This window comes from Plecotus auritus (genome assembly GCF_963455305.1).
Source record: "Plecotus auritus genome assembly, chromosome: 9".
NCBI lineage: Eukaryota > Metazoa > Chordata > Mammalia > Chiroptera > Vespertilionidae > Plecotus > Plecotus auritus.
The window spans coordinates 154,105,312-154,171,494 of NC_137783.1; the positions used below are offsets into that span (position 1 = coordinate 154,105,312).

Consider the following 66,183-nt stretch of genomic DNA (forward strand, 5'->3'; position numbering starts at 1 on the left):
GAACACCCACGCGGCCTGGCCCCCCAGAACTGGGCTGGAACACCCACGCGGCCTGGCCCCCCAGAACTGGGCTGGAACACCCACGCGGCCTGGCCCCCCAGAACTGGGCTGGGGAACCCATGCGGCCTGGCCCCCCAGAACTGGGCTGGGTAACCCATGCGGCCTGGCCCCCCAGAACTGGGCTGGGGAACCCACGTGGCCTGGCCCCCCAGAACTGGGCTGGGTAACCCATGCGGCCTGGCCCCCCAGAACTGGGCTGGGTAACCCATGCGGCCTGGCCCCCCAGAACTGGGCTGGAACACCCACGCGGCCTGGCCCCCCAGAGCTGGGCCGGGGAACCCGTGAGGCCTGGCCCCCCAGAACTGGGCTGGGGAACCCGTGAGGCCTGGCCCCCCAGAACTGGGCTGGGAAACCCATGCGGCCTGGCCCCCCAGAGCTGGGCTGGAACACCCACGCGGCCTGGCCCCCCAGAACTGGGCTGGGGAACCCATGCGGCCTGGCCCCCCAGAACTGGGCTGGAACACCCACGCGGCCTGGCCCCCCAGAACTGGGCTGGGAAACCCATGCGGCCTGGCCCCCCAGAACTGGGCTGGAACACCCATGCGGCCTGGCCCCCCAGAACTGGGCTGGGGAACCCACGTGGCCTAGTGCCGGGGTTTCCGTGTGGCGCCCACCGGCTGGGTGTTTCTCCCGGGGGCGATCAGCTCATGGATGTTAGCTGAAATGTAACTGGAACTTTTAAGAGAGTTTGACAATGTCGGCGCACAGTATTAGACATTTACGAGAACCTCATATTCAGGGGTCCTCAAACTTTTTAAACAGGGGGCCAGTTCCCTGTCCCTCAGACGGTTGGAGGGCCGGACTATAGTTTAAAAAAAAATACTATGGCCGAAACCGGTTTGGCTCAGTGGATAGAGCGTCGGCCTGCGGACTGAAGGGTCCCGGGTTCGATTCCGGTCAAGGGCATGTACCTTGGTTGCGGGCACATCCCCAGTGGGGAGTGTGCAGGAGGCAGCTGATCGATGTTTCTCTCTCATCGATGTTTCTAGCTCTCTATCCCTCTCCCTTCCTCTCTGTAAAATATCAATAAAATATATTTAAAAAAAAAAAAAAAAAAAACTATGAACAAATTCCTATGCGCACTGCGGGCCCGGGACGCGTCGGCTGCTAAGCAGGACAGGCAGCGGCCCCTGGCGGGCCGGATACATGTCCTCGGCGGGCCGTATTTGAGGACCCCTGCACGGGGTGTCTGTGTTAGCTCACTAGATCGAAAGCACCCTCGGGCGCCCTGGGGAAGGCTTGGTTTCTTAGTGGCGTTGGGAGCATTTGTAAGAAAATCCAATGTGTCCCATCTGCAGACGCAGCTGCGCATGTCCCAGGCCGTGCTGGTCCCTCTGAGCACAGCCAGGGTGGGGAGAAGCGGGTTACAGCTGTGAGTCCGAGACCCACAGTGTTCGTTCCCGTATTATTATTTACGAATTATTGTGTTATTTTCTGCGGGGACAGCTCTAAACCTCCTTCTGCCCCGTTACGTGCGTCACTTTCCGTTCCCCGGGAGCCCCGTTTTACCAAGGGACAGGTAAGACAACGGGGTAAGATCTGCTGGACCCACAGAGCCAGATACTACCGTTTCCGCCTGTAATTCACACGGCAGTGACGGACCAGGCTTTACATGGTTCTGAACCAAAGCCTTCCGTGCAGTCCCCGGGCCGCCGCGTCTCGGCTCCGACCTCCGCGTGCTCAACGCACAGGAATTTGTTCACAGTGTTTTTTTTAAACTATAGTCCGGCCCTCCCACGGTCTGAGGGACAGTGAACTGGCCCCCTGTTTAAGAAGTTTGAGGACCCCTGAATATGAGGTTCTCGTAAATGTTCTAATACTGTGCACCGACATTGTCCTCGGGGCTGCGGGGCGCACGCACAGACCTCGCGGGGCCCAGACCTGATTTACTGGCATCGTAACGGACACAGTACAGGGCCCTGGAGCATCGCTGCTGAAAATTGCCGGGCGGATAACTCAATAAGATTTGTCTGGTGAACTTCTAAGCTAAGGAAAATAAATTTATTTTATTTTTTTTTGCTAAGAAACCACAATGGCTTTTTAAAGAAACCACGGATCGCCCTGGCCACGCGCACCGGCAGCCCTGGGGGTCCTCAGCAACCACAGTCCAGAGGACCCGGGGCCCCGGCCTGGCTCTGTTACCGCGTCGTACGCAGAGGTCAGATCTGACCGAGCCCTCAGAGATTGTCTAACCAAAGCACCCCATTCTGCCGCAGGAACCCCGAGATCCAGAGAGGAGAAGGAGCCCACGGTGAACCAGAGGCCCGGACAGGGCAATACGTCCGGCCGCCCGACCCCGCCCTGTCCTCCCAGTCGTGGGCTTCTAGCTCCTTCCCTCTGCCTCCTCCCCCGGTGGCTGATCAGAAAACAGAGGCACACGAAAAGGAAACGGAGGCACGGCGCAGGAGGGGAGGTGGGCCCCGGCCTCCAGGGAGCACCAGCCGAGGACTGGCAAGGGGCTCTCTAGGCCCCAGGCTCCGCCCTGGTCACTCACTCAACAGCACAAACCCAGGCCTGCCGGAGGCCGGCCCGGAGCCCGGGCCATCTGGGCAGAGACACAGCCGTGCGAGGCCCGAGGGAGCCGAGAGCGGGGCCTGCGAAGGGGAGCAGGACCGAGGAGTCCTGCTGGGCACCCACGGCCACGGCCAGGTCTGCCAGGGCCCCGAGGGCCAGGCCCCGGCCTGCCTGCCGCCCCGGGCGTAGCCTGGTGAGCCCACCGGGCCGCACACGGCTCCCGCTCCCTTTCCTCGCTTTTCTCCGTTCGTTTCCGTCCTTTCCTTTCCCCCTGCAAGTCCTGACCTCCTCTCCCCGCCCCGGCTGCCCAGGCAGGCCTGGCTCCATCGCGGGGGCCCCAGCCTGCTGGGCCAGGCGGAGGGAGAGCCACCCAGGCAGCCGGTCACGTCTCCCCCACGTCGGCTCGCTCTGGCCGCACCAGGGGCTCCTCTGAGCCACCCTCCTCCTGGGGGCGAGGCCCACAGGTCTCTCTGCCCGGGAGGCCCTTCCTGCCCCCAGGTGTCCCCGCAGCGGGCAGACACCCCTGGGCCCACGGAGGAGTCAGTGAGCAGCGAGCCAACGGTTTCCTGCTTAAAGGGGCTCAGTCCCCCCACAACACAAAGTCGGGAAAAGCTAACAGTTTGGGGCCAGACGCCTCTGTCATTGCCCTCAGCCAGGGGTCCTCAAACTTCTTAAACAGGGGGCCAGTTCCCTGTCCCTCAGACCGTGGGAGGGCCGGACTATAGTTTAAAAAACAAACTATGAACAAATTCCTATGCACACTGCGGGCCCGGGACACATCGGCTGCTAAGCAGGACAGGCAGCGGCCCCCGGCGGGCCGGATCCATGTCCTCGGCGGGCCGCCTGTGGCCCGCGGGCCGTCGTTTGAGGACGCCTGCCCTCAGCTCCCCTGAAGCAGACGCCGGGGCGGGCGGCTTCGGGCTCCCGATTTCCCGTCCTTTCCACGGTTCGGTTCGTGGCGAGAACTTGGTTTCACCACCGCCGGCTCCTCTGCCGGCCTCACCTCTTACTCACGGCGCGCGATGTCCGTTTTCCATTCGCAACCGTGACATCGCTTCCTTTCAGCGCTAAGCGTAGGCCCCGGTGAGGCCAGCGAACACAAACGCGGGTCTAAAAACACGCATGAGCCCCGTCCCCGCGTGGAGGGTGAGACTGGGACGGAGTGGAGGGAACGTGGCTCCAGCGAGGCCCCTCGCTCACTGCCTGAGCCCTGCCCAGGCCGGGGTTCCTGCTGCCCGCCAGGCACCGGTCAAGGTCGGGTCCTCCGGCCCGAGCACCGAACCACGGACCTTCAGACCCAACCGAGAGCGGGGAGGACGCAGGCGGGGAGGAAGGGGGCCACTCTGACCGTCTGCCTCGGCTCAGGGCGGGAGGCGGCTGAGCCCCAGGTGCTCCCGGTCCTGCGGGAGGGCCAGGCTGACCCGCACCGCTGAAGGCACTCACGTGCCCGCTCCCCGAGCTGAACGGCTTTCCCGGACCCCCGGTGAGGTCAGGAGCTCGGGGAGGCGGAGGGGAGAGCTCCCCCACCCCGACAGCGCCCAGGCCTCCAGCTGCCTCGGATGCCCTCCCGCGGGGCCTTCCTGGGCCTCCCTCGCACCGAACTGGAAGCCCCTGGCGCCCCGCTGCAGGTGGACCCAGACGCCCTCGGCCCAGAATTCTGCGTTCACCCTCGAAAACCCCCAATAGCCTCCAGTGACCACAGCCCAGCGCCCAAACCCGATGCCCGGCCCGATCATGAGGGCCCTGGCACCGGGCGAGCTCGGGAGGAAAGGGAGGTGCCACCAAGAACTTTCCTGTTCACTTGTGTCCTAAACTGCCCCCCACAGCTGTGCCCGAGCCCCCAGCGACCGGCTGCCCTCCCCTCCCGGGCGCCTTCCCCTCCCCGCTGCCAGAACCTGCCCGGGGGGGCCCACCCTCGCCTGTGGTCGGTCCTCTCTGAAGGCAAATGGCTCCTTCCTGAGCGTCGGCAGGACTAGGGGTGGGGGTTGCTGAGCCTGCGGGGGGAGGCGTCTCCCCCCCAGAGCCTGGGAGCCCGCTGGCAAGAGCACCCCAGTTCCTGACCTCGGCCTCAGCGGCCTCTAGGCTCCGTCCAGGCACAGCCCAGCCCCTCCGGGGGGTCCCGTCCCCTCTCCAGGCCCCGAGACGGTGGGCACAACGGGGGCCTCCCTGGTGCCGGAGCACAGCCTTGGGGCGACCCGGCCCCAGAAAGGCGAGTGGAGGGCACCGTTGGGAAGGGGCCAAGAGGCCAGAGCCGCGTCGTCCAGGCGGGCGGCGGGCGGCGGGAGGGGGCTACCTGAGAGGCCTGCCGTCAGCAATCCAGCCACCGCGAGGAGGAGCCACGGGCCCGGGGCCATCTCTCCGGCAGCCCAGGGCCAGGAGGCGGCCGGCCGCGGGGTGCCCTCAGCCGCTCGGCCTGTGCTGCGCCGCCGCCGGTCCCTTCCTCTCCACGAGCAGGCGCCTCGCACGCAGGCGGCCCAGCCTGTGAGCCCCAGCCCTGCCTCTGCTTGTGGTTTGTTCTCCAGGAAGCCGGCCGGGGCTGCAGGGGCTGGGAGGGAGGCCCGCTGCCTCCGCGCTGAGCCCTCTGCGCCTGGGTGCACCCAGGAGTCACAGGGACACACACGCACGCGTGCGCACACGCACACACATGCACACATGTGCACGCACACACATGCACGCACACGCACACACACAAAGGAAATGGAAAGTGGGCACGGCACGCCTCGTTTCTGCAGACCTGACACATAGTAGGTGTGCCATTGGTCCGTGTTGGAAAGGTGAACGAGGGGCCCACTGCCTGTCCCATTCCGTGGAGCCTGGCTCTCCCGCGAGTGGCCTTGTCCCTGGGGGCAGTGATGGCTGGGGAGACAGGGAGAGGGAGGGACGTGTGGCCGGCACTTGGGGAGGGAGAGCCTCTGGTGTCCTGGCAGAGCCGTAAACCGGGAAGGCCTGAGAGACGGTTTGGCCCCACCCGTTGCGCTGCAGCACCCCCTGGGCTGGCACAGGCGAGGCCGGTGCCCCCCACACTCTGGGCCCCCAGCTTGGCGTCATTCCCCTGAGGAGCTGGGCCCGGAGGCTGAGCCGGATTCCAACAGGTAGGGATGGCGGAGGCCTCGGCCGGCGGGAGCGGGGTAGAGGGGGGGAGCGGGGGGGGGGGGGGGCTGCAGGAACACGAGGCTGTCCAGTTGGGCCGCAACAGACACGGGGAGGAGGCACGGGCACGTGTGCTGGTTCCCATCGCGCCCCCCATGGGGCTGAGTAACGTGCCTGAGGGAGCGGAGGAACAGGCCCCCCAGGGGGCTCTCCAAGCAGAGCCCATGAAGGGGTGAGGAGCTGGGTTCCGGGTTCCGGCCCGGCCGGCCCTGTCCGCCCCCATCTCAGGCCCCCGGGCCCTCCCCTGTCTCCGCGTCTTCATGTCCCCGCCAGTGTCTGCCATCGACTGTTCTGTGGGGTTCTCACTTCAATGGCTTGTGGTGGCGGATTCTGGAGGCTTCTCCGCGGGGACCCACGAAGAGAGCACGTGATGTTGCAGATCTTGGAGCCACAGGAGGCCAGGCTCCTCCCACCTGGACCCTCCGGCCTGCGGGTAGAAAGGCTCCGGCACCGGCTGAGGCCGCCCCCTGGTGGGCGGTCGTGGAAGCACAGGTGGAGGATGGGTGCCTCCAGCCTCCAGATTGCATTTCATTCAGGGACACTTGGAGGGCGGTGGTGGGAGGAGCTCTGGCAGGGGCTCTGTGGAAGGTGGGGGGGCCGCGGCCTGCCCTCGGGGAGCATGCAGGCACAGCGCAGGGAGCCAATGCAGGCCAGGGCGCGGGGAACACGGAGAGACACGCGTTCGAAGGGGCCAGGACGGAGGGCTCGACGTCTGTTTCTGGTAACGTGGCAGGCAGCCTAGGCCGAAGCGTTCCGAAACCGAACACAAACAGAAAAGCTGGGCAGACATGTAAAAGCACATGTGGAAACACATCGCTGAGTGGGGGGACGTTGCGGGTCATTGTCAGAGACCACCGACCGCAGGAGAGCACAGATCCGAGGGGTCATCGAGGGCAGAAGCTGAGCGTGCCCCGAGGCTCTTGCTGACCCAGGTGGGCGGGAGCTTCCGTTTGACGGGACGAAGTCCAGAGTCCCGAGCAAAGTGACAAACAGGATGAAACCCAGACCTCGTGGGAGCGGACGAGGACCACCCGCTTAGGGGAGGGCATCTACTTTAATGCAGCCTATTGACGCAAATGTGTATCTCCCCCAGAAACACCCTCACAGAGGCACCCAGAAATACCACTGAACCAGACGTCGGGGCACCTGGTGACCCAGCCAAGTGGACACGTACCATTAACCATCACAACAAGCCATTTTAAATAATGGGCTCTGACCTTCGAAACCTTTCGATGGAATTACGGAAGCTGGAATATAAAGTAAGGATGCTTCAGAGGCTTGAAGAAGTAAAAGTTAGTCGTCCAAGGTATAGACAAGGACTGGGACTATTTTAAATGACCAGGAAGATTTGAAAGAAAGAAAGAGAAAGTAGTCCTTCTATCCATGAAAAATATAATCTTCAACACTAGCAACATAAAGATGGGTTAAACAGCCGATGAACACAGCCGAAGAGAGAGCTAGTGAGCAGGGTGACAGACCTGGAGAACTTACCCAGAATGCAGCAGCAGAGACACACGGGATGGGAGCTATGACGCAGAGGTTAAGAGTCACAGAGGCGCCCTAACTGGTTTGGCTCAGCGGATAAAGCGTCGGCCTGCGGACTGAAAGGTCCCAGGTTCGATTCCGGTCGAGGGCATGTACCTTGGTTGCGGGCACATCCCCAGTGGGAGGTGTGCAGGAGGCAGCTGATGGATGTTTCTAACTCTCTATCCTTCTCCCTTCCTCTCTGTAAAATCAATACAATAATATATATATATATATATATTTTTTTTTTTTTTTAAAGAACCAGGAAACCATAACAAACCAACTGGTGAGGAGTGGTGCGTACAGAGGGTCTCTCATTTGGCAGGAGCACAAACAGTGGCTAACGTTGGGCTTTGTTAAAAGCAGGGAATCTATTAAACCAGCAGATCCGTAAAACGGGATGCGGCAGGGGGAGAGCCCGCTCTAACGCCAGGAGAAGGCGGGAGAGGAACAGAAATGGCAGGAGAGGCGGGACCAGCAGCAGGACGGGCGGGTTTGGGCAGGTGGAGGTGGGCGCCGGGCGCAGGCAGGGCCCTCCCGGCGGAGGGCACAGGGTTCGCGGAGCAGGCGCTGTGCTGAGAGCCCCATGGGGACCCGATGGGAGCGCCTCAAGCAGCCGCGTTCATCAGCCTGCCTGCCCGGGAGGCCAAGGAAAGGCCCGAGGGTGCTCCGTGGAGAAACGCGAACGGAGGAACAAAGGTCAGACCGCAGCGCGTTCCGCTCACTACCCAAACGCACCAGCGCCGCGTGGGGGCTCTCGTCTTGTCCCGTGGAATATTCAGGAGCAGGCACGCAAGGACTGCGACTCCCCACGTTAATAAGTAACTGGCCGTTGGCTTTCCTGTTCTCGCCTGGGTGCGCGGCGGCGACGGGCGGATGGCTCCCGGCTGTCTCGTGCCAGCGCGGCCCTCAGGCTCAGGCACCCAGGCTCACCACCGTGGCTTTGGTGCCAGGCAGGTTACCTCTTCCTTCTGTGTCGTTAGGAGAAGGCCTTGACCTCCGCGATCCCGGAGAAGGTCATGGACCGCAGGTGAGCACGGGCGGTCCCGAGGGAAGGGCCGTGGCGCTCAGCGCTGACCCCGGCATCTTGGGTACCCTGCTCTTCCCCGACGCGCCGCCCGAGACGCAGACCCTCCTCCGGGGGCAGCTTTGGGGAGCTCTGACAGCCGGGACACGCTGTCACTTGTCTCTTCCTCCCATGGGTAGGCGTCCAAGGCCTTTCCCCGTCCTGGCCACTCCCCGTGGAGCCTTTAAGCGTCGTCCCCGCTGAACCCAACACTCCCCGGGGGCCCGGAGTCCAGCCGCGATACCGTCACCGAACTTGACCTTCGTGCGGTCATCGGAGCCTCGGAGCCACATTAGAGGAACCTGGAAAATCAGGGAGAGGAACCCAGTCACCGTCATCTCATCGCCTTGGCAACTACGGTTACGCTGTGGCCCGGGGCGGCCCCCAACGAGGTGACTCATCCTGAACGCACCGCTGATGAAACCCCCCGGCTCTTTCGGTCCCGCTGCTGCTAAGCCACGTCCTGCTGGTCCCTTCCAGGTGGGTCTGGAGGCCCCGCGCAGAGGGCCCGGCCTTCGGGTCTGTCCCCTCGGCCCGCGCGGAGCTGCCTGCCGTGGGGTCCTCTGGCCTGGAGCCCCCGGGCAGAGTTTTTACGAACGCTTCCAGCTCCGTGCGCCCTGCAAACAGGGCCAGCCAAGGCCACACCAGCGGGCTCTTTCTCAAGTTCTCCGGCGGGAATCCGAGTCTCGGACGACAGCGTTCAAGAGTGACACCACATCCCTCGTGGCCTTTCTCTTCTGTGTTCGCTGTAACAGAGTTCCACGCGGGTCGGCGGCTGCCCGCCCGCCGGAGCCTCGGGAGACCCTGTCCCTGGCCTCCCCCACCTGTCTGCTCTCTTCTCAGGCATCTGGCTCACCCAACTCAGTGGTTGAGCATCGACCTAGGAACCAGGAGGTCACAGTTCGACTCCTGGTCGGGGCACATGCCCAAGTTGTGGGCTTAATTCCCAGTGTGGGGCGTGCAAGAGGCCGCCGATCCATGATTCTCTCTCATCATTGATGTTTCTCTCTCTCTCTCCTCTCCCTTCCTCTCTGATCAATAAAAATAAATTTAAAATAAACAGATAAATAAAGGCACTGGCTCTCCCGGTGGTCATGGGAGGGAATCCAACAGCAGTTCGCAGGCTGGTCCTGCAGCAGCACGGCCGAGCGAGGGCGTTCTGGGGCCGCTGCGCGCCTCCCCAGGAATGGGAGGGCTTCATGGCCACCCGCTACTAGTCAGTGTAATGTCCGGTGCACCTGCTAGGCACCAGGGCAGCCGTGGGCAAACTACGGCCCGCGGGCCGGATCCGGCTGTTCTATCCGGTTCTCTTGCTCTCCCCTCCACTCCTTTACTTTGAATTATATTAGTTCACACAAACACTCCATCCATGCTTTCGTTCCGGCCCTCCGGTCCAGTTTAAGAACCCATTGTGGCCCTCGAATCAAAAAGTTTGCCCACCCCTGCACCAGGGCATGCTGGGAGCAAGCCCTCGCCCCGCACAGAAAGCCGTGGGTGGACCTGCGCAGCCGCCCGGAGCGGCCAGGGCTCTGTCCTCCTCACGCCAGGGCCATGACGCTTTCATCCAGGTGGCTCCACGCTGTGGTTTCCACCTGTTCCCAGGCCAGGATCCTCAACAGGTGCGGGGGAGGGTGGGGGGCAGGTATAAGAGAAACCCCAATGGTGTGTGGCGGGCCTTGGTGGGCCTAGGACACAAGCTCGGCCGCACCGCGGGGGCCACCCCCTGGTGGAATTGCCATGAGGCTGTGCATGTCCGACGCCGACGGTGACAGCATGGCCGGGCAATGTGGCGGGATGTGTAAGAAACAGCACCTGGCGGCCCAGAGTTGCAAGCTCCCCGCACCCCCAAGTTCAAGAGCAGCCAGAAATCTAGATTTTTACGTGACCGTTTCTGAACGTACAAGGAGATCACTAAGTTTAAACCATTTTTTTAAAAATATATTTTATTGATATTTTACAGAGAGGAAGGGAGAGGGAAAGAGAGTTAGAAACATCGATGAGAGAGAAACATCGATCAGCCGCCTCCTGCACACCCCCCACTGGGGATGTGCCCGCAACCAAGGTACATGCCCTTGACCGGAATCGAACCCGGGACCCTTCAGTCCGCAGGCCGACGCTCTATCCACTGAGCCAAACCGGTTAGGGCTAAACCATTTTTTAAATTAAAAAAGAGCCTGGATGGCGTGGCTCAGTGGTTGAGCGTTGACCTATGAACCGGGAGGTCACGGTTCAATTCCCTGTCAGGGCACAGGCCCGGGTTGTGGGCTTGATCCCCAGTGGGGGGCGTGCAGGAGGCAGCCGATCCGTGATTCTCTCTCATCATGGATGTTTCTAGCTCTCTCCCCCTCTCCCTTCCTCTCTGAGATCAGTAAATATATATACAGGCAGTCCTCGGGTTACGTCGGCCTCGACGTACGTCATTTCATGATTACGTCTCCATCTCCCATTTATTTATTAAAAAAAAAAAAGTCCCGTCGTTTCGACGTCTGTACATATGTGCTTTATGTCTTTTATTATTTATTTACCACCAGTAAAGGTCAGGAATGGTTCTCTTCCTTTCAAGTTTCGTTTACTGTGTCACTTCATTGCTGCTGTGTCTGCTCCATGTGTGTGACGTAGGTGCTTAGGTAGGTGGGGTCCGACTGACGGGAAAATCGCGTTACGCCGCGCCGTAGGAACGGACCTCCGACGGAACCCGAGGACCTACCGTACAGATATGTCTTTTAATCCAAACACAGTACGAAAACAAGAGCACACACCGCACGCCATGTGGCCAAATGTAGTCTGGGCAGACCCCGAGTCTGTGGGCTGTGGTCAGGGCCCCCCCTCCCGCTCTCCGGCCCGCACACTGGCCACCAGTGTTAACGTCATGCCTGGGTGACAGCCACGCCTCCCTTCAGAATGCTGTCCTCTCCGCGGGAGGCGCGCCGCCCCTCGGGTCTCCCCCGCTAAGCGGGTCCCCAGGCCTCTCCCGAGCCACCGCGCCTGGTGCGGGCCCCACACAGCTCGGGGCCAGAGGCTGGACGGAAAGGCGGACACCCTGCTCCCCTGCCTTAGGTGCTTTCCTCTGCTGCCACGCTGTCATCCGGGGCTCTCCGTCCCGCAGCAGCTGAGCGCTCTCATTGGCCAGGCTCGGGTCCCCGGGGTGGCAGGTGGCCTACACCCCCCTCCCCGGCGCCCTTGCCAAGAGAGGACAGAGCTGTGTCCGACGTGATGCGCGCTTTGTCACCACACCCTGGCGACCCTGCGCTTCCTCCACAGAGAGGCCGAGTCGGCTGAGCTGGACCAGCGGGGCGAGGCGGGGGCCCCGCCTGCCCGCCTCCTCCGGAGCCCTGGTGCCTGCCTGCGGTGGCTGACCCAGAGGCGCGGGACGGCTCTGCCTTCTCGCGTCACCTGCATGATGCCTGACCCTGCAGGGGCCTGTCCCATCTGTCACCGCGTGGCTTCTTACCCCTTCTAAACATTTAGCAGCCCTGGCCGGTGTGGCTCAGTGGATAGAGCGTCGGCCCGCAGACTGAAGGGTCCCGGGTTCGATTCCGCTCAAGGGCACCTGCCTAGGTGTGGGCTCCATCCCCAGTGAGGGGCGTGCAGGAGGCAGCCGATCCATGATTCTCTCTCATCGTGGATGTTTCTCTCTCTCCCTCCCTCTCCCTTCCTCTCTGAAATGAATAAAAATATGTTAAAAAAAAAAAAAAAGAAAGAAAGAAAGAAAGAAAAGAAATGAGCTACCGGGCCAGGGAAAGACAGGGAGGACACTGGGTGCACAGGCCTAAGTGGAAAGGCCGCCTCTGGTGGGACTACGCTGCGTGACGCCCCAGAAAAGGCAAAACCAGAGAGAGAGTGGACAGGTCAGGGGCTGCGGCGGGGACGGGATGGGGGGGCGGGAATGGGGGCCGGGGGAGACCAGCAGAGCAGAGGGTCACTAGGGCGGTGGAGGTACCCGTATGACGTTATAACGGACACGTGTCACCGTACCTCTGGCCAAGCCCGAACCACGCACCGCATCAGGCGTGAGGTCTCGGGTGATGACGGGAGAAGAAACTGTACCAGCGGGTGAGTGACGCTGAGAAGGGGGAGGCCGTGCGCGTGTGGGCGCAGGGGTGCATGGGAAATCTTGGTATCCTCCTCTCCGTTTTGGTGTAAATCTAAAACTGCTGTAAAAAAATAAATAAATAAAGTCATGCCGAAACCGGTGTGGCTCAGTGGATAGAGTGTCGGCCTGCGGACTGGGGGGTCCCAGGTTCGATTCCGGTCAAGGGCATGTACCTGGGTTGCGGGCACATCCCCAGTGGGAGGTGTGCAGGAGGCAGCTGATCAATGTTTCTACCTCTCTATCCCTCTCCCTTCCTCTCTGTAAAAAAAATCAATAAAATATATTTTTTAAAAAAACAATAAAGTCTTAAAGAGAAACGTTGGACAAGACCCCATAGAACGTCTGTCTGTTCTACTGGGAGGAAGTAAGGCGCCGTTGGAGGACCACTGTGTGCCCTGAGGACAGGAAATCAGGACAACGCGGCAGAGAAGGTGCGAGAATCCCGGGTGCTACGCTACTTAGAATGGGTGACGGGGAGGTCTCTGAAGACCAGGCACTTCAGCTGAACCCTGAATAAAGAGCAGCAGCGGCCATGCAAAGGCCCTGAGACAGGAAGGAGCTCAGCCCCTGGGGGAGGGGCGGAGAGAAGGGCCGTGTGGCTGGACGTGGGGGACGGGGCTGCGGGGAGGCCGGAGGAGGGCAGGGGTCAGTCTCCGGTGGGGGGACGGGGCTGCGGGGAGGCCGGAGGAGGGCAGGGGTCAGTCTCCGGTGGGGGGACGGGGCTGCGGGAGGCCGGAGGAGGGCAGGGGTCAGTCTCCGGTGGGGGTCGGGGCTGCGGGAGGCCGGAGAAGGGCAGGGGTCAGTCTCCGGTGGGGGGACAGGGCTGCGGGGAGGCTGGAGGAGGGCAGGGGTCAGTCTCCGGTGGGGGTCGGGGCTGCGGGGAGGCCGGAGGAGGGCAGGGGTCAGTCTCCGGGGCTTTGACAGGGGGGGGGTTGCGGGGGCGGGGGCTGGCTCTTACCCCAGGGGCACTGCAGGCTCTGAGCAGGGGAGTGCTGAGGCCTGGTTCTGATTTCCTCTGAGGTCCGGTCCCTCTCAATCTCAACCCGTTTGTGGGTACCGATGGCGCCACACGCGTCCTGGGGACGTCGACTTCCTTCCTGGCCGGGGCACTTGCACAATCTGAGCTGCATTTTGAGAGCCTCCCTGTCCCTGCGGGGCGGGCAAGGGTCCCCCTAGTTCAGTTCCCCGAAACCCTCCGCCTGCCTCCCTCCCGCCCTCTCCCCCCTCACCGGCCGTAGTCTCCCGGTTCGCAAAGTGGGCGGGTGGGACCCAAGGCACAGGCCTCTCGGGTCCCTCATGTAGCGGGGACGCGGCTGGGAGAGGATGCGCCCAGTGGGGCGGGAAATGAAAGTGAAAATGGTCCCGTTCCTCCAAGCTGGGGGGGCGGGGCGGGGCAGGCGGGGACAAGGGAAATTTTTAGAAAGCTGGCGGCTGGGACCCGGACCCAGGCTCTCACTTCTCCTAAACCCCGCAGCACCGCGTGACGCAGCCGGCCAGCGGGCGGGCGGGAAGGGGAAGGAGCGAGGGGACCGGTTCTCAGGCGCAGAGGCCGGCGGGGAGGTCGAGGCAGCCAGCGGACAGCAGAGGGGGCCCCTGGGGGAAGGCCCTCCCCAGAGGGGGGCCAGGTGTCAGTCCCAGGGGAGGGGGCACCGTTAAGAAGGGCGGCCAAACGGGGAGACCCACTAAGGAGAAGGAAGGGGAGGTGGGGAGGGCCGGAGGAAGGGGAGCGAGAAGGAAGAGTTGGGGTGGGAAGGGGGGAGGAGAGCGGAGGGGAAACCTGGGCGCAGCGGAGGAGGCCGGGGAGAGAGGACAGGGAGAGGGGCGGGGAGGCGGAGGGGGTCAAGGTGGGGGGAGTGGGCAGCAAGGGGTGAGAACGGAGGGGGCCAGTGGGGGAAGGAAAGGAGCGGGGGCGCGGGGGCGGGGCGGGGGCAGCGGGATGCCCGTGCCGGGCGCCCCGGGGGAGCCTCGCGGGCGCGGGGAGCGCCGGGCGCTGCTGGGGGGCGGGCCGCGGAGACCTGGGGGGCGGCGGCGGGCGGCGGCGGGCGCGGTGCTGCTGGTGCAGGCGCTGGAGCGCGCCGCCTTCTTCGGGGTGGCGGGCAACCTCGTGCTCTACCTGAGCGCCAGCTTCCAGTGGCCCGGCGAGCAGGCGTCCCGCGGGGCGCTCGTCTTCCTGGGTGCCTCCTACCTGCTGGCGCCCGTGGGCGGCTGGCTGGCCGACGTGTACCTGGGCCGCTTCCGCGCCATCGCCCTCAGCCTGCTGCTCTACCTGGCGGCCTGCGGCCTGCTGCTCGCCACCGCCGTGCCCGACGGCCGCCGCTCCTTCTGCGGGGAGGTGCCCCAGGCGCCCATCACCCCCGCCTGCCCCGCGCCCGGCTGCCCGCGCCCCGCGCCCGCCCCCTACTGCGCGCCCACCCTCTACATGGGCCTGCTGCTGCTCGCCCTGGCCGCCAGCTCCGTCAGGAGCAACCTCACCTCCTTCGGGGCCGACCAGGTGAGTGGCCGCAGGGCCGCCCCCTCGGGGGGCCGGGGCAGTGGGAGGGCAGAGACCCAGGGGTCGGGAGGCCTGGCTCCCAGGGTGACCTCCAGCAAACAAACCACTTCCCCAATCTGGGCCCAGTTTCCTTGTTTGAAAGAACTGGGGGGGGGGGGTGTTGCTCACTCTAACAACCGCACCCCGACCATAGTCATTAAACGGCAGCTGTCCGTCTTTCTCTCGGTGCCTCTCTCAGTGTTTCAGCTCATCTAGCTCTTGACTAGCCAGGAGGCAGGTGGCATTGTTGGGCCCATTTCACAGATGCGGACAGTGAGGTCTCAGGACATTAACCGCCCCGAACAAGGTCACATAGAGAGCAGGCGGAGGAGCGGGGCAGGGTGGTGGACCCCAGGCCTCACGTGAGCCCCACCTTCCTGGATCACAGGGTCTGGGGGTCAGGGCCCTCCCGCCAGCTCTGCCGGAGGTGGAGCCAGGCCGGCTTGTCCGATCCCAGCGCTGCCACTCACTCGCCAGGCCCACTCGGGCAGGTGTCCCCGCCTCTGAGCCTTTCCCTGGCCCCGTGGGACAGAGCGGGGCGCGTGGGAGACATCCAGCAGCGACTTGCTCACTGGGTGCGAGGTGCCTTCCACGTGGCCGTGTTTTAAGCGCTCTGCTCAGTGGGGTATCAGGCAATCATTTTAAATCACGTGGAACGTGAGTGAAACAGCCACGCGCGGCGCGGCGTTCGTGAGCAAAAGCAGACGCAGGAGGCGAGCAGAGTCTGACTGCCGCCGGGCGGAGAGACTCGGCCTCAGCCAAGGGGACAACCCGGCCGGATGGTTACGGGCCGTGTAATCCCGTCACTGCACTGGTGGCACTTTTCCGCCTTGTCCCTGTTCCTCACAGGCCTTCAGCGGCGTGTCCACCATCATGAGAGGGGCCTTGTTTAGGGGACCCTGGCATCCAGCTGGCACCCACCACCCAGCACCAACGGTTCCCAGGGTCCTGGCCAAGGGGGTGCTCCTCTGACGATGGGGACTCGGTGCCCCCAGAGCAGCCCTGGTCATTTCTGAGCCGCTGTCGGCCTTCCTTCCGGCCGGGAGCCCCCCCTATCTGCCGACAGGAACTCATCTTCCCTTAATTCTCTCATTGGCGTCCCACGACACCCCCAGGTGTGGCTAACCTGTGCGCGCGCCCTCATCAGCCTCCAGAGGGCCTCAGCCATTCTGTCTCCCTCTCTTCCCCCTCCCCCTCCCCCTTCTCCCTCCTCCTTTCCCCCTTTACCCCTCTCCCTCCCCCCTCCCTCTTCCTCCCTCCTGGGGGTGGAACTGTCCCCAGAGGCCAGGCTACTGGGCAGAGCCTTCAGTGGCATCAGGAGGGACAGCAGCCCCTGTGCCCTCTCCCATGTTCTGGGCAGGGACTTTGGGGGGCACCAGGCCACCCTGGAAGGCTGCTTTAGGGGTCTGGGCCTGAACCCCAGGACAGTTCGGGAAGACTGACGTGACGTGAGGCAGGATGGACACCCTCGCACTTGCGTTCTTTGCAGTGGCCCCGGTCCGTGGCTGGGAGGGACTGGAGTGGGCGCAGCGGGGAAGGCTGTTGCAAATCCAGGGGGGCAGTCAGACGGGGTGGGCGGTGGGAGGGCGCAGCGCCATCCGGCAGGCAGCGCTGCCTGGGGCCCGCGTGTTCAGCACACCAAGGGCCATCCACCGTTCCCGACGGTTCATCCACAGCCCGGATCGGCCGCCTGCTCTTCCCCTTCGAGCTGCCATCGCCGTGTTCACCGGCCTCGTGAAGCCGTGGAGACGGCTGCTCGTACGGGACTTACTCGGTTTTCTGCTTGAAAGTCCTCAGCACGGATTCCCCGCGAGGGGCACGCCGCCCCTCCATCGCTCAGAATCTCCAAGGGAGTACATGTCGTTTTATTTTTTAATATATTTTTATTGATTTCAGAGAGGAACGGAGAGGGAGGGAGAGAGAGAGAAATACATCCATGATGAGAGAGAATCGTCGACAGGCTGCCTCCAGCACCCCCGGAGATCGAGCCTGCAACCCGGGCACGTGCCCTTGACCGGAATCAACCCCAGGACCCTTCAGTCCGCAGGCCAGCACGCGATCCCCTGGCCAGACCAGCTCGGGCGGGAGTACCGTTTTCAGTGCATCTCTGTGGGTGGCCTATCAGTTCACATTTGGAAAAGAAAGAAAATGCGCACCTTCCCCCAGGGCGACTGCAGAAAGCAGAGCTTGACAGGAGAGTGATGGCGTCGGAGGTGGGGGGCCTGAGCGGGTGAGGGGTTAACAGCGAACAGAACCGTTTATCGAGAGGGGTGACCTCCAGTCCTCATTGCTTTTTAGAAATGCAGGTGCCCAGGCCATGCCCAGACCTGCTGAGCGAGCATCTGGGACCAGGGTCTGGGCGGGCGGGGGCGCCAGTGGGGCGGACCCCCCTTCCCCCCGCAGACCGGAAGGGCCTGGGGCATGACTGTTGCGATGGATTCGAATCCTGGGTGGAGAGTTGCAGCCCTCCACCCTGGCTGGGGGCCTGAATTTCGACTCCCTCCCACCCTGGGGGCTGTGTCTGCTCTCCCTGAGGAGGCCAGCCGGGGGCGTCTGGCTGGGCACAGATCAGAGGGGGGCGAGGCAGGATGGAGGGATGGGCCACCGTGGAAAACTCTGCAACTCCCAGCGGCTAGGGAAACGCTCGGTGAGACCCCTGCCCGCTCCCGCGGTAACATGCGTGCATCACGTTTAAGCACGTGGGCGTCAGACCTGAGGTCTTCGTTGGCTTTTCTTCTGAGAATAAAGTTGGTGCGAGTGTAGGGTGCTCAGTCAGAGACAAAGGGATGAATGGCCCAGAGAGGAACGGGTGGCAGAGGGGCATCTGTGCACTGCTTGGCGACAGTAAGAAAGCCACGTGTGCCGTGGGCATGAGAAACAGCTGTGCCCACATGACCGCCAGCCGGGGACTCCCAACAAAAGGGTTTGTTCGCGCAGCCACCACATGTGGACTGAGCATCTACCCGCTGCCCCGGGGATGAGGAAAGTGCCGGCTGCCCACCCACAGACTCAGGAAGTGCGTCCGAGGGAGAGGGGGTGCGGGCCCAGAGAGCACGCCACGGCAGGGAGCCCCTGGCCCCCGTGGGCCCTCACTCTCTCACCCCCCCTGCCTGGCAGGTGATGGAACGTGGCCGCCATGCCAACCGCCGCTTCTTCAACTGGTTTTACTGGAGCATCAACGTGGGTGCGGTGCTGTCGCTGCTGGTGGTGGCCTTCGTCCAGCAGAACATCAGCTTCCTGGTGGGCTACAGCATTCCCGTGGGCTGCGTGGCCCTGGCCTTCTTCGTCTTCCTCTTTGCCACCCCCGTCTTCATCACCAAGCCCCCCACGGGCAGCCAAGTGTCCTCCATGCTCAAACTTGCTCTCCACAACTGCTGTCCCCGGCTGTGGCGCCGACACTCTGCCAGGTAAGGGGGGCTCTGGCGGAGGGGGCCATCGATCGAGCCTGGAGAAGCGCCGGCTCCTGGCGCGTCCTGGCCCGGTTGCACCACGTTCCGGCAGCCCTTTAGGGTGACTGATCTCCAGGGGCCGGGGCTGCCTCTGGGACTGAGGGCGGCGATGGAGGCCAGGGCGGCGGTGCTGGGGGGATGGGCGGTGGGCTGACCGGAGAAAGTGCGAGGGCATCACGGTCTTGCCAGGGGTCCTCAGACTTTTTAAACAGGGGGCCAGTTCACAGTCCCTCAGACCGTGGGAGGGCCGGACTATAGTTTAAAAAAAAAACTATGAACAAACTCCTATGCGCACTGCGGGCCCGGGACGCGTTGGCTGCTAAGCAGGACAGGCAGCGGCACCCGGCGGGCCGGATCCATGTCCTCGGCGGGCCGCATGTGGCCCGCGGGCCGTAGTTTGAGGACGCCTGGCTCTTGACGGTGATGGTGGTGATGAAGCTGGGGTGATGGTGTTAGCAGCCACGGTGAAGAGACGCCCTGCGTGGCGGCGGCAATGGCAACAGAGGCGGTGATGGTGGCGGGATGAGGTCCCGGGAAGGCTGTTGGGTCTGATGCCTGTAATTCCATCCCTGCTGTTCCGTCTAAGAAATCGGCCACACAGGCTCCGCCCATGTCTTGCCCTTGCGCTGGCCCCGCGGCCCCCTCCTGCCTCTCCTGCCTACGTTAGCCGCTACGGACGCGAGCAAAGCTGTCCCAGGCCTTGGGGGCCCCAGCTCCGGTCAGCAGGTCTAGAAGGAAACGGTGCACAGCCTGCCCCTCCCCCCCACCACCTCGTGCACCGCCGTTGGGTCTGATTGAAGGACCCATCACTGCCTGCCAGACCGCCTGGAACTTAGCGGCTAAGCCAGCCGTGGGCAAACTACGGCCCGCGGGCCGGATCCGGCCCGTTCGGCTGTTCTATCCGGCCCGCGGAGCCAAAAGAGCGGAGAGTTCTCTTGCTCTCCCCTCCGCTCCTTTACTTTGAACTTATATTAGTTCACACAAACACTCCACCCATGCTTTTGTTCCGGCCCTCCGGTCCAGTTTAAGAACCCATGGTGGCCCTGGAGTCAAAAAGTTTGCCCACCCCTGGTAAGCAACCCCGCCCCTTCCCTCCCAGCTCCGCGGGTGCCGGCCTCAGCCAGGCAGTTCTGCTTCCTGTGATGTCGCCAGGGGTGCGGTCCTGCGGGGACTCGGGAGGAGGCTCCCCCACGCGGCCTCGCCCTGTGGCTGCAGCTGCTCGCGCCCAGGGGTCTGGGTGGCGGGAGGAGGGCGGGAAAGGGCGGCCCAGGCCGCCCGGGGGGCATCGCCCGCGAGGAGCGGGGAAGCTGACGCTGGTCACCGGGAAATGGCCACGCCACGCGGCCGCCTCTGTTAGGATCTCAGCGAGGCAGGCTCTTGGGCAAGACGGGGCCAGAGACCTCTCGTGACGAAGGGCGAACCGTCGAGGCTGCACGTGGCCGGTCTGTCCTGAGTCTTGGGAATGTTCCCCCCACTCCACCTCCTTGCCACGCAGGGAGAGCACTGTCTGTCACGGTGGGGGGGGGACTTGGAGAGCGCGGGTGGGGGGTTTGGGCCCCTCAGATCTGAGACGCCTCTGTCCGAGGCTCCCGTGGCAAACTGAGTCAAAACCTCCCCCACGCCCGCTCGCCACCTTCTCAGGACCCGGGGGCCAGCTTGGGGGGGGCGGGGGGGGCCTCACCAGCCGCCTTCGCTGCAAAGGAGAGGGGAGTGGCCATCGGGTGGTGGCAGCGCTGGGGACAAAAACACACGGAGAGGGTGGCCATGGCGACTGGTCACCTTCCCCAGGGCAGTGGCAGTGAGGACGCGGGGGCTGCTGATGGCGCTAACGGCGGAGCGGAGCCGGGGGGGCGTCGGAGGGGGGCTGTGGTCACGGGGGAGCAGGGTTAAGTTAGGAGGGGAAGCCGGGGCCATGGGGCAGGGATGACACCCCCACCTTATCCGCTGCCCACAGAGACCCTGAAGGTGCCCAGCTGCTGCCTGACCAGCGGCCGCCCCAGCCCGGCGCCTCCCCCCAGCAGGACATCGCCAACTTCCGGGGGCTGGTGAGGCTCCTGCCCGTCATGGTGACCCTGGTGCCCTACTGGATGGTGTACTTCCAGGTGAGCACCGCCCTCCGCTCGGGGCACCGGCTGCCCAGGCCCCTGGCCGGTTGCCTCTGGCACCGGAGAAGCCGAGGGCAGCGGAACCGACTGGGGAGGGGTTGCAGTGAGCAGCCGGCGTGGGTCCTAGTCAGCCCCCTCCCCCGGGGGGGACACGGGGCGCTCCGGACGCGTCTCTGGGCCTCGCGCCTCGGAGCGTGGACAGAGGCTGGGGCTCGCCGTCAGCTTTCCCGGACTTGGCGCCCGAGGCCCAGACCCCACGGCGAGCGAGGGGCAAGCTCGGTGCACCGAGTGCTTTAGCCGTGGTTCCCCTCCCGGCTGGGCCTCGGTGTCCCCCCAGAGCTTTTCAAAAAGACAGACCCCCAAGTCCCACCCCAGACCACTCAGAGGGGCTGCGGGGCGAGTGTCTCGCGGAATCAGCTGCTCAGAGGACACTGGCCTCTGCCTCCCGCCTCGCCCCACGGCGAAGGTGAGCAGGTGTGTGCGTGAGGACGTGTGTGAGCACGTGTGTGTGTGCGTGTGAGCAAGTGTGTGTGTGTCCATGGCTGATTCTCAGTCGTGCCGCTGGTCAGGATATTGACATCCTTCCACACCGGTGGATAAATAGCTGCTGCCCGCAGCCAGCGCCCGCCCCCGGCTCAGGCCCTCCTGAGGGGCGCACCAGGGCCCCTCCATTTTATAGCATCTAAAGGGGCAGTGTCTGCGCTGTCTCCAGGTGCAGAGCCACTCCAGCGGGTCAGCCTGGAGACTCGCTGAGCCCCCCCGGGGGACAGCCGTGTCACTGCTTCCCATGTCCGCGGCACTCAGCCACGCCTGCCCCGTGCCTCCCTGGAGACAGCCGACCCCCCGCCGCGCCCGCTCTGCGATAGAGCCGCCCACACGGGAGCAATGACACGGGCCACGCCTGCTTCTGAGGAACAAGGCGGGCGGGAGGGCACTGCCCCCCGAGGCGGGTGGGACCCTGCCCGGCGCCCTGTGCCAGCTGCCTTGCCTGCCAGGGAGCCAGGAGCCCGAGCGTCCGGCTGGCGTGAGGCGGCCAGCTGTGCCCCGCTCCACCTCCGTCTCTCTTGCAGATGCAATCCACATATGTCCTCCAAGGTCTTCACCTCCACATCCCCAACATTTTCCCAAACTACCCCAGCAACAGCTCGGTGGCGCGGGGAGCCCCGGCCAGCAGCTACAAGGTGAGGGCGTGGTGTGCGCGGCCCGGGTCAGGCCAGGCCGGGTTCCCCCTAGAAGAGGAGGGAAAGAAGCGGCCTCTGCACCCCCCTCGCCCCACGGCAGGGTGCCCCGGGGCACGGGAAAGGCACCTGGAAGGTGGGCGGATTGTGCCACCGCCCGGCCACCCTGCCAGGATGCCCAACTGCTCCAAAGAGTTCAGGCCAGTGCACTCCCCCCTGCTGCTCTGAGCCGGCTCGCTGCCCGGTTTGTCCCCCCTCAGCCCCTCCTCTCCCGCTCGGGACCCTGCCTTTCACCAGGACTTTCCTAACCAGCGCGTGGCATCTCAGACTCAAAATGAAAGGCCTTCAGAGCTGGCAGGGGAATGGCATATCAGCCACCCTACCCCATTGGCTGCCTGTGCCAGACATCACTAGTCAACCCTGACATTCTTTATGCTGAGCTGGTGAATGTTGCAGGTGGCAGACATCACGAATCAACCCTGACATTCTTTATGCTGAGCTGGTGAATGTTGCAGGTGGCAGACATCACTAGTCAGCCCTGACATTCTTTATGCTGAGCTGGTGACTGTTGCAGGTGGCAGACATCACTAATCAACCCTGACATTCTTTATGCTGAGCTGGTGACTGTTGCAGGTGGCAGACATCACTAATCAACCCTGACATTCTTTATGCTGAGCTGGTGAATGATGCAGGTGGCAGACATCACTAATCAACCCTGACATTCTTTATGCCGAGCTGGTGAATGTTGCAGGTGGCAGACATCACTAGTCAATCCTGACATTCTTTTTTTTTTTTATATATATATATTTTTAATATATTTTATTGATATTTCACAGAGAGGAAGGGAGAGGGATAGAGAGCCAGAAACATCGATGAGAGAGAAACATCGATCAGCCGCCTCCTGCACACCTCCCACTGAGGATGTGCCCGCAACCAAGGTACATGCCCTTGACCGGAATCGAACCCGGGACCCTTCAGTCCGCAGGCCGACGCTCTATCCACTGAGCCAAACCGGTTTCGGCAATCCTGACATTCTTTATGCTGAGCTGGTGAATGTTGCAGGTGGCAGACATCACTAATCAATCCTGACATTCTTTATGCTGAGCTGGTGACTGTTGCAGGTGGCAGACATCACTAATCAACCCTGACATTCTTTATGCTGAGCTGGTGAATGTTGCAGGTGGCAGACATCACTAATCAACCCTGACATTCTTTATGCTGAGCTGGTGACTGTTGCAGGTGGCAGACATCACTAATCAACCCTGACATTCTTTATGCTGAGCTGGTGACTGTTGCAGGTGGCAGACATCACTAATCAACCCTGACATTCTTTATGCCGAGCTGGTGACTGTTGCAGGTGGCAGACATCACTAATCAACCCTGACATTCTTTATGCCGAGCTGGTGAATGTTGCAGGTGGCAGACATCACTAATAAATCCTGACATTCTTTATGCCGAGCTGGTGAATGATGCAGGTGGCAGACATCACTAATCAACCCTGACATTCTTTATGCCAAGCTGGTGAATGTTGCAGGCAGCCGCTACCAATGGGTAGAAGTTAGGGCACCTGTTTGCCACCATGATCCAACCCCACCCCTAGTTACACAGCTGAGGAGTGTGCCTCCCAGAGTGGGGGGCAGGGGGGCTGGAAATGGGTCAGTCTGGGGTCCCCGTCTTGGGCACCAGCCCAGAGCTCCTTCGGCCTGCCAGCTGCCTCTGTCGGCTCCCTCGTGCCCAGATCCCGGAGGCCTGGCTCCTCCTGGCCAACGTGGTGGTGCTGCTGATCCTGGTGCCCGTGAAGGACCGCCTGCTGGACCCCTGGCTGCTGCGGTGCCAGCTGCTCCCCTCGGCTCTGCAGAAGATGGCGCTGGGCATGTGCTTCAGTTTTGCCTCCGTCCTTGTGGCAGGTGTGTGGGCCCGTGTGCAGGGGAGGGGAGGGCGGCTGGCCTGGGCTGGGGCGGGGCGCGGCCAGCGCACTGTGGCTGATGCTGAAGCTGGGCCTGGCCAGAGGTCCCCTCGCAGATGGTGGGCGCAGAAGGAGGCTTTCCCCGGGAGCCCAGCTCCCCCACCCCACCCCGTTCGACACCTGAGGAAGCAGGTCTTCCCAGGGGGACGTCAGCTCCCCGAGGCCGGATTCTTCTTTCCTTTCTCACACAGCTGTGCACACTGCACGGGCGCTGAACACACGTTGGGTTTTCCAAAGACACGCAGCCTTAGTAGCACCGGGGAACATATTTTTTAAAGTATTTATCCATTCTCTTCCTTCTTCCATTTCAAAAGAATTTGAAGCCACTTATTCAAAAGGCGCTCAGGTAAGGCAGCCTTCCGTGCTGGCGCACAAACCTCCGCCGTTTGCAGTTAGTCACCTAACGATCCCCAAGTTTCTCAGAGCCTCTGAGCCCCGTCTTTAAAACAGAGTCATCCATCCATGCCGAGCCGGCGCGGGGCCAGGCTCTGCCCACGGGGTGCAGCCGCACAGGAGTGCTGTGCAGGTTAACGGAGATGCAGTCCGAGAGCGCCCAGCACTCTGCCTGGATCACCCGCAGGAGCCGGAGCGATTCAGAACACAATAGGTTCCTTGCGAGCGGTGTGCTGAGTGCACTGCGTCCCATTTCGTCTTCGCGTTCACACGGGTACTTTAGCCCCGCCCGCCGCGTCAGGGAACTGGGTCTCAGCCAGGTTCGGGGATTGGCCCAGTTACACACTCGTCGGTGGCGGGGACAGGACGGGACCAACTCCACGTGCTGCCTCCCAAGCCGTGAAGGGGAAGGAGAGACACCTGAAAGCCGACGGGGATGCTGAGGAGAGGAGACACGCGATACCCCGGAAAGTGGGCCAGCCTTGAAACCGCACCCCGAGGCTCCAATCCAGGCCCCGTGTCTTATCAGCGGTGTGCCTCTGGGCTGGCTGCTTACCCCAAATCTCTCTTTCTTCCCTTATAAGCTCCTCGCACACAACGGGCTCTCAATTAACAAGAGCTGTTCCTCTTAGTGAGTGCCAAGCCTAGCTCTGAGCTTCCTAGCGGCCAAGGCAAAAAAGGGAAGAGTTGGAACCCAAATCTTGACACACACACACACACACCCCCTAGGCCAGTCTTGTTTTCCCTGCCTGCTGCCCAGTCAGTCCCTGGCTACTTAGTGAAGGCCCACTGTGTGCCAAGCTCTGCCAGGGGCCGAGCTGCCTGGAGTGGGCCTGGCTGTAGTCCCCTTCTCTCCCACCCAGGACTCCTGGAGATGAAGCGTTTAGAATACGTCCATCACAACCAGACGGTGTCCCAGCAGATCGGGGACAGCGTGTACTATGCGGCGCCCCTGTCCATCTGGTGGCAGACCCCTCAGTACCTGCTCATCGGGATCAGTGAGATGTTCGCCAGCATCCCAGGTACCCCGGCCCCTCCCCTGCACTCGCTCGCGCCGGTGACGGGCTCGGCCTGGTGGTGCCTCACGGTCAGAGGCCTCACGGCACAGCCTCTGGAGCCCCTCTGTGTGGAGGCGGCGGGACTGCTGAGGGGCTGCGTGCACCCAGTGGGGGTTCACGGGGATTTGAGGTGACCAAGACACGTCCCGTGCGGACTTTCCGCACGTCCCCCTGCTGCCTCGTCCCCGGCTGCTGTTCCCTCGGATTGAAAGCGAACTCGTGTTTCCCCTTCAATTCAGAGCCGCAGTGGCATCTCCCGCCATCTCCCCCACGAGGCCCCTCTCCAGTGCCCCGCCCGAGGCACGGGGCCCTCCCCTCCTCGTCACCTGCCCCAGCACAGGGCTGTAATAATGCAGTTATGTCTGCATCCCCCGGCTGGGCTGTGAGCTGAGAGCTCAGGGCTGGGCCAGGCCCCCCAATGAGCCCCGGAACGGGGCCCACTCAGCTGCAGGCGCAGGGGGAGGCAGGTGGGACTCACCGTGGCCTGGGGGTGGGGGGAACAGTCTCCTGAACAGTAAGCCCAGGGGGGTGCTGTGGAAGTGACCTGGGGGTGCTGGGGAGCCGGGACAAGGTGGGGAGACGGGACTCAGCGGTGACAGGCTGGGGAGCAGCACAGCGAGGCGCTGAGTCTTGCAGGGAGCGGGGAGGCTGCAGGCGCAGGTCCTGTGGGTGGAGCCTGGATGTTGAGCCCCCCAGTCCCGCAGGGTAACAGCCCCACCCGAGGGACCTGGGCAGGGAAGGACCCCACTAGAGAGCTTTCCGACATCTGGCTGAGGAGGATGGAGGGGGCGTTTCAGAGGCATTTGCAGAGGCTGGGCCGGAAGTGAGCGGCTGGGGTTTGGCCCAGGGCAGGGGGGGCAGAGGGGACCCAGAGGGGGGCAGAGGGGACCCAGAGCGGGGCAGACACTGAGAAGAGGTTCTGAGGCCGAATCAAACTGACTTGGTGATGACATTGAAGGTGAGCAGAGAGCACAGGGAACAGAGGCTGAAGACGGCAGAGAGGTGGGGGCGGAGGGGACCCAGAACTCCTGAGGCCATGTGGGGGTGTCCATGGGGAGGTCACGGGGTGGATGACGGGGCAGAGGTGCCAGGCACGGGCGTTGTCATGGCCACGGAGCAGCCAGGCATCTAGGGAAAACCAGAGTGTGGCTGGCTTTGGGGTGGGGGTCCGGTGGGCAGGGCCTGGCCACCTCGCTCACCCCTCTCTCCTCTCTGCAGGCCTGGAGTTCGCATACTCAGAGGCCCCGCGCTCCATGCAGGGCGCCATCATGGGCATCTTCTTCTCCCTGTCGGGGGTGGGCTCGCTGTTGGGCTCCAGCCTGGTGGCTCTGCTGTCCCTGCCAAGGGGCTGGCTGCACTGCCCCCAGGACCAGGGTGAGCGGCCTCCCTGGGAGCGGGGTGTTGGGGGGCTCGGGCGGGGAAGGCTTGGGAAGGAGGTGGCCGGCCAAGCGCTCTGACCCGCAGCAGGCTGGGCTCAGAGAACGGGGCTCTCGCTGAAGTGGGCCAATCACCCCAGCACGGCCTGCCCTCCTTGGGCCTCAGTTTCCCCAACTGTCAAGGGGAAGCATGGAACTCGGGGGGCCTCCCGGTGCCTTCCTGCTGCTGGAACTCGGCCGTTCGGTGGGGGGGCCGCTTTCCCTGAGCTGTTCTCAGCCCCAGAAAGAACAGGGCCTTCCCATCCGCCTCCTGGCCACGCTGCTGCCGCTGCCAGCGCAGGGGGCCCTGCCCGCCCCAATGCCAGCCTCTCCCCTCCCCAGGGAACCCTGCCCGCCCCAATGCCAGCCTCTCCCCTCCCCAGGGAACCCTGCCCGCCCCAATGCCAGCCTCTCCCCTCCCCAGGGAACCCTGCCCGCCCCAATGCCAGCCTCTCCCCTCCCCAGGGAACATCAACAACTGCCGCATGGACCGGTACTTCTTCCTGCTGGCCGGCATTCAGGTGGCCGCGGCCCTGCTGTTCATGAGGATCTCTGGTCGCTACGAGAGGGCAGCGCGTGGCCCCGCCTCCCCGAGCTGCGCCAGCAGGGACAGGGGCTGACGCGCCCTCCCCACCCCGCTGCTTCCCCCGGACAGACAGCGCAGGCCTGCGGGGTTCCCTCTCCCTTTATTCTGTACCCAACATCAGGGTGACACGATTCCCATAAATAAGGGGCTGAGCCCTTCCTCGTGACCGCGACCCGTGACCAGGAGCCGAGCAGGGGCCCGGGCGGGGCCTGGTGAGGGCGGGACCAGGCGGGGACGGGTCAGTGAGCACCAGAGGACGAGCGGGAGGCCACCCGCCGGCCAGGCCGGCCGGGGGGTCAGGAGCTGCCCCGGATCCTCTCCATGTAGCTGCGGAGCTCCTCGGGGTCTCTCAGCCCCATGTCCTCGCACACCCAGCGGATGTCCTCCTCGCCCGCCACCAGGATGGACTGCACGGCAGGGGCCCCCACGGGCGGCTCGGGCGGCTGGGCTGGGGGCGCTGGCGCGAACGTCACGAACTCTACACGCTTCCGGCGCCCCCCAGCTTCTTTCCGGGCCAGGGTGCCGGGGGTGCCCGCGGTAGGTGCGGGGGCCAGGGTTAGGGTCTCCCCGCCCCCACTCTCGCAGGGGCAGCCCCTCTCCCCCTCGAGGGGGCCAGGGGGCTGCCGGTCTAGCTGGCGGCTCAGGTCCTCCTGGTCGGTGCCCAGCCACACCCAGTTGTGGGGCTGCGGGGAGGCGGGGTCCGGGGCGCTGTCGGGGGGCTCCTTGCGCTGGTAGCGCAGCACAAAGACCACCCCGTTGACCAGGAAGATGAGGATGGCCAGGCAGAAGATGCCCAGCAGGGCGTACATGCCCAGCTCCAGGTTGGTGACCCGCCGAGGGGCGGGGACCATCTCCTCCTCCTCCCCCTCCCCCTCCCCCTCCCCCGCCTTTGCCTCCTCCTCCTCCTCCTGCCCGGCCTCTTCGGTCCGCTCAAACTTGCCCCTCACAACCCCGCTGCCCCCCACACTGCCTGCCGCCCGCCCTTCGCCACCCACACTGGCCTCCGTGGCCGGGGAGTTCCCGGCAGGGCTAGACGGCAGGGCCGGGGCCGGGGTGGGATCCGGGGGCAGCCCGAGCCACGTGGTGCCCGAGGCCAGCGGCACGCGGTGGCGGCCCCGGCGGCAGGGCTCCGGTGGGTGCAGAGACACGTGCAGAGGCAGCGCCTCGGGGCCCGCCCCACTCACCACCACCCCGAGCCGGGCACCCCGCCCCTCGGCTGGCAGGACGGCGCTGGGCTCCTCGGCCGAGACGGAGAGTCCCAGGTCCTGGTGGTGGTAGAGCTCGGCGGGGGCCAGGGTGTGGTCGGAGAAGGACAGCCACAGGGACAGGGCCACCTCCTGCGGGGCACAGACAGGCAGACACGCGAGGGCAGGCACGCATGCACACGACACTCCCACAGAGACAGGCCACACGGAGGGGAGGGACCAGAGAGGAAACAGACAGGCAGAGGGACAAACACAGGCAGAGAGGGGACGGGCGTCAATCCCCTGTCGGCCACTCAGCCCCCGGGTCCGAGCCACCAGGAGGGTCCTCAGCTAGAGCCACCATCAACCTCCCACTGACACACTCCGGCCACTGCTTGGTCACCTCTAGCCACGGAGAGCTCACTGCCTTCCAGGGCAGCCAGTCCTTACTCCGAAAACCCTCCCACTCCCGTCATCGACCCCCACCTGGGGGACTGACCGTAGCCCCCTGATCCCCAGCGGTCACCTGCTTTGGGGCGGGAAGGGCTGACTGCGCCCAGCACGTGGCTGTGACCTCCCCGGGGTGGGCGGTGCCCCGGCTCAGGGCCAGGGACAGGCCCATGACCGGCTGCACCCGCAGCTCCAGCACGGAGACCTTGTCATCTGTCACGGCCAGCGCCTGCTCCCCCAAGATGGAGTCCGACAGGGGGGACCGCACCTGAGGGCGACAAGGGGCCGGCGGTGGGGTCCTCTTACACAGACAGCCCCACCAAGGCTGCCCCACCCTCCCTGCTCTAACACCAGACCCTACACATACCTGCACCCCAATCCTATACGTGGGGGACAGATCTGGTAGGTCTGTCCCTCCTCCCTCCAGACCTGGTCCCCCCACACCCAATCCAGCCTCTCCCCCCGCCATCCATTCCCACCCAGCCCCGATCTCACTGGGCTCAGGCCCCCCCGCAGCCGCTCCGACCCTTCACACCCACCCATGAACATACTGGGGGCCCCTGCGCCTTCCCGGAAGGAGCTGCTCACCTCGATGGAGGTGACCCCGGGCTCCAGGCCCACCAGGACTCGGCCCCCCTCCAGCGACGCCACGCGGGGGTCCTGCACGCGGGCGTGAGGCGCCACGAGGTGGGACACGTCCAGCAGCCAGTCGGGGCCGAGCAGGTGCGTGAGGCGGCGGCCGCCGTCCAGCGGGTGGGCCGCGAAGGGGACGAGGAAGCGCACGCCCGCGCGCTGGTACTGCAGGCGGCAGCTCCGCGCCCGCCGCTCCGCCTCCTCCCCGGCCGCTGCCTCGGGCTCCGGCGCCCTGCAGGGAAGGGGTGGCCCGGGGGCGGGGCGTTAGCGCAGGCCCCGCCCCCAGTCGCGAGGCCCCGCCCCGTTCTTAAAACCCCGCCCACAGGCACACCCTGTTGGGCCAGGCCCTCCACCTGCAGGCGCCGAGTGCCGGCCCCATTCCTGATTGGTGCCTGTACCTATCCATCAAGCTGCTCTCCCCGCCCCCCTTCCCTCCTGCTCCTAATTGGGACCTGGCGGTGGCTGGAGGAGAGCCCCCTCCCATGGGGGAGACAGGGTTACTCTCTGCAGGGTCCCGGGGCTCAGGTTCCTGAGGCCACGCACCCTTGGGCTCTGGTGGGACAGCCTCAATCTTGACTGATCTAGGCGCCATCTTTGGCGCTGACGACACAGCAGTGAGCTGCCTTCAAGGGTTTGCATTCTAGGGGAGGGGGGTGCAGGGGCAGAGCGCCCACAAACATGATGGATCAGATGACATAGGAGAAGGGTCTGTACCATCCAGGTGCGGGAAGGTGGGGGAGGAGGAGCGCGTGGAGGTCGGCAATGATGGGCAGAGGCTGGGCAATGAAGGGCCGGGATGGTGGAAGGAGCCACAAGCAACTGGGCAGTCTCAGACCCCAGCTGGAGCCCGTGGCTGTGTCCCCGGGCCCTCTCTCAGTCCCCGAACAATTTCGCCAAGGCCAGCCAGCTTCTCCAGGCCTCCACTCACCCTTCAGCCGGGCTGGGGACCCTCCAGCCGCGGACCTGCTCCAGGGTGGTGTCCGTCAGCTCGATGCGCAGGGGCAGCAGCGGGGCCCACACGGTCAGCCGCAGCGAGGCCCGCAGCCGGCGCCACCAGAAGTCCACCCGCACCCCTCGAGCGCCCCGGCTCTCCTTGCCAGTCACAAACACGGCGTCACAGGCCTCGGACACCTGTGGGAGGGCAGGGCGTGGGCCAAGCCAGGGAGTACCAGAGCGCACCCTGCCCCCGCCCACGGAAATGCATGTCCTTAGAGCAAGACTTCACCATGCGGCCAGGGTCCGCCTCCCGGGAGGGGCCACACCCCAAGCGCGTGTGGGGCTCAGTTGGGGACATGGCTATCTGCAGACAGAATCTTTCTCCTGACAGAGGAGGGTTTGAACCCCAAAATTTGCCTTCGTAGTGCTGGCCTCTGACTTTGCTGCCGGAGCCACCTGCCAACCTGCTACAGGTCGGGAGGACCCACTTACACACGGGCCAAGGGCCACTGCTGGCACCTTTCTCCCCTCGGGAGGCCAGGGTGTAGGAAATGCAGGCTCTGAGCGTCCCCTCTTAGAGCGTCAAGACGGGGAGCGTTGCCCAGCCCCCGTTTCATCTTATGGGTCATGACGAGGCTCCAACAATAATCACCATTCTGTTCATCGTTATATAATTGTAACAACGGTCCCTGCTGGCTTTTGCCCCTGCGTTCTGCTGGGTACTGAGGTAGGCTGTTTTCCAATCTTGCAACATCTCTGAAGTGCATTCCCATTTTAAAGCTTAGAAAGCTGCCCTAACCAGTGTGGCTCAGTGGATAGAGCGTCGGCCTGTGGACTGAGGGGTCCCAGATTCGAGTCCGGTCAAGGGCATGTACCTTGGTTGCGGGCACATACCCAGTGGGGAGTGTGCAGGAGGCAGCTGATCGATGTTTCTCTCTCATCGATGTTTCTAACTCTCTATCCCTCTCCCTTCCTCTCTGTAAAAAATCAATAAAATATAAAGCTTAGGAAGCTGAGGCTCAGAGAGGTTAAGAGATTTGTCCACAACCACACAGCTAGCTGACCACCAAGGGTTTCAAACAGAAACTTCCTGGTCCCCAAGTACATGCCCTCCTCTCCCCCACGGCAGTTCACTCGCCAGCGCAGGGATGAACGGGACAGGGCCTGAGCGGGGGGCGGGGGTCACTGAGCTCCCACTGGACTCTGGGGAGAGGGGGTGGGAACAAAGGAAGGTGAAGCTGTGGCACCCCCAAGAGGTTCCCGGGGTCACGAAGCTGTCTCGTGGGGACCTGAATGGGGAAGGAGGAAAGCTGTGTGTGCATCCCTGCACACAACCGTGGGCTCACGTGGGACTGGCATGTGCCACTCACCTGCAGGACCTGGGCATTGGCCGACTCGCAGCCAATGTGCTCTGTCACCTCCACCAGAGCCCCCCCGCTGTCCACGGTGACAAGGCGCACGGGGACCCGCCGCGGCACTCCAGTCAGTGGTGCTGTATTCACCAGCTCCTCGGCCTGGGGGTGCAGGAGGAGCTCAGCCCCCAGCTCTTCGCCTCACGCGGCCCCCCCACCTGGCTGGGCAGAGGGGACACCCCTTACCTTGGCCAGTGGGACGAGGGCTCGTATGTCCCGCTCCGATACCAGGACCTCCCACACCATTTTGTCCTTCTCTGCCTCAGGAGCCTGGCCTGGGTACTCCAGCTGCCACGTGACGGGGCGAGTGACTGCCAGGCCCCCGCTAGTGCCATTGTCCACCAGGAAGTCCACCCACAGGAACTCGGACAGCTCGCGGGGGCTGCTGGCAGAGGAGAGAGAGACCGAGTGCTTGCTAGCAGCCAGGCGCTCTGGATTCCTGAGGGAGGGTCTGTGATCATCCCCATTTTACAGATGAGGAAACCGAGGCTCAGAGGTCACATAACTCGCCCAAGGTCACACGGGGAAGAGCGGCAGGGCTGGCATTAAACCCAAGCTTCCTGGCCCCAGCGCCCAAGCTCCCCTCCAGTCTTGGCCCCTGCAGGATCCACGAGGCTCCTTCACCCTCCCCCACCCCCATGCTCGCTGCCTCTCCTGCCTTCCTGGGCCTCCTCCACTCGACCCTCTGCCTTCCACAGCCATCAGGGTGGCATAAAGCACCTGACTCAATTTCTATCAAGAAGGAAGGTACACTTCCAAGGCCCACAACTGGCACACGACCCCCCTGAATAGCCCTCACAGCTTGCTTGGACCAAGTGCCTGCTGGGTGCCAGGAACCAGCCTGGATGTTGGCTGTACAGCATCTCATCTCATCGTCACAAACCCTAAGGGATGCAGTATTAGCCCCATTTCACACGTGGGGAAACTGAGGCTCTGGTGTGTGTGTGTTGGGGGCAGGGGGTGGCAGGGAGATGAACTGGTTTGCCCAAGTAAGTGTCAAAACCAGGAGCTTCAAAGCCCATGGCCTTGACCCAGGCTCAGGGCATGAGGAAGAAGAGTGTAAATGTTAAGAAGTGCAGCTGGGCCCTAACCGGTGTGGCTCAGTGGATAGAGCGTCGGCCTGCGGACTCAAGGGTCCCGGGTTCGATTCCGGTCAAGGGCATGTACTGTGGTTGCGGGCACATACCCAGTAGGGGGTGTGCAGGAGGCACCTGATGGATGTTTCTCTCTCATCGATGTTTCTAGCTCTCTCTCCCTCTCCCTTCCTCTCTGTAAAAAATCAATAAAATATATTAAAAAAAAAAAAAAAAGAAGTGCAGCTGGGCTTTGGGAATAGCAATAGCCCCCCAAAGGGACCCATCTGGTGCTGGGGGAGGTGGGGTGATGGCTGTGAGGGCCGTCACTGGGGGGCTGGGCATCACCTGGAATGAGACTCACACTCACTGCACCTGGCATGTGGCTGGGGGTGGATACAGAGTAGCTGAATGGATGAGTGAATGAATGGATGGATGAGTGAATGGATGGATGGATGAATGAATGAATGGATGGATGGATGGATGGATGAGTGAGTGAATGGATGGATGGATGGATGGATGAGTGGATGGATGGATGGATGGATGGATGGATGGATGGATGGATAAATGAATGAGTGAATGAATAAGTGAGTGAATGAATGGATGGATGGATGGATGGATGGATGGATGGATGGATGGATGGATGGATGGATGAGTGAATGGATGGATGGATGGATGGATGGATGGATGGATGAGTGGATGGATGGATGGATGGATGGATGAGTGGATGGATGGATGGATGGATGGATGGATGAGTGAATAAGTGAGTGAATGAATGGATGGATGGATGGATGGATGGATGAGTGGATGGATGGATGGATGGATGGATGGATTAGTGGATGGATGGATGGATGGATGGATGGATGGATGGATGGATGGATGAGTGAATGGATGGATGGATGGACGGACGGACGGACGGACGGACAGATGAATGAGTAAGTGAGTGAGTAAGTGAGTGAATGAATGGATGGATGGATGAATGAATGGATGGATGGATGAGTGAATGAATAAGTGAGTGAATGAATGGATGGATGGATGGATGAGTGAATGAATAAGTGAGTGAATGAATGGATGGATGGATGGATGCTCTATCTGCGTACACTGCTTCCTTGAAGGAGTCTGTTCCTTCGCCTGCTCACATGGGGAGACGATGCAGAGCGCAGCCTGTGCCCTGGAGCCCGTAATCAGCCCGCAGCACCCCTCCCCCTCTGCCTGCACCGGGGAGCCAACCACCCACCTGGCGTCGGGTCCTGTGGGCCCAGCACGGTGGCAGGTGATGAGGGTGGTGTGGTGCTTGGAGCCCTTGAGGCGGTCAAGCTTGGAAGCCCAGAGGGTGGGCTGGGCTGGGCGGGCAGCCGTCACATGCAGCCCCTTCTTCACCTTGATGCTGGGGAGGACAAGCAGGTGCCATTTGTCAAGGTGGGTGCTAAGCTGTGGGCGGGGTCCAGCGGGAAGACGCGGGGCTAAGCCTCCCGTCGGGCGTCCCCGAGTTCAGGTCTGACTATCCTCCTCGCCGTCTCCAATCCAGAAGGACGCAGCCTCGGCGCAGGTCAGCCACGTAGCTCTCCCCACCCCCGGACCACGTACGACTCCCCACTGGCCACAGGTCACGCCCAAGCCTGGCATTCAAGGCCTCCCAGGGTCTGGTCCCGTGTAATCTCCAGCCGTGACAGCTCCCCATCACTCTGCTCTCGCTACACCCAGAGTTCTTTCCCACATACACAACGCCATCCGTGCCTCTACGCCTCGGCTCATTCCGGGCCTTCCGCCCGCCTACCCCTCCTTCCTTCACCTGCTTATCCTCCAAACCTCCAGCAGCTCAGATGCCACGTCCTTCAGAAAGCTCTCCCGCTGGCAGGATGAAGGTCCCTTCCTCACCACCTCACCCCGGCCCCCCGGCCCCCGCCGCACTTGGTGCTTCAGCAGAGCATGCCCTCCAGCTCCCGCCCATCCGGCCCCCTTCCCTAGCGCTGGGGGGCCCCGGGCCTGGCTCCCCTCTCCAGAGTGGAGATACGGGGCTGGGAATAGTTTAAGTCCAGGAAAGATCTAATGAGCACAGGAGGACGTGAGGGATGGGGACGGGACAGGCACCTTGGAGACACAGAGGGAAGGGCACACACAAATCCAAATATGGAAGAGACCAGTCCCTTGTCACTGAGGTGGGGTGGGGGCCGCGTTAGGGGAGGTCCTTTCTGTGGAGACGTGTGGGCTCGGTGCAAAGGGGAGGGACCCGTGGTAAGGGCGGCAAGCGGGAGAACATGCAAACGAGCGAGGTTGGGGCCAATACCCCTCCCGAGGCGTCAGAGCGTTCACCACCCCCAGGCACTGCACTTGCCAGTTTCAAGCCCTTTCCTGTTTACTCTCTAGGGCAGCCGTGGGCAAACTACGGCCCGCGGGCCGGATCCGGCCCGTTCGGCTGTTCTATCCGGCCCGCGGAGCCGAAAGAGCGGAGGGTTCTCTTGCTCTCCCCTCCGCTCCTTTACTTTGAATTTATATTAGTTCACACAAACACTCCATCCATGCTTTTGTTCCGGCCCTCCGGTCCAGTTTAAGAACCCATGGTGGCCCTCGAGTCACAAAGTTTGCCCACCCCTGCTCTAGAGCCTCCCAGCTGCCCTGTGAGTCCGCCCCACTAGACCAAGGACCCAGGAGAGGAGGGCGTCCTACTTCTGACTTCAAGGTCAGGGCTGTGCCCACTGCGGGGTCTGGCCTGTGCCCGGGCCATCACGGTGCTTGGCCTGGAGGGTGGGTGGACCCCCGTTTTACAGTCAAAGATCCCAGTGAGGACCCCAAGAGGAGCCCCTGCCCCGGGGCCTGGCACTCACCGCAGGGTCAGGACACTGGCTGTGAAGTTGCGGCGAAGCAGGAGGCTGGCACTGAAGAGCTGGCCGGGCCGCACGGGCACATCGGGCACCCGCAGAGTCACTGCCTCATCCAAGGGCACCTCCTGGTACTGGGGGGGGTCCGCCGGGCGCAGCTCCACACTGCCCACGGGCAGGGCCTGCTCCCCCGGGTCCTCCCCGCCGGGGCCGCAGCCCCCGGGACCCTCGGCGGCGGGCTCCAGCGTGTAGGCCAGCTCGGCCCGCGTGGAACCCGGGGAGAACCAGTGGGCGGGGAACTCCAGCTCCACCACGCAGGCGCCCAGGGACGGCTGCAAACACACGACGGCCATGGTGGCGTGTCAGGAACCCAGGGTCACACGTAGGGCCAGCGACGACTCCCAGGTGACGCGGCCAACCAGGGACAGGGCCGGGCGGGGTCTCGGAAGGCGTCCAGGGGAGCCGACCCGAATGCCTCCCCCTATCCGGGCCCTGGCCGCCCCGACTGCAGCTCCGGTTTCTCAGATCCCAAAGTCCACTAACGCCTCTCTCCCGCGGTTTCCCGCATAGACTCCTAAACAGCGGGGTCGCGGTGCTGAACCCCACACTGCCGATAAGGCCCGCCCCTGCTGGAGGGCGGCTCTGCGCCAGGCAAGGCACCCACTCACTCGGTGTCTATCCCGCCCCCATATGAGCTGGGGGCTATTACTGCCCCCTTCTACAGGTGAGGAAGCTGAGTCCCAGAGAGGTTAAGTTACTTGCCCAAAATCACATACACTGGACTGGACGCCGTAAGGGACCCTAAGTAACCTTCGCGGGGTCCCCGGAAAGCCAGCAGAGAAGATTGGAGTCAGGGGGTCCGGGACCCCACACTTCCCAGGAGTGCCGAGCCCTCTTTCTCCTACTCCAGGACCCCCCACCCCCGCAGGCACAGCAGCAGGGCCAGCCTGGGCGGGGCCCACCGCTCACCTGGAAGCGGCAGGCGCGGTGAGCTGTGCCTGCGGGGTGCGTGGCGTGGAGTCGGGCACAAGGCAGGCTGCCAGGCCCCGGCGGCCAGTCCTGCCCTTTGAGGTGGAAGAGCACTCGGGCGTGGGGTTCCGCTGGCGTCGCTGCCACTTCCACCGACACGGCCCGCACGTCCCACGGGACTGGCCTTTGGTGGGGCTCGGCGACCCGAGGAGGGACAACCTGCAGGGAGAATGGGGGCGCTCAACACGGCAGCGGGGGGAGGGGGAGTACGGTGGGAAGATGGGAGGCCAGGCTTCCAGTTCCAGCCTGGCAGGAGAGAGCCTTTATGGGCCTCGGCTTCCCCCTCTGGAAACCGGGCTGGGGCAGGCCCGAGCCACACACAGCAGACCGCGGCCCTGAGTCCCGTTAGCCTGGGAGCCCCGGGGGGCCCCCCCTTACCTGCTGAGTGGCAAAGGGCGGGTAGGAGGCCCGGAGAAGCGGCTGGGCCCGGGGCCAGGGCTGCAGGAGCAGAAAGGTCTCGGACCGGGAGCCCAGAGAGCCGTTGGCAGGCGGGTAGCGGCCCACCTGCTGCACGCGGAAGTGCTCCGGGGCGTCCAGGAGCTCCAGGGCTGCCGGCAGGTACACGGGGTCCGGGGGGCCCTGGTCACAGCCCACTGAGGAGCGAGAGGGGCAGACAGAGATGGCGAGCTGCAGAGCTGGGGGCACCGCGCCGCGGGCAGGAGGAAGGAGGCGTTACACAGGCCCAGCCTGTGGCGAGGAGGGCCCATTACCGCGCAGACGAGGAAACTGAGGCCCGAAGAGGGTCAGAGGTAGCAGGTGGCGGCCGGGATGTGAATCGGAGCCCAGGACCGGATGCCAGCCCCACGCCATTCCTTTTCCTGCCTTTCTCCCGCCAGCAGAGCTTTCTCGGGGGCCCCCCCTCCTCCGCCCCCCTCCTAGCCCTTATGTAACTGCCCCTGGCACCAAGGCACTGTGGGGCAGCTCTCTCTAGGCAGGGCCCAGCAGGTAACAGGTGAGTGTGCAGAAGTAGAGACCCTTTCTCTGCCCCCAGGCCCTGGCCAGACGTGGCTGGACGTCCCCCCTCCTCCTCCATCATCACCATGGCAACTCTGCACCAGTTTCCCATATGTGCTCCCTTCTATCCTGATCCCAACCAGGTACCGAGTGCGAGGGGGAGGGGGGGGAGGTGGGAACAGGAGCTGGGAAGAGAGTCTGGTATTGAATAACCAGGACAAAGGCCCACCCAGACCATACTCGGGGTGCACCCCACTGACTATCGGTCAGGCCTAACAATAATAATCCACACTTTAGAACACTAGCTATGTGCAGGCCACCATTTAAAACACGTTACATGGCCCTGACCGGTGTTGCTCAGTGGATAGAGCATCGGCCTGCGGACTCAAGGGTCCCGAGTTCGATTCCGGTCAAGGGCATGTACATTGGTTGCGGGCACATCCCTGGTGGGAGGTGTGCAGGAGGCAGCTGATCGATGTTTCTCTCTCATCAATGTTTCTAGCTCTCTATCCCTCTCCCTTCCTCTCTGTAAAATATCAATAAAATATATTTTTAAAAAAATACTTCATAAAAAAAACAAAAATAAAATAAAATAAAACACGTTACATGCATGGACTAACTTTCAGTTTTTGTAACAACTGAGAACTAGGTTCTATGACTATTAATCTCATTTTATGTTTATTTCTTTTTCAAATTCTTTCTATTGATTTCAGAGAGGAAGGGAGAGGGAGGGATAGAAACATCGACGAGAAAGAATCATGGATCGGCTCCCTCCTGCACACCCCCCACTGGGGATCGAGCCCACAACCCGGGCATGTGCTCTGACTGGGAATGAATTGTGACCTCCTGGTTCATAGGTCGACGCTCAACCACTGAGCCACGCCGGCCGGGCTAATCCCATTTTACGGCTGAGACAAAGAGGCTGAGAGGTTAAGTACCTGCTGGGGCCCCACAGTTGGTGCGTGGTGGAGCTGGGAGTCAGCGCCCAGGCATCAACCACTGGACCACCCTGCCTCCACGCTCTGCCTCTCTCTCCACCCTATGCTGCTTGCAGCAGTGTTCACCCCCTAGACTCTGGGTCTCTCCCTCCCGCTTCCGGGCCAACAGAGAATGTCGCCTCCTTCAGGAAGCCCTCCTTGATTGCTTGCACTCTCGCCCATCCCCTCCGCTATGTGCAGCTCTGGCTGCCTTCTCTGAATTGGTTATCTTCCTGTTTATCACCCGGGGCCTGTCTGCCTGATCCCGGATCACATGCTGGGCAGCTCTCCCTGGAGCGGATGTCCTAGGACTCGGCCTCAGGGAAGGTTGGGCCAGTCCTTTAACTCTGGAAGCCTCTGCTCCCGCACCTGTAGAACTGGCGCCGGTGACACAGGAGACAGGGGAGGGCTGTGTAAACTGGCGTGTGGAGCAGGGGTGGCTGCCGCTGCTAATGGACGTGACAGGCTCTCCTCTCTGTGAGAGGGTTCTGGGCTCCTGCGGGTCCCCGGGGAGGGGGGCAGGTGGCTGAAAGCAGCCCCAGAGCCGCTCCCTCCCAGCCCCACTGCTGGGCTGGGGTCTTGATGGTTTCAACCTCCTTCGTGATGCTCCCCATCATTGAGCATGTGTCTGAGACACTTACCCTCCCGCCCCCCGGCCCCAAGTGTAACAGGTGAGTGACTATGGCTCCCAGGGGCAGCCACTGGCCTGCCTCCCTCCTCCTGCTCCATTGCCGGGATAATGACAAGATGCTGGGAGGCCTGACTCCCACGGACTTCCCGCATCCAGATCTCAGCTTTTTTTTTTGGGGGGGGGGGGGTGGAGAATGCCTCACTGTGCCCCACTCTTCTGTAGCATCATCCACCTACAGCCGCAGCCCAAGCCACGGGGAGCCGCTGGCCCTCTCCAGGGATGGGGATTCCCTAAGCGCCCAGGAAGGCACGGATGGGGCAATCTCTTGGGACTCCAAGGTCAAAGAACTCCCTGGGGCAGGGAGAGCGGCTGCATATCTACCAGTCCCTCCAAGGTCCCTGCGAAGGGGCAGCTTCCGGCCCCGGGGTGGGTTGATGGTGGGAGGACGAGGCTAGCGGCCACCGGGGTGCAGCTCTGAGGGCAGAGAAGGGAGCTGGCGCCCGGGTCAGAGCCCTGGCTGGAGGGGAGGCTGTGGAGGTGCGGGCCCTGACCGGCTGTCCTGGGTCGGGAAGGGGTTGCCGGGTGGTGCGGGGTGAAGGCAGCCATGGGGAGGGTCCTCCCGGGTGAGGTCTCTTCAGCACTCCGGGCACGCCGTGGGCTCAGTCCGAGCACCCGAGATTCCCGGCCCTCGGGCATCCCTTGAGCTCGGGCTTGGCCCCGGGCCCAGCCGCCCCCCGCCCGCCCCACCCCTTCCGCTGACCTCTCACGACATCCAGGGCGAGGACCACCAGGAGGCAGAGTCCGGGGGCGCAGGGTCCCCGGGGGGCCGCTGCCGCGCGCCCCTCCATCCGGGCGCGCGCCCTCCCCACGGAAGGCGGGACTAGGCGGGCGGTTCAGGTCGCGGGCCGCCCGGCATCTCCGCGCCCGCCAGGCGCCGGCCCGATCCCGATCCCGATCCCGATCCCGCGGCCGAGTCCCGGCCGCCAGCGCCCGCCGCACAGCCGCGGCGGCAGCTCCCAGACAATGGAGCGGGAGCGGAGCGGAGCCCGAGCAGGATGTGGGCGGGAGCGCAGGGCACGCGGCACGCGGGCTGTCCCTCCGCCCCGCCGGGTCCTAGTGCCCTACGCGTCCCCACCCCGGGGCGCCCCCCAGCGCCAAGTGGGGACGAAGGCCACTTCCCTGGAGACTGCACCGCGGGAGCCTGACCCGCCGTTGCCAAGAGGGGCAGGACGCGTCCGTGCGCTCGGTCTCAGAAGCTCCCCACTAAGGAAGAGGCCACCCCTCTGCCTCCCCCCACCACCACCATCACGCAGCTCACCTGTAAAGGCGTGTAACCCTGGAATCCGAACCTGAATTCAAGGACAAGGGGGGACCCTGCAGCATCGGGTGTAAAAGGGTGAAACGGGCCAATAGGGCCGGTGACAACCACGTGGCCCGCCCTGACTGAGGCCTGGGCCCCTGCGGGGAAGGGAGGACTCCAGGCGCAGGCAGCTGCTTTCATGCCCAGCGCCATCCTGGGGACAGGCCTGTGGGCGCGGGAAGTGTGAGGACTTGCCTCTGCTCCCCAGAGAAGGCCGGCCTCCCAGGTCCCGGCCTCCCAGCCTCCGGGCCAGGCTCGCCTGCTAGGCCGCTGGGAGGGTCCAGAGCAGGGCACCTGGCCGAACAGCAGCGTCTCCAGGGAAGCTTACAAAAGAAACCCCGCCCAGGCCCTCCACCAGCAACCGAGCAGAGCTGCGGGCTGGGTTAGGAGCCCCAGGGCAGGAAACCCTCTGGGCTAGGAGGAGGCCCAAGTCTCCAGGGCGTGGGGTGCCAGTCAGCTCCTGGAGGGCTTATAATGGGGCAGGCCTCCCTCATTCCTCAGCTCCTGGAGGGAAGGGTACCTGGTACCAGCCTTCCTTCCCATTCCCTCCCGCCTTCCCTTCCCACCAGCCTGGCTCGGCCACCGCCGCCGGGGGACAGGGTGGGCTACGGAGGTGGGTTTAGCTGCAGCAGGAAATGGAAGCAGTGCGGACTCTGCGGAGCGCAGTACGCGGCACAGGACAACGGAACAGCGTGCACTTTATTTAAAACCACCAAGCGCTGGTAGAAATACATATCACGCCAGCTGTGACTCCACGTCAACCTTGACAGTAAGAACTGGGCACGTAGTCACTCTCCACGTCACGTGTGTCACATGCCGGCCGGCAGAGGAGGGTGCCCGGCCCACCGGAGCCTCCAGGGGAGAAGGAGCGCCCCCTGCTCCCCGCGGAGCATGTGAAGGGAAGGGGGTGCCATCTCGGTGTGTCTGCTCCGTGACCCTCCCGGGCCATGGCAGTGGCCTGGTCAGCAGCTCCTCGGCGGCGGGAGTGGAGAGATGGAGGCCGCCTGCAGCTCCGCAGACAGATGAGTCCTTTCGTCCTCGGTCCGAGACCCCCACGGGACCGAGCCACTGCTGGGCCTGCTCGCAAGCACCCTCCGGAGCAGCCAGCCGCTGCATCGGCTGAAGGGGAATCACGACACAAAGCAGCCACAGCGCACTTTCCTACACACAGTAGGACAGCCGGCAAGCTCGGGGCCCACGGCATGCACAGGGCCCACGGCACGCAAAGTCCCACGGCACGCACAGGGCCCAGGGCACGCACAGGGGCTGCCAGCACGCACAGGGTCCAGGACACGCACAGGGCCCACTGGCTCTGATTAAGGCACTTGTAACAGACTCAATGTCCATCCCACCCGCGGCCCCACAGGGCAATGTCCCCACCTCCCTCCCCCTCAGGCCCCCCCTGCCCTGCTCTCCCACCCTGGGCAGGAAGGGAAGGAGCAGGCCTGGAAGGACAGTGGTTGGGTTGGAGTGCAGGGCGGGGAGGGGACACAGGGAGGGAGCTGGGACTTGGCAAAGGCAAAGAGGACAGGAGAGCGAGGGCAGCAGCAGGAAGGCGGGGTGGCCGCAGGCGGCCGATGGCAGTGATGCTCAGAGAGCAGATGCACGAGCTGGGGGTGGGGGCTCCCGAGCTGCCCGGCAGAGATGTCTGGGGGCAGAGAAAGGGGTCACAGACCCGCAGGGGGCAGGTCTCCCGCCCTCTCAGCTGGGGGTGGGGCAGCGGTAAGAGTCCTGAGGGTCCAGAGACGGGGCAAGCGAGGGGCAGGGGCTGGAGGAGGGCCAGCGACCCGGAAGCAGCTCAGCTCTTTGGTACGGAGACGACGAAGGTGCCGGGGCGGCCTCACTCCTCCTCCAGGCCCCGGGTGCCCTTGGCCGCTCGCCTCTGCCGCCAGCGCATCTCCTCCACCTGGCGCTCCAGCGCTCGGACCTTGGCCTCCAGCTGGACCCCTGAGGCCCGGCTGCCCGTAAGCCGGCTCAGCAGAGCGTAGAGGGTCAGCAAGCCCAGGAGGAGCAAGGCCCGGGTGGAAGGGTCGGGCACCGAGCGCACCAGGGCCACAAAGCCGACCAGGAAGAAGACGAGCTTCAGGCCCCACAGGATCCGCCCCAGCAAGGCCAAGGCCAGGCCGAGGAGCAGGGACAGCAGCCAGTAGGCGACCAGGGCCCCCGCGCCCCACAGCAGGAAGGTCTGCACCTGGCTGGGGCTGAGCTGCAGGACCTGGGTGAGGTGGTCTCCTGAGGGGGCAGAGTCACAGAATCAGCCAGCCTGGAGTGGTGATGGGCCAGCGGGGAGGGGGGGGCGGGGCTGGGGGACAAGGGGGCCGTTCAAACCCAAAGAGAGGGAGGACTTAAACCCCTGCCAAGGGAAAGAAAGCCCCTCCCACAGGGTCACAGAGCTGTGGGGACGTGAGCCTGGATCTCGGCTCCGCGTCCTGCCGCCCTGGTTAGGTCCCTTGCCTTGGCGGAGCCAGTTTCATCTACAAAATGGGGGTAGCTCCCGGGCTGTGGGCGAGCTCCATGCGAGGCTATGGCTGAGCACGATGCTCTCCGACAGGAGGCCGACTCTGGCGGGCGGCGGCATTTCCGGCCTGCTATTAGGCTGGCCTCCGGGAACCCTGGGAGTGGGCAGGAGGCTGGGGGGAAGTGTAGACCCTGAAAAGGTAAACTCCCACAAACAGGAAGGGATGGGCTAAGCTCCGGCTGCCCCACCAGTTCCCGGCCACTCACCATCCAGCCCCAAGGCGTTCAGCAGCTGGGCGGCGATCCCCGACAGAGCGAAGAAGCCCACGGAGATGCACGAGGAGATGGCCCCCAGCACCTGGGACGCGGTCTGTGGGGAGATGAACCCGTGACTAGTGAGGGTCCCCTCCAAGCCTCGCTACCAGGTCCGGCCAGGCCCGCAGGACCGGCTCCCACCCGCTTCCCAGCCGGCGTCTGCCCGCCCAGGCCTCGGAGGGCCCTCCCCAGCCCCTTCCAGTGCGCGGGCACGGACAGCAGGCCGCTCCTCCTTCCTGGGCTAGAACCCAGGACACCTGGGCCCGAACGCAGAGGACCTGCCGGGACACCGTGCGGGTGGCCGCGGGGTCTGAGCGAGGGAACCATCAGATCCATCGGGTGGGAGAGAGCCCCGCCCGCACCCGTACAGGCGAAGGAATGAGGCAGCGCTGGGTACTGTGCCAGCTCACCACCTTAGGTCACAGCAGACCAAAGCCTGGCTCTACAGTGGCCGGTGACACGGGTTTGTAAAGATGGCTCCCTTCCCAGCCTTTCTGGCCAGGAGGGCAGGAACAAGGAAAGACAGGGGTGGAGCTGAGGGCCTGCAGGTGGAATTCAACCCGTGGGAGCGCGAGGGGCAGGTATGTCTGCTTCCTCGTGCGGACGCTGTGCCCACCAGGGGTTATGACACACCGAGGACACCGGGCCAGACAGACGGAGTGGCCGCCAACGCCTCCTCCTCTATCTTCCTCCGTGTGTGCGGGCCCAGCGGGCACCGCCTCCCTCACCTCAGAGACCAGGTGCATGGTCTCCGGGCCGACCCAGGCATCCAGTGTCCCCCGCACAGCCCGGCCCATCTGGCTCAGGAAGTCCACGGGGACCTCCCTCTTCTGCCTGCCGGGCGGCACCGAGTCTCGGGAGGGCTCGGACGACGCTGAGTGGAGGAGGACGAGGGCCACTAGGACCAGCAGGGGGACTTGGAACAGATGCTTGCGCGATGGCCACATGCTGCCCGAACCGGCCATGACTGGGTCTGCAGGGAGAGAAGCACGGGGTGAGCAGGGGGCCAGACCGCAGGGAGACGCTCTGCCTCCGCCGAGGCCCCCCCCCTCCACCCTCCCGTCCCGGACTCCTCCCTCACCCGCCTTACCCCGCCTGTCAACCAGCCAGCAGCACCGCTCCGCGCCTCAGCGGGGCCAGCTCTCTCTGCCCGTGCTCCCGCCCTAACCACCGAAAGCCTGTCTGTCTTAGGTGCTCTGGGCACAAGAAATAATATAAGTCTATAAGGCTTGGTTCCCAAGGAGATTATAATCTACTTAAGGCAAAGCTAATATAAAAACAACTTAAAAATAGCGCACAAATAGCTCTCTGATTGCTCCCATCTCCACACACGTCTGCGTCTTTCCCTCCCCACGCCCGTGTCCCCTCTGCTGCCTGTGACAGTCTGTCCTGCTCCCCACAGCTGGCTGACTCCGTGCTGCTTCCCCCTCTGCTCCCTCATCCCTGAGCCCCCCTTTCTGTCCCAGCACTCGCTCCCCCAACAATTTAAAAAAAAAAATAGGGCACAAATAGGATCGTCCGCACATAACAACATCAGGAAAGGCGCTCAGTCACTGCTCGAGCAGGAATATGCCGCCACGTGCCCTGCGGTGCAGATGAGAAGACAGGAGGGACGTGTCAGCCCCGGGTCCCTGCTGAGCGGAAAGGCCAGGACTGAACCTAAGCTTCTGCTCTCCAATCACAGGCTCGCTGGGGTGCAGGTACCGCAGCGGATTCCAATGCGGCTGCTCCCGGGGCCACGGGGAGCTTCGCCAGGGCTGGCGCTGCCTGGAGGCGCCGAGGCTTAGACCACAAGCTCCCGGGGGGCTCCACTGTGCAAAGGCGAGACCCACAGACTCACAAGGCCCTCTGCTCCCCAGCCACCAATGGAGGCAAAGGCTGAGAGCACCACCTTTAAGGAAAGGTATCATTCTTAATAAAAAGCTGCCCTGGCCGGTGTGGCTCAGTGGATAGAGAGTCGGCCTACAGACTGAAGGGTCCTGGGTTCAATTCTGGTCAAGGGCACATGCCTGGGTTGCCGGCTCGATCCCCAGTAGGGGGCGTGCTCGGGGCAGCCGGTCCATGATTTTCTCTCATCATTAATGTTTCTCTCTCTCCCCCTCACCCTTCCTCCCTGAAATCAATAGAAAAACCAGGGCTTGAACCCAGGTACATCTGACAGCAGACCACTTGCACACAGCTCCCTGCCACATGGTCGCCAACGTGCGTTTCCGAGGTGATGCAGAAAGCCACACAGAAGATTATCCGGAAGCGAAAAGGAAGTAGGCACCTATCAGTCGTCGCCGTGACTTAGCGTGACAATTCACTTCACCACTTGGGGTTCTGCGCTCGATGTCGTGTTCCGTGATGCTACAGGCAAGTTAGGACCCAGCCAGCGCTGACTCAGTGAAGCAGGGGTGGATCAGCCAAGAGCCGTTTTCAGTACCAACCACTCTGGGCCTCCATGCTCGAGAGATGTCAATCAGCCCCTTCCAGGCCCCGCCCCCCCCCCCCCCCCCAATGAACCTGTAGCTCCAGGGCGTTGCCAGAACTCACAGGCTAAGCCGGGTGGAGGGAGGAGCAGCCAGGGGCCTGAGGTTTCGCCCGCTACCAGGGCAGGCAGAGAGCTGGCCAGAAATCAGAGCCATCAGGATGGAGGAGGAGAGGGGGGAGAGCGTGTTCCCTTCTTGCTTTGTGGGAAAGAGAAGGGTTCAAGAAAGGGTTATCTATAAAAATATCGAATTCGGGCACTTCCTGGCCCCGAAACAGCTGCTGAGGTCTCCCCTGAGGGACCGAGCAGGGCCGAGAAGCAGGCAATTCCCGAGGGACGACCCCAGGCTGGGACGCCTTCTACTCTCGTTGGCACAAATCAAGCAGCAGATGGCTCCTGCCGGCCACGGTCCGAGGCGAGGGAAGCCGGGGGGCTCCCGAGCTATCTGGGTCATCCGCGCCCCGGGGACTGACAGGGCAGGCCCGCTCTCTCGGGCGGGATCCTATATCCAAGGAACTCCACCAGCAGGAGTCACATGTCACCGCCTCCATCCTAGGTCAGCGTGCCATGAGCTGCTCCCCCCACGGCAGCCTGCTGAGTTCTGCGCTGGCCTCCACTGTGAAGCGGCCACCTGCCCCAGCTGCGGGGAGCCGGGGGGGGGGGGCCTGAAATAAACCCTCCCCAGCGAGGCTGTGGCCCTGCGGCTGGCCTCTGGGGTGCGCTGGGAACGTGAACAGGATTCTGCAGCGGGTCCTGCGCAGAGAACAGCGCAGGTGACTGGCTGCTCCATCTCTCTGCTTTCTTGAACAGGAGTCTCTGTCCGTTCCTCCGCGTCAGTCCCAGGCAGCAGGAACCTGACCCCTCACCGCCCGGCCACACACTTTCTCACTAAAGCGCCGCGGTCAGGGCGGGAGCAGCCTGGCTCTGAGGGGGAGCACGTCTCGGGCGGCTTCACCTCCTGCAGCGGCGGGCCTGGCGCAGCCACGGTCACCAACTGTGCGTGCGTGCCCGGCTCTATGGCGTCGCTTTATCGTTCACACGGTGCTTGCTGTCCCACCACTTCACTCACCGTTTAAAGCGATCTTAGGAGGTATCGCTACTCTCCGCGTTTCGCCCAGAAAACGATGGCTTAGAGCGGTCAGGTGGCTTGCTCAAGGTCCCAAAGCAGAACTGGGACTTGACTCCGGAACCCCAAACCTCAATCTCGCCCTTTCGCTCATTCCACACCCTCGCGCGGCACCCATTCTCCCCAGGATCCACCAGCTCCAAGTGAGAGGACACCCCGACCCCCAGGACAAGGCCACCCACGGGGGACCCACCTGCTGGGCTCACAGGTCATGGTGTATACCAAGCGAGAGATGAGGACAGCAAAAACCGGGGACTGCACCTGCCCCTGCCGTTCAGGCCGCCGCGCTCTGGCTCGGGCAGGGCCGGGGAAGCCCGTGGGGGGGGAACGGCTTCCTCTAGCCCTGGCAGCGGGAAACTCTGCGTGTGGGGTGTGGTTTGCTGAGAGGCAGGCTTCCTCTGCCTGGCTTTCTTTCACCCTATGAATCACCGCGGGGCAGGAGGGCAGCTGACTGGGTGCCTCTTCGGGCCCCGACTTCCTCATCCTGGGGGGCAGCAGTGATTCTCAGCACTGGTCGCCCATCAGAATGGCCGGTGGAGCCTGTCACAGCAAGGGGGTCTGTCCCCCGGGGGCCAGCTATCTCCGACTCTCCCCGCGAGGGAGCCAACTAGTGTTTTCCGAGCTCCTAGGGAACTTCTGATGCAGAACCACGGTTGGCATGTCAGGTCAGATCAGGGAAAAGCCTACTCCAGGCCAAGCCCTGAACGTGTCCCTCCATTATGGTCCCAGGCTCAATTCTGCCACAAACTGGAAGCCGCCATCTCCTGCCTGTGACTCTATCTGAGGCCCGGTCCCGTCCAGTGTACAACGGGGTTAGACAGGGCCGGGACTTACCGCAGGAGCTAACCTGGCGCTGCGAGAACTCGGAGCACGGCGCACACCGAGAGGCGGCGGGGCCAGCACAAGGAGAAAAACAACGAAAAACAGAAAAAACAAAACAAAGGGTGCGCAGTACCCAAACCGCCCGTAGACTGCTCACCGCGCTGCAGCGGGCTTCCGGGGTCCCACGCCTGCCTCCCCCTTAGGCTTGGAGCACCCCCTGGTCCAGACCCGACAGCTAACTTTTCTCGGGCTCCCCAGCGCCCGCCACAGCACGGCTCCTCCGTGCCCGTTGGGACCATTAGAAGCCTGGCCCGAAGCCGGGAGGGCGCAGGGTGGGGCAGCCCCGGGGAGCCATGCAGACAGGTGGGGGAGGCTTGTTTTAAAGTTGATCCAAACACGCAGCGGCCACCCAAGGGCAGCCGGTGCTGCAAGGAGCCTCCTAGACGGGCGAAGCTGCCACGGAGGGGAATGAAGTCAGTGTCCTGGCAGGTGGGGGCAGCCCCGCCAACCCCGACAGCTGCTTCCCAGCCTCTGTTGGGGGGCAGGGCGACAGGCGAAGGGGCAGCTTCCCAGCCCAACTGAGCCCTCCCCAGGGCCCAGCCTACCAGACAGGGTGTCAGCGGCATGTGCTATTTCGAACAGCGTGTCCCCTGCCAAGCCCTTGCTGGGTGGCGTCTCTGGCAAGGGACCCGGCACGGCCCATGGGTTCAGGGTACCCCAAAGGGCTCGGAGCGAGGCCGCAGGAGGCTGGGCCGGGGGGCGGGGGTCTGGGGCGAGGCGCTCAGCGCTGGCCTTGTCCCCCAGCCGGACCGCGCCTCGCCTCGGCCGGATTTCCTAGCAGCCTCGGAACCCTCGGCTCCCAGGAAACGCGTGCCTCGCGTTGCCTAGTAACGACGCCCCCTGTTGCATAGCAACAAGGATCCGGGTCCCCAGTCGGACCCCTCCCCAGTCGTGCTCGCCAAGCCTCTCGGCTCCGCCCCGGCCCCGCCTGCGTGGCTGCCGCCTCCCTGGCCCGACCGGCCCCTGAGCCCGGTTTCGGCTCACACTCACCCGCCTCCGGCCACGGCTGCCCTTCACGTGCGACTTCGCTAAACGCGCCACCAAACCCGCGCCTCGATCCCCGGGCGTTGGTTGATCGTCTGCGCACGCGCAAGGCGGACGCGCCTGGGCCCCGCCGCTCCCTCCCGCCCCGCTCGGCGCGCCGTGCGCATGCGCCCTCCCCTCCCCTCCCGATGGTGTTTTTCCCGAGCTTTCCCACCGGGAGCGCCGCGGGTGGGCAGCTCGAGCTGGGAACGGAAGTGTGGCGGGCAAGGGGAAAGGCGTGACCCACTCTGGGCTGGAGCGGGGGTAAGCTGCATCCCTGAACTCGGGGCCGCAGCCCACCCGCCCTCCAGCGCCTCGGCATTTGGGGCGATGTAGTGCCTGAGCGCCGCGGTGCCTCCTGGGCAGCGTTCCGAGGAAGGGGCGCCCAAGAGCCCTTGGTCTTTTGAGGAACTTTTCTCGCTAAAAAGGCACCGAGGGGAGCGGTGTTGGAGCAGTGACAGCCGCACAAGGCTGGGAAACGCGCCCGTTCCCTCCGGGAGCAGTTCCACGCCCAGACTGCAGGGGGCGCGCAGCGGCTCAGTTGCAGAGAAGGAGGGGCGCCAACTCTCAGGCCCCAACTCTGCAAACTACAGGCAGCATGGGGGGCGGGGGGGAGTGGGGGCGGATTTGGAATGAGGTGACCCCTTGCCGGCTTCATCTCTCTGAGTCTCAGTTGGTTCCACGTGACCGTAAAAGGACCGCACAGGGGGTGTGGGAATTCAATGAGGGAACGGTACACTCAGAGAGCATCCCAGTTGCCTTAGCCGATTTGCCTCGGTGGATAGAGCGTTGGCCTGCGGCCCCGGGTTCCAGTCGGTCAAGGGCACGTACTTCGGGCCTGTACCTCGGCGGGGACACGTGCAGGAAGCAACCAACCGGTGTGTTTCTCCGTCTTTCCCTCCCTCTTCCACTCTCTCTGAAAATCAATGGGAAAATATCCTCCGGTGAGGATTAAAGCAAAAACAATAAAGTCACACAAAGCTGATCTCATTTTTTTAAAAAAACATCCCAGTTGCTGTTTTGATGCTTAGATCCCATTGGCTGCCCTGGGAGAGCTCGCCTTTGATGCAGTTCCCCAAACGCAGCGCTCCCTTTCCCCTACCTGAATCAGCCTTCTAATTCTGCCTTCTCCCCAGACCACGCGGGCACAGGAGTTAACAACCAGCCTGTGGCCTCTTGCAGGTGTTTCTTTCCCTCCGATGTTGGCCGGAGCATCCATCGTGCTCTGGACCCTCAGCCAAGGGTCTCTCTTCCCAGCAGGCTCTGTGGCATCCTGGGCCCCGCCTTCCAGAAGCCTTTCTAACAGTTGCGTCAAGTTTATTCAAAGCGCTTTTTATTTTTTTTTCAGATACGCCTCAAGTTATTAAAGATGCCCTATACACACATTTGCTACTAAAAATTGAGAGTACATCAAAAAAATGTGTTACAACTCAAATGAGTACAAGAATACAGTGTATGCCATGTCATAATTCTTTTTTTAAGGTGTGAGTTTATATATATATAATTGATTTCAGAGAGGCAGGGAGAGGGAGAAAGAGATAGACACATCAATGATGAGAGAGGATCATTGATCAGCTGCCTCCGCATGCTCCCCACTTGAGCATGTGCCCTTGACTGGAATTGAACCCTGGACCCATCAGTCCGCAGGCTTGACACTCTATCCACTGAAGCAAGCCAGCCAAAACCATGTCATAATCCTTAACAATACCAGAAGGACCTGGATGTGATGGGCAGTGACCACAGCCACACTGAAGTACTGGTTCCTTCTTGTTCTTCTTGCGGTTTTGAATAGCCTCGTTCCTTCTCCTCAGCCATGTTGGAAACAGTTCTTTGAGGTCTCTTTTAAGACTTGTCGCCCTGACCGGTTTGGCTCAGTGGATAGAGCGTCGGCCTGCGGACTGAAGGGTCCCGGGTTCAATTCCGGTCAAGGGCATGTACCTTGGTTGCGGGCACATACCCAGTAGGGAGTGTGCAGGGGGCAGCTGATCGATGTTTCTCTCTCATCGATGTTTCTAACTCTCTATCCCTCTCCCTTCCTCTCTGTAAAAAAATCAATAAAATATATTAAAAAAAAAAAAAAAAGACATGCCATTGTCCTCACTCCACGTCTCCTCCTGTAAACCAGGCCATAACTCAGCGTCAGTACATATTCTTCTCTGTCCTGTTGGGGTGAAAGTTTTCCTGAATCTTCTTCATCGGACAGCTGAGAAAACGACCCAGTGGAGGGGGGCGTTAAGCTCTGTGGGTGAATCCATTGCTAGTCCAGTCACAGGCTGCAGTTCCTCCTAGAACCCGAAGGCAGAGTTCAAGCAGAAGGTGACGCTCAAAAATCTCAAGTTGCTACAAAGTAGTCTGGAAAGAACAGGAGTGAAATGCGGGGAAAGGGCTAAGCTAAATAATATAAAGCACTTTTTAAATATTAGGTCCTCACAACAACCCTCTGCGTTAGGTCAGCCCTTGTTGTCACTGCCCTGTTTTATTTTTATTTTATTTTATTTTTTTTTATACAGGAGCTCAACGAGATTTTTTTTTTTAATATACTTTATTGATATTTTACAGAGAGGAAGGGAGAGGGATAGAGAGCTAGAAACATCGATCAGCTGCCTCCTGCACACCTCCCACTGGGGATGTGCCCACAACCAAGGTACATGCCCTTGACCGGAATCAAACCCAGGACCCTTCAGTCGGCAGGCTGACGCTCTATCCACTGAGCCACACCGGTTTCGGCATCACTGCCCTGTTTTACACATGAGGGGATTAACGCAGAGACGGTCACTCAGTTTACTAGCTGGGTGGAGCTGGGATTCGAGCACACACAACCCGACTTCAGAGTCCACGCTCCTGGGCACGATGTCCTACTAACCCTTCATTCCTGCGACTCCTGTTCTCCTCCCGGCCCTTGTTTGTGCTGTCCCTCCTTCGGGATGTCCTCTGTGCTGCTTCTCTTCCCTCTGAATCTTGCCCACCTGTCAGCATCTGTCACAGCTCTTCCTCGAAGAAGACACACCTGTCCGTCCTGCTGCTCGTTCTGGACCCGTGCAGCTCACACCACATGTTCTGTACATGATTTCCGGGAGTATCGTATTTTGTAGGTATCCACCAAGACCCTCCACGATCTGAGTTGGAAGGGAAACGGAAGTCATGTAGGGAAGAGGCAGAGGAGCTGATTGATGACTTGCCCGAGATCGCAGAGGGAATTGGGAGTAGAGGCAGGCCCAGCGTGGCTTCTCTCGGCCAGTGGCTGCTTTCTTCAGCGGGTTCATCTAGCCGTGTCTCTCCAACCTCAGAGTCCCGTGGGGCACACACTGAAAATGCAGACTCTCTAAGGCAGACCTCAGGAATATGCATTTTACCAAGTTGGTTAGGAAATTCTCGCGTACACCTCAGAGTCTGCAAGATTGTGGCCCCACGGCCCAGCGCGCACGGGTCTCAAAAAGGTTGGGGAAAGCCCTGGCCGGTTTGGTTCAGTGTATAGAGCGTCAGCCTGCGGACTCAAGGGTCGCGAGTTGGAGTCAGGTCAAGGGCACATGCCTGGATTGCAGGACGGGTCCCCAGTGGGGGGCATGCAGGAGGCAGCCAGTCAATGGACCTATCTCATCTGAAGGGTGAGATCTCGCTCGGGTGGGCAGAGCTGCAGTGTGTGCATTGACGTTTCTATCTCTCTCTTCCTCTCCCTTCCTCTCTGAAATAAATAAAAATACGTTTTTTAAAAAAAAAAAAAGTTGGGAAAATGCATTGGTTTTAAAATTCCCGCTGCATCATGGGAAGTGTAGTTCCGGATCTCTTCTCTCCCTGCCGCAGGGAGCATTTTACGGAAGGAGCCGAGTTGGTCCGGAAATAGCCGAGTGTTCCCTGGCGCGCCCTTTCCTGCCCCGTTGCATTCTGGGAAAGGGCAGTTTCCGTTAAGTACAGGCAGAGGCGCGCGATCCGCCGCAGTCGCACGTGAAGGGCTGCGCGATCGTCGCTCGGGGTGGTAGCTCTCCGCTCGCCGCGGAGCGTCCCGGAAGCAGCGGGGAACAGGAACTGTCCCGCGGCCGCTCCGAAGCTAAGCCCGGAGCCCAGCGTGTGGCGCCTCGGAGCACAGCGGCGGCGCCATGTCCTTGATCTGCTCTAGTGAGTACACGCTGCGGCCGATCGCGGGTCGCCGGAGGCGGGAGAGCCGAGCGGGAGGGTCTGCGGCCGCTGCGGCGCGGGGGCTGGGCGGAGGTGACAGCGGGGCGCGGGGGAGGCTGGGCGGCCGCCTGTCAGCGCGGGGTCCTCCCCCTCTGCGTGGGATGCATTTGCGCAGCGCTTCACCGTTTACGTAACGCCTCGAGTTGATTGTCGCACGCATCGCCGAGGCCTGCCACCTCGCTCACGCAGCGGGAATCGAGGCCTGAACGGAGGGAGGGGGCTGGTGCAGGGAGCCAGCTCCGGCGTAGGCATCAGGATCCCGAGGGCTTGTGCACGATCCGCCTTGGGAGCTGGTGCGCGGCCCCGGGCCTCCGTTTTCCCTGCAAAAGGTGATTATTGCACTGGATGTCGCTGAGATCTCGCTCGGGTGGGCAGAGCTGCAGTGTGCGCAGGTCACGCGGAGAGGCAGCGGCAGCGGCAGCGGCGGGGCTGGAAGCCAGGTCTGTAGCTCCCCGCCTCACCAGGTGCGAACGCCGCGGACATGGACGTCGCCTTCATTGGCGCTCCGTGGTCCGGTTGCGTCCTCGCAGGAACCCTCCGGAGCGGGAATAGAGGCCCGTTGCTGGTTTTTCAGATGAGGTAGAAGGGCCAGGGAGGTGATGGCTTTGCTAGCGCTGCGCAGCCCGTCGGCGGCAGAGCCGGGTGATGCAGCGAGGCTCTCTGATCCCGAACCCGTGCTTTTCTCATGCATGCGCCCTCCTCCTTCTTGGTAGTTTGTCGTGTATCGTGGCCTAAAGATCTCCATCTTACTGTTTCAACAGGTTACTGCTTTCTCATCCCTTTCTGTATTTGCTTCCTAACTCTCAAGCTCTTGACTCTTAGAATCTTTCCATTACCTCCCCACCCCCCCACATACCCCCCCCCACTCCCCAGCAAAGAAAAAGGAAGGGCAGTGGTGATTAGCAAAAGGAAGCCTTCGCCTTGAAGAAGTCGCCGTTTGCGGGGTATTTCACGTTTATTGTTTCCTTCCCGTCTGGAGGAAGCGGGTTCCCATATCCCCAGCATCCTTCCGCCCCTTCCCTCCTCGGCGACGTGTTTACCGAGCGCCTGCTGGAGCGCCTGCTGGGCTGCGGGGTCCAGCTGCAAGCTTGTCCCCAAGGGATGCGCAGACTACGCAGCAGGCCGCAGCTAGGGAATGATACCCCTGTCGGGGGAGAGCGTGCAGATGAGCAGATGAATTAATCGATGGAAAGTGTTGATAGTGGAGCTTGGCAACTAGTAAACAGCACGTGGCTGTTTTGTATCGTTATAGCACCTGTCACATTGCTTTGTCATGTCTCTGTCTGCTACTCCATCCAGGCTCTGGACCCGCAGTTTTCAGCTGGTTCTTGCAGGAATTTTAAAAACAAGCAATACCTGACTATTCCGCCAGGGACACTGCCCCTTCTTCCCCTTAGGCTGTCAAATAAAAAAATGGCCACAGCCGACGCGATACTGGCCTCCGGTGTGAGGGCATCAAAGCGATAGATGCCTTTTTGTGTCAGGCCGGCGGACTGTACAGCGTAGTTTGGTGTGCCGCGGGATGGCAGTAATGAGTCTGGTGCCGTGAGATGAGAGAGGGTGACCGTCGCTGCTCTGGACTGAGGCTCGAGTGGCCTCGTGTGCGCCTGCATGTCCTGGAGTGCGACGGAGTCCCGGCGTCCGCTCAGAACGAGGCGGCAGGGAGGTGGCTGCTCTCAGGCGCCTGCACACGGGCGTTGTGCAGACGTGTTGTCGGCTGCTGACTGTCAGGAGACGGAGAGGCTGGTTATGTCGCAGGGAAGCATTCTGGGGACAGGACAAAGCTGGCGTGGTGTCATGTCTTGACTCCTGTTCATTGGGGGTGGGGACACGTGGTCGTGTTGGGGCCAGCAGCAGAGGGGGCCTCCCCTTAGCCCAAGGTCCCCCCTCACCAAGGCCCCTGCCCGCCGTCTCTCCGCAGTCTCCAATGAAGTGCCGGAGCACCCGTGCGTGTCCCCCGTCTCCAACCACATCTACGAGCGGCGCCTCATTGAGAAGTACATCGCCGAGAACGGCACCGACCCCATCAACAACCAGCCTCTGTCCGAGGAGCAGCTGGTGGACATCAAAGGTGCCTGGAGGCCGCCCGGGCTGAGGGGAGAAGGGGAGGGGGAGGGAGGGGGAGGGAGGGTCCCCCGGGTGGTTCTTCATGCCACTTCCCCTCTCCGCAGTGGCTCACCCAATCCGGCCCAAGCCTCCCTCAGCCACCAGCATCCCAGCCATTCTGAAAGCCCTACAGGACGAATGGGTGAGTCCCTGGGAGAAGCGGTGCTCCCGCTGGAAGGCCTCGCTGGCCTAGGCTGGGGGGGGGGGCGGGGGGGCTGTTTTCTCATTCGAGGGCAGGATGGCCGTGGCACGCCATGGGAGCCACTTGCGTTCATCTAGTTCTCCTCGCCGTACAGCGTGGTCAGTGCCGCCCGGGGCGTGGGGAGACTGAGTCCAAGTTCATGGCCTCGGGCTGGTTTCTCTGTCGGTGCATCTCCAGCACCAGGAGCCGGGCCGGCCTGTGCTGGGTGCTCAGATGGGAGCGAAGGCTCGGGTGCGCCTGGCGCTGAGGGGTCAGCAGGTGGCCTTCTCGGTCCCCCTCGGGGAGGTGAGCCGGGAGGTTAGTGGCGCCGCCTGGAGAGAGTGGCTCGCGCTCCTGCGTGCCCAGGTCCGGCAGCCCGGGCGCTGGGTGGCGGCCAGCACGTCGGGGGCCACGCAGACAGCGCTTGGGCCACCAAGCCAGGGACAAGGCCAGGGACAAGGCGGTGCCCTCTTAACCAAGGCGGCCCTTCTGCTGGGCGCTCTCGGCTCCCCGCCCCTCACGGTGTGGCCCCCCCAGGACGCGGTCATGCTGCACAGCTTCACTCTGCGCCAGCAGCTGCAGACCACCCGCCAGGAGCTGTCCCACGCGCTGTACCAGCATGACGCCGCCTGCCGGGTCATCGCCCGCCTCACCAAGGAGGTCACCGCTGCCCGGGAAGGTACAGCCCCCGCCCCCGCCGGCCCCGGTTTGGTCTCACTCCCCCCCCCGGGCTGGTCTCGCTCCGTCATGCCCGTTTCTAACGCGTCTCTCTCGCAGCTCTGGCGACGCTGAAACCGCAGGCCGGCCTCATTGTGCCGCAGGCCGTGCCCAGCTCCCAGCCCAGTGTTGTGGTGAGTGCCGCCGCCCGCCCCCCGGCCCTGCCCTGCCCTGCCCTTGGGGTGGGGAGGCCACCTGGCTCTCCTGCACGCGCCTGGCACCCCGGCCTCCCTCACCTTCACGTCTTCCCTGCAGGGGGCAGGCGAGCCGATGGAGCTGGGCGAGCTGGCGGGAATGACCCCCGAGATTATCCAGAAGGTAGGCGCCCTCGCGGTGGGGTGGGGCCCCGGTTTCTCCCTGGAGGCCGATAGGGGTGGGCCCGGGCCCTTAGGCAGAGGGTCGTGCGGAGCACAGACTCCCCGGCGGGTGGCCTGGCTGTGTGTGTGTCGCCTTTAGGAGCTTTATGACGGCGGGCGGCTTACCCACTCCCTGGTCCGTTTCCCTTGCTTCTAAGGGAACAGCAGCGCCTCCTCCACAGACTGTACCCCCCTCTCGTTAGGGGGCTCTTGGCAGATATTAAACACTTTGTTACGAGTCTTCCCTTTGCTGCTGCGGGAGACGGGGCAGGAAGGAGACTAGGTGGAGACAGACAGATCCGAAGGCGCCGCTCACACGCAGAGCCTGCGGGTCTCGGGCGGGGCTGTGAGCCCGGCCTACCCCGGGACGTGCTCCGTTGTGTCTAAACAAGCAGGCCAGGCCGGCAGCTCGCACCTCGGCGCCACGGCCGGGCCTGGTGCTGCAGACCTGGTCTCCCTCGCTCTGCGGCCTCGGGCAAGTGACTCCACTTCGCCGAGGCTCCGTTTGCTCTGAAACCAAGTCCTCAGCACCCGCCCCACAGCTGGGAGGGCGACAAGGGCTCACGCCTGTCCCCGGGCACAGAGCTCGGCCCATGCGGCTTTCTGCTGACACCTGTGGGGACAGGGCCGTGCCCGCACCCGGCACCCCGTGGTCTCTGCAGAATGGCCGGTCTCACACGGAGTCTGTCCCCTCTCTCACCCCCAGCTTCAAGACAAGGCCACCGTGCTGACCACAGAGCGTAAGAAGGTGCGTGTTCTCCCGGGGCCGGGCCGGGGAGGCAGAGCCCCAGCAGGGGCGGCTGGGTCCTGCACTCACGGCCCTTCCCGGGCCTCTTCCTTTCCCAGAGAGGGAAGACGGTGCCTGAGGAGCTGGTGAAGCCGGAGGAGCTCAGCAAGTACCGGCAGGTGGCTTCGCACGTGGTGAGTGGCCGGGCCTCGGTCTTGGGGACGGGGCCCCCGGAGCTGTCTCTGGGTGGGGCAGGCCAGCGGGCCGTGAGCTGTCCCATGCCTCTGGCCCATCTCTAGCCTTGGCTGCTGCCTTGTCACCTCGCTTCCTGCCCGCTCTGGCTTCCCAGTGATGCGGTGAGGGAGGTGCTGGTCCAGGCAGAGGCCAGTGCAGAGGGGGGGAGCACCAGCCGCTTGTTGGCTGGGCGCGGGGCCGGGGGCGTGTGGGGCTCTGGCTGCCGAGCTGGGCCCGACGGGTTCGCTGTGACAGGGCCTGCACAGCGCCAGCATCCCCGGGATCCTCGCCCTGGACCTCTGCCCCGCCGACACCAACAAGGTCCTCACCGGTGAGAGCGGGCCTGGCCCGGGGCCGGGGGGCAGCGGGGGTGGTGCTTGTCTGTCCTGTGTGTGGGCCGCGGGGCAAAGGGACCTGGACGGGCTCGGCTCCTGGGTCTCACACGCGTCCTTCCAGGGGGTGCGGATAAGAACGTCGTCGTCTTCGACAAGAGTTCCGAGCAGATCCTGGCCACCCTCAAGGGCCACACCAAGAAGGTCACCAGCGTGGTGTTCCACCCCTCCCAGGTAGCGCTCCCCTCCCCCCTCATCTCAGCCCCCCTCATCTCTGAGCCCCCACACCCCTCATCTCTGAGCCCCCCTCATCTCAGCCCCATGTCAGCGCTCAGGGCCCAGAATCGCCCCGCCCCTGCTGTCCCCTGAGGACGCGCTCTGGTCTCCGAGGGGACAGTTAGGGCCTCTGCTTGGCATCGTCGATCCCCCTTCCTCTGTGGGGCCCACAAGGCAGCCTTCCGAGCCGGCAGAGGGAACGTGTCGCTTACAAAGGCGTCTCCGTTGCCAGTGTTATTAGGAGGAGGACCGAGCCCCCTGTGTTTACAATACAAACGCAGGAAACAGCCCAACAGAACCTGGACCGAGGATCCGAGGCAGTCAGGACCCCGGTCCTCGGGGAACGTGGTGTGCCTGTCGCAGCGGGTGGGCGGGGGGGGGGGGGGATAGACAGGCCGTGGGGCCTCGGAGAGGCAGCTCCGGGCAGTCCCGGTGTCGTGGGCGTGGCAGCTCAGGCCTCGGGCTGTGGGGCTGGGGCTGAGACAGTGGCTCAGCCAGCCGTTCCTGTCCCTTCAGGAAGCTAGAAACAGAAGAATACCTGGTGAATTTTTTATAAAAACCAGTTTCTCCCAATGAAAGCCCTCCTTTCTTACTGGGGTTCACATTTCTCTGCGAAACCACGTTGACAAAAGATGGTGGTTGGTTTTACCTTCGTTTTTTTTTTTTTGGTTTTTTTTTAAATATATTTTATTGGTTTTTTACAGAGAGGAAGGAAGAGGGATAGATAGTCAGAAACATCGATGAGAGAGAAACATCGATCAGCTGCCTCCTGCACACCTCCCACTGGGGATGTGCCCGCAACCAAGTTACATGCCCTTGACCGGAATCGAACCCGGGACCCTTCAGTCCGCAGGCCGACGCTCTATCCACTGAGCCAAACCGGTTTTGGCTTACCTTCGTTTTTAATGTTCTCACCACAGTGGTTGGTTGGTGGCGCTACGGAAGCTCTCCCTGCTCCAGACCTTCCTAGGAGCCTTAGATGCAGGGGGCATGCCCTTGCAGCCCTTGGGGCCAGTGCTGAGGCCGCATCCGCCATCCGCCTGGAGGCACTGGCCCGCTGTGCGGCCCCCATCGCCCCACCGGCTTCTCTGGTCCTGGATGCTGCGCTCTGCTGCAGTTCTCCGCTCACCACTAGGGGGCGGGGCCTCCACGGCCAAATGCTGGTTGATTTAGCATCTTAGCGTTTCCCCCTGGCCCTGCTAGGCATCCTGGGTGGGCGGGAGGTTCCAGGCAGAAAGGGCCCAAGGAGAAGCTGGGGGGGGGTGGCCATCCGCAGCCTGGTTCGCCATTGGGGTGCACCTCTCTCTCCCTGAGCGCCCGCCTCTCTCTCCTCCTAGGAGCTGGTGTTCTCTGCTTCCCCGGATGCCACCATCAGGATCTGGTCGGTCCCGAGCTCCTCCTGCGTGCAGGTGGTTCGGGCCCACGAGAGCTCTGTGACGGGCCTCAGCCTCCACGCCACCGGCGACTATCTCCTGAGCTCCTCTGATGACCAGGTGAGGCCCTGCGGCCCCACGGCCCTCGAGCAGCGCGGAGGAGGGGCAGCTACACACACACACCCCGGCCGCCCCCCAGCAAGGAGAGCGTTTCCTCTGCCGGGGGGGCTGGCTTCACCAGGGCTTGCCGGACAGGGGTCCCTGCTCCCGGAGGGCACCCCCTTTCTGACTCCTGCCTGTGTCTGTTCCAGTACTGGGCCTTCTCTGACATCCAGACGGGGCGCGTGCTCACCAAGGTGACGGATGAGACCTCCGGCTGCGGTGAGTGGTCTCCCTCCATTTGCTGTTTATCTTTGCTTTATTTGTTCACTTGCTGTAAAAATGCACGGAGTGCCAGGACGTGCTGAGTCCAGGCATTGGGAGGCACCTTCTGCCGTGCTTGTGCCCCCGGGGGCTCTGACCGCGCCCTCCCTTCCCCCAGCTCTCACCTGTGCGCAGTTCCATCCCGATGGACTCATCTTCGGGACAGGAACCATGGACTCTCAGATCAAGATCTGGGACCTGAAGGTGGGACCCCCCAGCCTCCACCCGCCGCAGCCGGAGCCCGTGCTGCCGTGTGCTGGATGCCTGTGGCGTCCGGCCCGGGGCCCGCGGGTGGAGAGGGCTGTGTGTGACGGAGGGGTGGTCGGGGGCCCCGGGCTGGGCCCCACCCCTGCTCTTCCCGCTCCTGTCCTGTCCTTCCCTGAGAGGCAGGACGTCTCGGAGGGGTTCGCGAGCTCCGTTCCTCCCTCTCCTGACCAGTGGGTGGCCCTCTCCTGCCCGCCCCCACCTGCAGGAGCGCACCAACGTGGCCAACTTCCCTGGCCACTCGGGCCCCATCACCAGCATCGCCTTCTCCGAGAACGGCTACTACCTGGCCACGGCGGCCGACGACTCCTCCGTCAAGCTCTGGGACCTGCGCAAGCTGAAGAATTTCAAGACACTGCAGCTGGATAACAACTTTGAGGTGCCCCGCGCCCCCCCCCCCCCCCCCATCTCGCTTGCCTCCTCGTCTGTCAGTTATTCACCGAAACACTCTGAACAGCTTCGCTCCCTCCGATGGCCCGATCCCTCCCTCGTGTGACCTCTGTTCTGGCTCTGGCAGGTGAAGTCCCTGATCTTTGACCAGAGCGGGACCTACCTGGCCCTGGGGGGCACCGACGTCCAGATCTACATCTGCAAGCAGTGGACGGAGATCCTCCACTTCACAGGTGGGCCTGGGTCCCGAGGTCTCCGGGGGCTGGGGGGCTGGCCGGACCAAGTGGGTTAGGAGCTTCTCGGTGTTCCGGGGCCTCGGCAGCTGTGAGCCGGCCTGAGGCAGGAGCGCTTGTGACTGAGAAGACGGACTCGGGAGGGGAGTGCTGGGCTCTCGTGCCGGCTCTGCCCGCAGGCGTGACACCGCAGTCCTCCGCCCTGGAGCGCGGGGTGTGCGTCCCATGGGGCCGAGGAGCGTGTGTCGGCGCAGGGTCTGCATGTGGGAGGATCTGACCTCCGTGCTCCGCACGCGTCCTGTCCGCTGTGGGGTTAGAGCCGAGAGTGCGAGGGAGGAGGCCCCTCACTGATGGGCTGCCGGTCAGGCGAGGAAGGGGGTGTAATGGCTTCCCCGCTTCTCCACCTTGAAGGTGGGCAGAGCGGCTCTGTGTGCAGATGGCGCCAGCTGGGGACGCGGGGGTGTCGTGCGAGGTGACGGGCCTGCTGCTCCGTGGCAGCTGCTGCTTCTGTGCGGACAGTTCTTGTCCGAGCGGGGTTGTGGGCGGGACACAGGATGCTTGCCCCGCCGCATGCTCCCGGCTGCGCAGCGCGGCGTTTCGGGGGTGCCCAGGCCTAACTGCGGCCGTGGCTGAGCCTTCCCGACGCCGTGGCCTGCGTGGACAGCCGGCTGCGGCAGGTGACCCCGAACGGGCCTGAGGAGCGTGCACTGAGCTCATGAACTGCCCGAGCCCCGGGGGAGTGCCGCCCAGCCCCTCTGCCCCCCCAGACCAGGCCTGCCCTGTGTGAGGGGCCGTTCCAGCTACAAGCAAGCCGACCGCTGAGGCTTAAACCAGGCTGGGCTCAGCCACCAGTGAACGCCAGCCGGTCAGGAGGCCCAGCGAGGGCCCCACGCTTCTGGCTCAGCGCTGGCCGGCCAGCTCGGGGCGGGACCAGGACGGGACCGCAGCTGCCCCGAGAGCTCGGGGCCGGGGGTGGGGGCTGGTACTCCTCCGTGTACTCGGCCCATGGCAAAGCCTCACGTGCCAGGCTCTGCGGGGAAACGCGGGTCCCACCAGAGCCCTGCCCTCGGACAGAGTAAAATCTGGGGGACCAGACAGCAGTCACGTGGGGGGGCGGGGGTCTGTGTGGTGGGGTCAGCGCTCAGACCCTGGGGAGGCCTCTGCCTCGTCTCTTTCAGAGCACAGCGGCCTGACCACAGGGGTGGCCTTCGGGCAGCACGCCAAGTTCATCGCTTCCACGGGCATGGACAGGAGCCTCAAGTTCTACAGCCTGTAGGCCCTGTCCCTTCTGACGGTGGGGTAGCGTTAGGGTCGGGGAGGGGGGAGGCAGGGGAGAGACTACTGGGGGGAGGGGCCTTGGGGGGGACAGTCACATCATTTCACTGGTCTGGGTGGCGGCCTGAGAACCCTGGCGGCCTGCTCCACCCTCACCCACAGCTTCCAGGCCCGGGAGCCGGCGGGGAGGGAGCGCTGTCACCCTCCGGAGGCGGTCGGCACCGGCGCTCCACGCCCCGGGCTTCAGTCCAGAGACGCACAGGCTGAGCCCAGGGAGCTGGAGGGATGGGCGCGAGGGCTGGCCAGGGTTTTGTAAGCAGCGACCTAATTTCATTAAAAAAGGAAACAATAAAGCCGCCACCTCCTGGGGGTGCCTGTGTGTGTGTGTGTGTGTGTGTGTGTGTGCGTGTGTGTGTGTATGTGTATGTGTATGAGGCAAGGACCTGGGTGTGTGTGTGTATGTGTGTGTGTATGAGGCAAGGACCTGGGTGTGTGTGTGTATGTGTGTGTGTGTGTGTGTGTGTGTGAGGCAAGGACCTGGGTGTGTGTGTGTATGAAGCAAGGACCTGGGTGTGTGTGTGTGTGTGTGCGTGTGTGTGACCTGTGTGTGTGTGTGTATGTGTATGAGGCAAGGACCTGGGTGTGTGTGTGTGTGTGTGCGTGTGTGCGTGTGTGTGACCTGTGTGTGTGTGTGTATGTGTATGAGGCAAGGACCTGGGTGTGTGTGTGTGTGTGTGCGTGTGTGCGTGTGTGTGACCTGTGTGTGTGTGTGTATGTGTATGAGGCAAGGACCTGGGTGTGTGTGTGTATGTGTGTGTGTATGAAGCAAGGACCTGGGTGTGTGTGTGTGTGTGTGTGTGTGGCAGGGACCTGGGTGTGTGTGTGTGTGTGTGTGTGGCAGGGACCTGGGTGTGTGTGCATGCACAGGGTGGGAGTGGGTGGGAATTGGGGGCGCGGCCCCTCAGGAAGCCGGCAGCCCTTTGCCCTTTGCTTTCGTCACTCTTACACGCCCCCTTCACCTGCCCCCCCCCCCCCCCGCCCCCTTAAAGAAATCAAAGACGACAACCCTACAGGCCATTTGCCAGGATGTCTCCAGGTGCCCGCAGGCCTGGGCCTTGTCTCAGGGTCTCATGTCACTCGTGCTCCCACCCGCCCCAGCCTGGCAGGGAGAGAGAAGTGCGGGCAGGTGACCTTTTCTTGCCCGACCAGTGTGGCCCAATGGTGGAGCGTCAACCTAGGAACCGGGAGGTCAGGGTGCGATTCCCAGTCAGGGCACCGGCCCGGGTTGCAGGCTCATCCCCAGTGTGGGCGTGCAGGAGGCAGCCTGTCCAGGATTCTCTCATCGTTGATGTTTCCTCTCCCTCCCCCTTCCTCTGAGATCAGTAAGAACAGGTTTTTAAGAAGATGGCCTTTGCTGGTGAGGGACTGAGCAGGGAGCAAGGGCCTTCCCTTGTGATAGGAGACCTGGCCCCCGCCGGCGTAGTCAGGTTCTGGAACTGGGCTGAAAACCCCAAGCGGGGCCAGGTCCCGGGGAGACAGCGGTGAACGGTGAAGACCAGGGGACAAGTGTGCCCTGCAAGGCCTGGGGCTGCTGGAGCCGGGGTTCCCGGGGGGCAGCTGGAGCCGGGGTGGTCGGGAAGGGCCTTGCTGAGGTGCCGATGGTCACGCTGAAGCCCGAGTGCCAGGCAGAGGGGACGCCTGAGGCCGGAGCGGTGGGGGTGGGGTGTGGAGGGACAGGAAGGAGGGGAGGCCAGTGTGACCACCAGCCTGGCAGGGTCGTTAGTACTTGACCAGCAGGCCCAGTGCAGCATGGGAGGGACGCCTGGGGGGGTGGGGCTGAGAGAGTGGGAGTCGGTGCCGTGGGTGAGGAATGGTGCGGGAAGGGAGCTAAGACGGGCTGCAGGCCACAGCAGAGTCCAGGCGATGCAGCAGGCCCGTGTCTCCTGGCCAGTGCTGCTGGTCACGCAGCGGGGGTGCCAGGCCCCCTGCAGGCGGCACACTTACCCGCTGGGAAGACCTGAAGCTGCCCAGGAGAGCAGCCACTGCCCTTCCAGCCCAGTTCCTCAGTACACGTCCGCGCTGCACGCCTTTTCGGTGCCTAGAGCGGGGGAGGAGGCAGGCGGTGGGGTCTCAGCCCGGGAGCTGCCAGCCACCGCCTGTCACGGCTCCAGGTTCGACTCCAGGTTCGGGCTTGGCTGCCTTAGGGAACCTGCTCGGGACCCAGGTGGTCAGGCCGCTGAGGCTTGTATTCCAGGCCCAGGAGCAGCCCGTAGTCCTGGCACGTGAAGGGAAATTGGGGGTGCAACCGGTGCCTAATGCATCCCACGTGAACCTGAGCGCCCCAGCATGCAGGCCCCCAGCCCCACGTGCCCCGCGTGCGTCCCCACGGTTGAAGCGGAGGGCGTGGCCACATTGCTCTCAGCCTTGGCGCACTGCCCAGGGCGGCCACCTGGGGGCACTGTAGTTACGTAGCCTGCCTGTAGCCCCACTGGGCCCCAGGCTGAGCTCAGCCCCGCAGGGCAGCCCTGCCAGCGCCTGATCTGCCGCAGGAAAACGAGCGAGGAGTGAGGCTGAGGTTTTGAGCGTCTGACTGGAGACCCCACACGGACCACCCCTGGCCCACTAGGCCGGGACGGAAGCCAAGGAGCCGCTCGATTTCCAGGACGCAGTGGCCAGCTGGGGGCTCCGGGAGGCAAGCCCGGCTGGGGTCCCCGCTCCGCAGGCTCCGCCGGCCTGTCAGCATCTGCATCTGAAACCTGCATCGATGTGCCTGCTCCAGGGCTGCTCCGGACCCCTGAGCTGGCACCGCCTCCCCTGCTTCTGCCCGTCCCGCACCCAGGGACTGCCGGGGCTGAGCCTGCAACCTGGGCGTGTGCCCTTGACCAGAATCGCACCCGGGACCCTTCAGTCCGCTGAGCCAAACAGGCTGCGGCCACAAGCTGCTTTTACTCCAAATTCGTGCTTTCATTTTGGTCCTGAGATTAAGCCTTTTTCTTTTGTGTTGTCTTAGCAATGATTGCAACACGTTTTTTAAATGTACCGACAGCCTGCCACGTTACTCACACACACAGAAGGCTGACCGTGTCCGCCTCTCCCTGCTGCGGGGCCAGCCATGGTGCCTGTGTGTGGCACGCGCCCCCAGACATGCCTGCGCACGGAGCCCGTGGCGGGAGCTGCGTTTTGCTTGAGCTGGAGCCGTCGCCCCGCCTGTGTCACGCGGGCACCCGCATCCATTTGCTCAGCCACAGTGTCGTAGGAAGCCGCCTGGGGAGGCAGGCGGGAGGCCATGGTCTCGCCTCCTGCAGCCACTGCCCGGGCCCCACCCCGAAAAGGGCAGGAAGAGAGAGACCTGACAGCCCCCCAGCTCTGCTTCCTGCCACAGGTCAGCACCGCGGTTTGTTATCACCGCATCAGTCTGACTCAGTTCTCAGGGCTCAGGTGCCTGCTGTGCCGGGAGGCGGTTGGGGGAGGGAAGGTGAAGGTTGGGGGAGGGAAGGTGAAGGTGGGCAGGATCGGGCGAGGTCTCGGTGTGGAGGAAAGCGGAGCTTGCCCTGCGTCTCGGCGAAGCCGGGACCCTCCCCTGCACACGCTGCAAACGGAACCCTTCGGCAGAAGGACAGAAACGTGCACAATTCCAATACCGATTCCCAAAGTCACCTCCCAGCCGGCGTGGCTCGGGGGTGGATCGTCCACCTCTAAACCAGGAGGTCACGGTTCGATTCCCGGTCAGGGCACAGGCCCGGGTTTCGGGCTCCATCCCCAGTGGGGGGCGTGCAGGAGGCAGCTGATCCATGATTCTCTTTGATGTTTCTCTCTCTCCCTCCCTTGCTCTCTGAAATTAATAAAAACATGGTTTTTAAAAATCTTGCACCTCAATACACTGGACAGGAGGGGAGCGCGCCCACTGTCAGGAGTGTCGCCAGAAAAGTGGGTGCTTGTAAGTGTGTAGGGAGGGGGAGCTCTGCCATGTTCCAAGAGAGCAGTACGAGGGGAGGTATTCATTAGGTAGGTCTCCACAGCAAGACGGACCCCCCCCCCCGCGGAGACCCAGTGGCCAGCCCCGGGGGACGTGTATCAGATGAGGATGTCCACCCCGAACTAGTGAACGCTCTTTAGAGATGCGAGACACGCTCGGTGGCGCAGGCAAAAGGAAGAGGCGACGCATGCGTGGCCAGGAGATGCTTGGCTTCTGCTCAGAGGCCCGTTTTAAGTCCGCAACGCCACGTGCGGCGGCCAGGCGCAGATCTGGAACGCCGGGCTGGGGGGGCCAGGCCCATGCCCACCCAGAGCCAGGGCATCGGAAGG

At 63.2% G+C, this 66,183-nt stretch overlaps 5 protein-coding genes across 9 annotated transcripts in view; 2 read left to right on the forward strand and 3 right to left on the reverse strand.

Moving 5' to 3' along the window:
• CD6 (CD6 molecule) overlaps positions 1 to 4,928 on the reverse strand; it is a gene marked incomplete at both ends in the record, with an annotated part of 30,523 nt that extends 25,595 nt beyond the window's left edge. Inside the window, one exon of the mRNA XM_080643249.1 lies at positions 4,868 to 4,928. Within this exon, the coding sequence (XP_080499375.1) occupies positions 4,868 to 4,928 (61 nt within the window). The remainder of the gene's footprint in view (positions 1 to 4,867) is intronic.
• Positions 4,929 to 14,343: 9,415 nt separating this feature from the next.
• Positions 14,344 to 27,257, forward strand: SLC15A3 (solute carrier family 15 member 3; the record flags this gene model as incomplete). The annotated part of the gene is made up of 8 exons (XM_080642568.1): positions 14,344 to 14,898; positions 18,055 to 18,344; positions 20,341 to 20,488; positions 21,562 to 21,672; positions 23,408 to 23,576; positions 24,892 to 25,050; positions 26,305 to 26,460; positions 26,967 to 27,257. 8 exons carry the CDS (start codon positions 14,344 to 14,346, stop codon positions 27,119 to 27,121), a joined length of 1,743 nt encoding a protein of 580 aa, XP_080498694.1. The 3' UTR covers positions 27,122 to 27,257.
• TMEM132A (transmembrane protein 132A) lies at positions 27,172 to 40,247 on the reverse strand. 2 transcript variants are annotated; one of them, XM_080642567.1, is made up of 11 exons: positions 39,946 to 40,247; positions 37,002 to 37,216; positions 36,564 to 36,782; positions 35,601 to 35,926; positions 34,013 to 34,162; positions 31,889 to 32,084; positions 31,661 to 31,804; positions 30,283 to 30,485; positions 29,310 to 29,586; positions 28,798 to 28,989; positions 27,172 to 28,424 (listed from the first exon to the last, which is right to left on the reverse strand). In XM_080642567.1, exons 1-11 carry the CDS (start codon positions 40,031 to 40,033, stop codon positions 27,384 to 27,386), a joined length of 3,051 nt encoding a protein of 1,016 aa, XP_080498693.1. In that variant the 5' UTR covers positions 40,034 to 40,247; the 3' UTR covers positions 27,172 to 27,383. The 2 variants fall into 2 exon arrangements, with proteins under 2 accessions (XP_080498693.1, XP_080498692.1); XM_080642566.1 differs by having other exon boundaries at positions 31,889 to 32,087.
• Positions 40,248 to 41,226: 979 nt separating this feature from the next.
• Positions 41,227 to 48,889, reverse strand: TMEM109 (transmembrane protein 109). The gene is made up of 4 exons (XM_080640139.1): positions 48,786 to 48,889; positions 44,046 to 44,290; positions 43,270 to 43,372; positions 41,227 to 42,777 (listed from the first exon to the last, which is right to left on the reverse strand). Exons 2-4 carry the CDS (start codon positions 44,280 to 44,282, stop codon positions 42,386 to 42,388), a joined length of 732 nt encoding a protein of 243 aa, XP_080496265.1. The 5' UTR covers positions 44,283 to 44,290; positions 48,786 to 48,889; the 3' UTR covers positions 41,227 to 42,385.
• A 3,792-nt stretch (positions 48,890 to 52,681) lies between these two features.
• On the forward strand, positions 52,682 to 62,236 carry PRPF19 (pre-mRNA processing factor 19). Of its 4 annotated transcripts, none has more exons than XM_080641968.1 (16): positions 52,682 to 52,931; positions 54,913 to 55,062; positions 55,163 to 55,239; positions 55,816 to 55,957; positions 56,056 to 56,129; positions 56,251 to 56,313; positions 57,058 to 57,099; positions 57,198 to 57,272; positions 57,568 to 57,643; positions 57,769 to 57,878; positions 59,258 to 59,413; positions 59,605 to 59,674; positions 59,835 to 59,920; positions 60,189 to 60,359; positions 60,498 to 60,603; positions 61,782 to 62,236. In XM_080641968.1, the coding sequence occupies exons 1-16, from the start codon at positions 52,913 to 52,915 to the stop codon at positions 61,877 to 61,879; spliced, it is 1,515 nt and encodes a 504-aa protein (XP_080498094.1). In that variant the 5' UTR covers positions 52,682 to 52,912; the 3' UTR covers positions 61,880 to 62,236. The 4 variants fall into 4 exon arrangements, with proteins under 4 accessions (XP_080498094.1, XP_080498095.1, XP_080498096.1 ...); XM_080641969.1 differs by having other exon boundaries at positions 52,699 to 52,931; positions 55,855 to 55,957; XM_080641970.1 differs by lacking the exon at positions 52,682 to 52,931 and adding an exon at positions 52,979 to 53,320.
• Positions 62,237 to 66,183: the final 3,947 nt, after the last annotated feature.

Bases quoted from the DNA above. Each gene is read 5' to 3' on its own strand.
- TMEM109 (XM_080640139.1), bottom strand. From the start codon at position 44,282: ATGGCCGGTTCGGGCAGCATGTGGCCATCGCGCAAGCATCTGTTCCAA. The intron at 43,373-44,045 runs GTGAGGGAGGCG...ATCTCCCCACAG, and splicing joins CCATGCACCTGGTCTCTGAG to ACCGCGTCCCAGGTGCTGGG. The intron at 42,778-43,269 runs GTGAGTGGCCGG...CTGCCCCCTCAG, and splicing joins GAACGCCTTGGGGCTGGATG to GAGACCACCTCACCCAGGTC.
- TMEM132A (XM_080642566.1), bottom strand. From the start codon at position 40,033: ATGGAGGGGCGCGCGGCAGCGGCCCCCCGGGGACCCTGCGCCCCCGGA. The intron at 34,163-35,600 runs GTGAGTGCCAGG...TGTCCTCCCCAG, and splicing joins GCCAGTGTCCTGACCCTGCG to CATCAAGGTGAAGAAGGGGC. The intron at 32,088-34,012 runs GTGGGTGGTTGG...CTCCTCTGCCAG, and splicing joins CCCACAGGACCCGACGCCAG to CAGCCCCCGCGAGCTGTCCG.
- PRPF19 (XM_080641968.1), top strand. The intron at 56,130-56,250 runs GTGAGTGCCGCC...TCTTCCCTGCAG, and splicing joins GCTCCCAGCCCAGTGTTGTG to GGGGCAGGCGAGCCGATGGA. The intron at 59,675-59,834 runs GTGAGTGGTCTC...CCCTTCCCCCAG, and splicing joins GGATGAGACCTCCGGCTGCG to CTCTCACCTGTGCGCAGTTC.